This window comes from Dothidotthia symphoricarpi, assembly GCF_010015815.1.
Source record: "Dothidotthia symphoricarpi CBS 119687 unplaced genomic scaffold P153scaffold_8, whole genome shotgun sequence".
Lineage (NCBI taxonomy): Eukaryota > Fungi > Ascomycota > Dothideomycetes > Pleosporales > Dothidotthiaceae > Dothidotthia > Dothidotthia symphoricarpi.
In genome coordinates, this window is record NW_022985015.1 from 224913 (window position 1) to 283949 (window position 59037).

Genomic DNA, 59037 nt, shown 5'->3' on the forward strand with positions numbered 1-59037 from the left:
TACTAGTAACAGTAATAGTAATAGTATTAGTAATAGTAATCGTAATAGTAGTAGTAATAGTACTACTAATAGTTATAGCAGTTTAAAAAAAAGTATTAAGCTTAAAAGCTATAAGTAGGTTAAAGTTTAGCCGCTATAGTTACTGTAAACATGTAATAAGAACTAATTAGTAAGAAAAACGCGTACGTAACTAAGAAACAATAGTAATGTAACACAATTATTTTTTTTTTCTAGAGAGCTATAGTTTATAACCTAAAGCTAGATTAATCTTTTATTGCTAGTAAAGCTATTAAATAATAATTTAGACCAATAAATTTAGTATTACTTCTATAAAGAAAGTAAATTAGCTTTCTTTTACCTTTACTTTTTAGTTTTATATAGTTTTTTCTTTTTACAAAGAAGCTGAGAATTAGCTTTAATTTTAAGTTTATATATTAGATTTTTACAAGATTACGTTTATCTGTCTATACTATAAGAATAAAAACGCTATAGACCTAATATTTTTAAACTTTAAGAAGGTACGTTATTGATTTTTATTTTACTAAATTATTAAGGCTAACGAAAAATTAAATAGTTCAAAGTAATAGTATATTTATACTTTTTATATAAGCAGATAGACGCAATATAACAAAATTACAGTATCGTAACTTGGTATAAAAGCTAATACCTAGCTTTGTTATATATAAGAGAACTAAGTAAGAGTATAAAATAGTAGTATTAAAAAGGAATTTAAATCTTACCTAGTAATATTTTACTTATTAGACAAATTAAAGTAAATACCCAAAAGCTTAGGTAGCTATTAGTTAAATTTTAGCTTAGTAATAAACTTTAGGCTACTGTATAATCTTTATCTAGGTAATAAAGACTCTTTTTTTTAGATATAATAGTATAGAAAGATTCTTTATATTACAAGGCCGTTAAACTATACTGTAATTTATTATTAATCTTATTTTACTATAACTAAGGTAAAAGCTTTAAAAGATTAATAATATTACTAAAGCTATATTCTTTAAGGAAAAAATTACATTCTCCTTTAATAAGGTATAGATTACAATATTTATTTCTTGTTTTCTAAAAAAAAAGTTTTTAATATATTATATTACTATTTTGGTTAAGTTATATATTTTGTTTTATTAGTTATAAGTTCTTATTCCCTAGAGGACGGGAATTAATGTGTTACGTTACTATTGTATTTGTACGTTTTGCGTTAATTAGAGCTATTGCGACACAGCTAATTGCAGTTATTAGTTGTGCACGCGTTTTAATTGTTTATTAGTCTTTATTATTTACACTAACTACAGCAGCTAAAGTTTAACCTAGTTATAACCCTCTGCTTCCTATTGCTATTGCTATTACTATTACTGTCGCTGTAACTATTACTGCTACTTCTAGCTTTATCCTTATTTTATATTAATTATACAGCCTTGCAGTAAGGTATTATACCTCCTAGATTACTACTATAATTCTCTTTTTCTAGGTAGTATACCTAGAATCTATAAAAGCTTGCTTAAAGTAGCTCTTATCCTTAGTTAGAGTAGCATTATTACGCTACTTAGTAGTAAGCTTATTAAGTTAAAAAAGCTAGGTATTAAAGAAAGCCCTATTAGTTTTATAGACTTATATAAGGAGAAGCTAAACTCTAACTTTATAAAGCTGTACCTTAAGTCTCTTATTAAGCTTAAGGTACTGTAAGATATCTTTATTTCTTAGGTAGAAGGTATTACTATTATACTAAGTAATACCCTCTATTTCCTCCTACTACCTAACTAGGTCCTTAGAGATCTTACTAAAGATATCTAGAGTACTATACTAGTACTAGGAATTACTTATCTTAATCTTTTACTTATTAGCTTACTGTAAGACGCAGCGTAGGAACACCTAAGCTATGCTAATAGAGTTATATTATTAGTTAACTATAATTATAGTTATAAAGAAAGATAAGATAGATAGATAAAGGTTTTAACTCCTAAAGTGTAAAGGATATTTATATACTAGCTTATTTATATAAACTGTTATTACTTACACCCCTACTAAAGCTGCCCTAGTTATATATTTAGGATTACTAGTTAATTAAAAAGTTTTTATAACCTAGCTATAGTTTATAATATAATCTAGGGTTTATAACTAAACTAAACTTTAACTAATAGCTACTTAGGCTCTTAGATATATATCTATATTAGTATATTAAGCAGCTAGTTATTAAAAGATAGTATACTAATTAGCTCTCTATTACCTTTACTATATACTCCTACTAATGTTTACTATACAAAAAGGGGCTAGGTATTAGCTTCTACACTAAGTTACTATATTAAATTCTTACTGTGTTGTGTCTATCTACCTATACTACAAGCATAAATACGCTATAAACCTAAAATAATAAGTTCTTATTAGTTATATAGTTATAATACCTTGCTTTATATTACTATTACTATTACTTTTACATCTACTATTACTATTACTATTACTATTACTATTACTATTACTATTTCAATTACTATAATTATTAATATTACTATTACTATTACAATTGCTATTACTATTACTATCCCTAGAGAACAGAGATTTATGTGTTACGTTACTATTATGTTTTAGTTACGCACGCGTTTTAATTACTTATTAGTTCTTATTTAGCTAAAGTTTAACCTAGTTTTAACCCTCCGCCTTCTATTACTATTGCTATTACTATTACTATTATTACTATTACTATTGCTATTGCCCTAATAGTTACTAGTCCTTATACTGCTAATAGTATATAGAAGTTCTATACCTACTTAATTACTACTACTAATCTTATTTTTTAATTATAATACCTAAAATTTAGAAAAGTATACTTAAAGTAGCTCTTATCTAAGGTTAGAGTAGTATTATTATACTACTTAGTAGTAAGCTAATTAAGTTAACAGAGCTAAGTATTAAAGAAAGCTCTATCAGCTTTATAGACTTATATATAAAAGAAACAAACTTTAACTTTATAAAGCTATACTCTAAGCCTTTAATTAACTTTAAGGTACTACTAGATATCTAGATCTTTTATATAAAATATATTACTATTATATAAAGTAATACTTTTTATTCTCTTTTACTATCTAATTAGGTCTTTAGAAATCTTGCTATAAATATCTAAAGTACTATAATAGTATTAAAGATTATATATAGTAATCTATACCTTACTAGAGTACTATAGAATACAGCACTTAAACGTCTAGGCTTTAGAAATAGTATTATATTATAAGTATATAATTATAGTTAAAATAAAATAAGATTAAAGATAGAATAAAAGATAGATTAGAAGTATTTAGGCCTTAAGGTATAAAGGGTCTTTATGTACTAGCTTACTTATAAAAGCTATTATTACCTAGACCCTCTCTAAAGCTGCTAATTATATATTTAGAATTACTAGTTTATTCAAGAGTTTTTATAACCTAGCTATTATTTTAGGTTTATAGCGAATTTATACTTCTAGTATAAGTAGATAGACGCAATATAGTAAGAATCTAATTTAGTAACTTAGTATAGAAGCTATTACCTAGCCTATTTTAATATAGTAATTATTAGTTAAAGTATATAGTAATAGTAATAAAGAGCTAATTAAAATACTATTTCTTTAATAACTAGCTGCTTAATATATAAGTAGAGATATATATTTAAGAGCCTAGGCAGCTATTAGTTAAAGTTTAGTTTAGTTATAAACCCTAGATTATAATATAAACTATATCTAGGTTGTAAAAACTTTTTAATTAACTAGTAATTTTAAATAAATAACTAAGGCAGCTTTAAATAGGGGATAGGTAATAATAGTTTATATAAGTAAGCTAGTTTAAAAATCTCCTTTGTACTTTAAAAGTTAAGATCTAAATACTTTATTTATTTATTTATTTATTTATTTATCTTATCTTATTTTTATTTATAACTAAGACTATGCCTAACTAATAAGATAATCCTATTAGCGCAACCTAAAAGTTCTTATATTATATCTTATAGTAAACTAATTATTAAAGGATTAAGGTAAGTAATTACTATTACTAGTATAATACTCTAAATATCTCTAGTAAGATCTCTAAAGACCTAGTTAGGTAATAAAAAGAAATAAAGAGAATTACTTAGTATTATAGTAATTTATTTTACCTAAGTAATTTAGATATTAAGCAGTACTTTATACTTGATAAAAGGCTAAAATAAAAGTAAAGCTTTATAAGGTTAAAGTTTAGCTCCTCCTTATATAAGTTTATAAGACTAATAAGACTTTTTTTAATATTTAGCTTTATTAACTAAAAAGCCTTACTACTAAGTAGTATAATAACGCTGTTTTAACTAAGAATAAAAATTTTTTAAGTAAGCTTTTATAGACCTTAGGTCTACTACTTAGAGATAGAAACTTATTAAAGTAATTTAAAAGGTATAAATTCTTACTACAGGACTATAGAATTAATATAAGATAAGGACAAAGCTAGCTAATCTTGTTAGAAAGTAGTAGTAAGAGTAATAGTAATAGAAATAGCAATAAGAAGTAGAGGGCTAATAACTTATAACTAGGTTAAACTATAGCTACTGTAGTTAGTGTAAACAATAAAGACTAATAAACAATTAAAACGCGTGTACAAAAACACAATAGTAACGTAATACAATAATCCCTATCCTTTAGGGATAAGCTAGCTCTAGTTTATAATATAAACTAGAGTTTATAATTTAACTAAACTTTAACTAATAGCTACTTAGGCTTCTAAACACGCGTCTATCTTAGTATATTAAGCAGCCAGTTATTAAGAGATAGCTTATAAGCTCTTTATTATTTTAGGTTAAAGCGTATTTATGCTTCTAGTGCAAGCAGATAGACGCAACACAGTAAGAATCTAATATAGTAATTTAGTATAGAAGCTATTACCTAGCCCCTTTTTACACAGTAAATATTAGTTAAAGTATACAGTAATAGTAACAGAAAGCTAATTAGACGTCTCTTTAATAACTAGCTACTTAATATACTAGTGTAGATATATATTTAAGAGCCTAGGCAGCTGTTAGTTAAAGTTTAGTTTAGTTATAAACCTTAGATTATATTATAAACTATAGCTAAGTTATAAAAACTCTTTAATTAACTAGTAATCCTAAATATATAACTAGGGCAGCTTTAGAGGGGGTGTAGGCAACAATAGTTTATATAGACAAGCTAGCACCTAAATATCCTATACGCCTTAAGAGTTAAGATCTTTATCTATCTATCTATCTATCTTATCTATCTTATCTTATCTTTCTTTACAACTAAGATTATGCCTAACTAATAACACAATCCTATTAGCGCAGCCTAGGAGTTCCTACGCTGCGTCTTGCAGTAAACTAATAATTAATATAAGCTCTTTATTACCTTTACTATATACTCTTACTAATATTTACTTTATAAAAAGGGGCTAGGTATTAGCTTCTACACTAAATTACTAAATTAGATTCTTACTGTATTATATTTATCTACCTGTACTACAAGCATATATACACTATAAAGCTTAAATAATTACTATTCCTATTACTATTACTATTACTATTACTATTACTATTACTATTACTATTACTATTACTATTACTATTACTATTACTATTACTATTACTATTACTATTACTATATCTATTACTAATACTAAATCTATTACTATTTCTATTTCTATTACTACTAATTATTAGCAAAGCTTAACTAGCTTTATTCTTATTCTTTTTTACTTATAGTGTTTTATAAGTAGGTTTTTTACGTTTTAAAGTACTTCTATTATAATTTATATAAAGTAGTATACTTTTAAACAATTAATACTTACCTAAGATAACTCTCTATCTTAAGTTAAGTACTATTATAATCCTTTTTAGTAGTTAGCCTAAAAAGTTTAAAAGACTAAGTATTAAATATTACTTTATTAATTTTATAAACTTATATAAGAAAAAGCTAAAGTGTAACTTCTTAAAGATATAATTCCTAAAGGACAGAGATTAATGTATTACGTTACTATTGTGTTTTTATATACACATTTAATTATTAATTAGCCTTTATTATTAATACTAAATACAGTAGCTAAAGTTTAACCTATTTATAAACTTTCTATTTTATTAGCCCTCTGCTTTCTATTACTATTGCTATTACTATTACTGTTAGTGCTACTATTACCACTACTTTTAGCTTTATTCTTATTTTATATTAAGTATTTTTACAGTAAGGTATTACTCCTCTTAGATTACGACTATAATTCTTTTTTTTAGGTAGTATACCTAGAATCTATAAAAGCTTACTTAAAGTAGCTTTTTAATTAGGTTAAAGTAGTATTATTATACTACTTAGTAATAATCTTATTAAGTTAATATAACTAAGTATTAAAAAAAGACTAATTAGTTTTATAAACTTATCTAAAAATAAACTAAACTTTAACTTTATAAAGTTATACCTTAAGTTTTTCTTAAGCTTAAGGTACTATAAAATATCTTTATTTATAAAGTAAAAGGTATTACTATTATACTAAATATTACCTTTTATTTTTCTTAACTACTTAACTATGTTCTTAGAAATTATACTAAAGATATCTAGAGTACTATATTAGTACTAGTAATTACTTGCTTTAATTCCTTACTTATTAGCTTACTATAAAATATAGTATAGAAATACCTAGGCTGCGCTAATAGGGATATATTTTAAGTTAGCTATAATTATAGTTATAAAAAAAGATAAAATAGATTAATAAAATCTTTTAAGGTATAAAGAATATTTTTATACTAGCTTATCTATATAAACTATTATTACCTATACCCCTACTAAAGCTGCTTTAGTTATATATATAGAATTACTAGTAAATTAGTAAAGGTTTTAATAACTTATCTATAGTTTATAATATAATACAAAGTTTGTAACTAAACTAAACTTAAACTAATAGCTGCTTAGGCTCTTTTATATATATCTATATTAGTATATTAAGCAGCTAGCTATTGAGAAATAGCTAATTAGCTCTTTATTACCTTTACTAGATACTTCTACTAATATTTACTATATAAAAAGGGGCCAGGATTTAGCTTCTATACTAAGTTACTATATTAAATTCTTAGTATATTATATCTATCTGCCTGTACTATAAGTATAAATACGCTATAAACCTAAAATAATAAAGCTATAATATAAAGTTCTTATTAAGTATAAGGTACTATAAGATATATATATCTATTTATTAGAAAGCAGTATTATAAAGTTAAGTACTACCTTTTCTTTTCTTTTATACTTTAATAGGTTCTTTAAAATCTTACTAAAGATATCTAGAGTACTATACTAGTACTACTAACTACCTTTGTAGATCTTTTACTTATTAGGTTATTATAATACGTAGTATAGAAACTATTAGGATCTACTAATAAGGTAATATTAGTTGTTAGATATAAATAAAGTTTTAAAGAAAGATAATATATATTAATAAAAGTTCTAGCTTTTAATATATAAAGGATATTAATATATAAGGTTATTAATTCTATCTACTATAACCTTTGCTCTTTTTAAAGAGACTATAGTATTAAATTTATTTATACTAGTTAAATTAAGTGTTTTTTCTTTTTTAAACTATAGTACTGTATCTAATACTTAATTAAATATTAATTACAACCTAAGCTCTTAATTATATATCTATATTAGTATAATAAGTAGTTAGTAATTAATAATAAAATACTTCAAAGCTCTCTATTACTATAATTATATACTTTTACAATTTATAAATAATAAATAAAAGGCTAGAAAATAACTTCTATACTAACTTAATATATTAGGTTCTTATTATATTAGGTCTATCTACTTATACTATAAGGAATGTAATACGATAAACATAAAATAATAAGATATAATTTCTTAAACTATTATGTGTATCTAGATAACTAAAGTAAGAATTATAAAAACATAGCTAGATAATAAGGGAAAATAAAGAGACTTATTTAGCTAAAAGGTAATATTTTATGTATTTAAATCTAGTAAATAAGAAGTATATTAAAATTAAAGAACTATATAAAGTAAATTATTAGAAAGTAAGATTTTAGTTTATCTTTATAAAGGTTATTTAATTAAAATAGGCTTTCTTGAATATATAGCCTTCTTTACTTAACGTGCTTAACACGCAATAGAATAATAACACTTGTCTAACTTTAGTAAAAATCTATACTAAGTATCTTTATATAGATTAAAGTTCTATAACTAAAAAATTAGATTAGTAAAAGTAACTAGATCGTTATAGAGCTTGTATAATCTACTATTAGTATAGAGAGTAACTTCTAGATTAAAGGTAATAGTAATAGTAACAATAGTATTATTAATAACAACTATAGAGCTAATAAGTTAAAAATCTAATAGCTACGTTAAAATTAAACTAAATTAGAACTATTGTGTAATTACAGCGTATAATTACCTTAAACAAAATAGTAATATAATCTATTAATCTTCGTTCTCTAGAAATTCATTAGTTATTAAAGTTTATATTTTTCAACTCTTATAACTTTCTATTTTTCTAGGTTTATAGCGTATTTATGCTTATAGTACAAGCAGATAAATATAATATAGTAAGATTCTATTATAGTAACTTAGTAAAGAAGCTAATATATAGCCTCTTTTTATATAGTAAATATTAGTAGGAGTATATAGTAAAGGTAATAGAAGGCTAATTAGTATATTGTTTCTTTATAACTAGCTACTATATATACTAATACATATATATATTTAAAAGCCAAGGCAGCTATTAGTAAAAGTTTAGTTTAGTTATAAACTTTAGATTATATTATTATTTTAGGGTTATAGCGTAATTATACTTGTTGTATAAGCAGATAGACGTAATATAGTAAGACTACAGTCTAGTAACTTAATATAAAAGCTAATACCTAGCCCTTTTATACACAGTAAATATTAGTAAAATTCTATAATAATAGTATTAATAAGTAGATTAACTGTTTTTTAGTTATATTCTACTAAATATACTAGTACAGATAGATATTTAAGAGCCTAGGCAGCTATTAGTTAAAGTTTACTTAGGTTATAAACCCTAGTTTATATTATATACTATAGCTAAGTTATAATAACTTTTTAGTTAACTAGTAATTCTAAATATATTACTAAAGTAGCCTTAAAGGGGGTATAGGTAAGAATAGTTTATATAAATAAGCCTAAATATAAATATTCTTTATACTTTAAGAGTTAAAATCTTTATCTATCTATTTATCTATCTATCTATCCTATTTTTCTTTATAACTTAAATTATAACTAACTAATAATATAATTCTATTAGTATAGCTTAAAAGTTCCTACGCTACGTCTTATAGTAAACTAATAATTAAAAGAATAAAGTAAGTAATAATTAGTACTAGTATAGTACTTTAGATATCTCTAGTAAAATCTCTAAATACCTAATTAAGTAGTAAAAAGAATTAAAGGGTATTACTTAATATAATAGTATTATCTTTAACTTAGTAAATATAAATATCTTATAGTACCCTAAGCTTAATTAGAAACTTAAGGTATAGCTTTATAAGTAAAAGTTTAGCTTCTTTTTATTTAAGTTTATAAAACTAATAGACTTTTTTTAATACTTAACTTTTTTAACTTAATAGCTTTACTACTAAATAGTATAATAAAACTGTTGAAACTAAAAATAAAAGGTATTTTAAGTAAGCTTTTATAGATCCTAGGTATACTACCTATAAAAAAAGACTTATAGAAGTAGTTTAAGAGGTATAAAACTATACTACAGGACTATAAAATTAATATAAAATAAGGACAAAGTTAGCTAATCTTATTAGAAGGTAGTAGTAATAGTAATAGTAATAGTAATAGTAATAGGAACTAAAGGGTTATAACTAGGTTAAACTTTAAAAAAAGAACTAATAAGTAATCAAAACGCGTACGCAACTAAAATACAATAGTAACGTAATATATTAATTCCTGCCCTCTAGGGATTAGATTATATTATAAACTATAGTTAAGTTATAAAAACTTTCTAATTAATTAGTAACTTTAAATATATAGCTATAGTAGCTTTAGAAAAGGTATAAGTAATAATAGTTTATAGATATAAGTAAGTATATAAATATTTTATATAATGTAAAAGTTAAAATCTAAATACTTTATTTCTCTATCTATTTATCTATTTTATCTTACCTTTCTTTTTAACACAAGTTATACTTAACTATTAATTTTATTCTATTAGTATAGCCTAGGAGTTTCTATACTGTATTAGATAGTAAACTAATAATTAAAGACTAAAGTTAGTAATTACTAGTACTAGTATAATACTTGCTATATCTCTAGTAAGATTCCTAATAACTTAGTTAGGTAAAAAAAGAAATTTAAAAGTATTACTTAGTATATTAGTAATACTTTCTACTTAGTAAATTATAATATCTTATAGTACTTTTAGCTTAATAAGAAACCTTAAGTATAGCTTTATAAAGTTAGAGTCTATCTTCTTTCTATATAAATTAATAAATGTAATAAGGCTTTCTTTAATACTTAGCTTTTCTAACTTAATAAGTTTACTACTAAGTAATATAATAATACTACTTAAACTAATAATAAAAGTTACTTTAAGTAAGCATTTCTAGATCTTAGGTATACTACTTAGGAAAAAAGATTTAAAGTAGTAATCTAAGAGGTGTAATACCTTACTATAGAGCTATCTTGTATAATAAATATAAAATAAGGATAAAGCTAGCTAATTTCAATGTAGAAGTAATAGTAATAGTTATAGTAATAGCAACAGCAATAGTAATAGAAAGTAGAGGGTAAAAACGTAATTAAACTTTAGCTACTATAGTTAGTATAAGTAATAAAAACTAAGAAATAATTAAAATACTAATTTAAAAATATAATAATAAGATTATATATTAATTATATTGTTTTAGAGATAAGTTACTATTAAGTAGTAGAACAAAGCTCCTGTAACTTATATAGAAGTAATACTTAACTTTTGGCTTTAAATTCAAAAGCTATTAAAAAACTTAAAGGTATACATAATAAAGAAATACCAGAAATAAATTTTTTTTTTTACTTCTAAAGTACTAAGAATAAAAAATAAAGGTACTCTATTTCTTTAAAATTAATCTTTTTATTATCTATTAAAAATAATATATATTAAAATAAGAAAGACTTGTATATTAGCTATTACTTCTTAGTTATATCTCTAATACAGTAAGAAGGTGTTTTAAGATTTATTTCTTAAAAACAATAAAATAATATACTATTATATATTGCTTTTTTAGATTTCTTATTAATATAAGCACACTGTAATTAGGCATTTGAAATTTAAGATAACCAGGTGTTATTAAAGAAATTAGTTTAATACTTAGAATAAAGACTATAGAGTTTTATTAGTACTTTTTACTAAGCTTTAAGGGCCTTGCACTCTTAGCCTAGAGGTTTACTAAAGGTAGGCCAACAGGAGCTTAGATAGAAATACCCGTGACAATGACTTTCCTAGACGTTGTTAGCTTGATCAACGTGATTATTCCCAACAGTCTTGAAGGTCACAGCAAGAAAACTCCAAATTACCAATTACAGGAGTTGTATAATCCTGAGAACTTTGCTATTTTCGTCTGGAGTGCCAGATTCGGTGACAGCGAAGTAAGTGCATGTTGCGGCAGAACTTGAGGATCGGCTCGAAGACTTGAAGAACACTGAGCTCAACGTCATATGAGGTGTTGGTGTTCTGACAATCGAAGTGCTGGAGAGCCATGAATATCAAGGCACTTGAACTTGCAAAGGAAAATACCGTTAGGCTAGATGTGATCCACCTAGACGGAATTGAGGTTGACGAGATCAAGGTCGAGACTGCAGATGATTCTGGAGAGGATATGGACTTTTGTCCAAAGGAGCTGCTTCTGCTGTTGATACCCTCGAACATGAAAATATCGAGGGTCAGGACGATGCTGAGCCATACTGGCCGTACCTAGCTCGGCATTTCGCGAGGAAGCAAAGATCTTGACTATTGTCGATATACGTTGCAAGCTGAGAACTGAACAACTACAGTCTTGACCAAAGAAGTGATGGTAACGACGAGAGGTACTGCAATTACCCCATAGGCTTTAATGCACACATATTTTTCAAAGTACAGATCGCAGTGAGCAATCGTGGAGACGGGCGATGCAGTTAAGGTGGCGGCTATGCAAGACGATATAGCGTGAGGGGAGTTGAATGTGCGTATTGTTGTTGACAAAGTGCTCGGTGAACCCCATGTAATCGTTGTGTTTCGAATAGTACATTGAGTTCAGGCAAGTGTATTCCGATGAGCTACCACACGTTCCATTGGGAGAAAATCTTTTGGGTTGTGAAAAAGGCAGAAGAAAAGCAAAAAGGTAGTCCTGGTAGACTGATAGCCCGTTAAGCAATTATCTGCAGATGATGTACAAGGTAGCTGTCAGCGATGCGAGAAGCGTAGAGGAGGACAGTATATCATTACCCATTTATACTATAACAATTTACAAATGCCGAGCTCGTGCATACATATATCATTTTGAGCCTCCACTTATTGCGTCTGTGAAAATTCATTGTCCAAAGAGAAGAGTCAGCAGCCCTAAGGTCACGGTGAAAGAGTCCATAGCATTTTGATAGATAGCGAAATCTGGCTATGGCAGGGCCCCTCATGTGCGACATCACGACCTCAAGGAAGAAAGACAGAACATGAGCGGTGGGGTGGATATGATCCGCTACACAGGTGGGCCGTGATCACAAAGATGCTCGTAAAAGCTTTAATAGGCTGTGCAGTGTCTTCCCAAGCCTCACAATGTTGGCGAGGGCCTTGTTGAAGATCGTGGGCAGTGATCTACTTACTCGGCTCTCGCGGACCTCATGTTGAGAGGCCTGGAACGATTGCAACTCTCAGTTTGGGCGTTTCTAGCTCCCAAGTAGCACGGCGAGCAGCTGTTGGTCAGGGGACATTGCAGCTCGCTAAGGCATCGATCGCACATTTCGAGACTGATAGTCCAAAGTTCCTGACTACCTTGAGACGGCTTGATATGATATGTGTTCAAGTCGAGTCAAGTTTGTTGAAAATGCCAATCGTCGGAGAGATGTAAGTTGCTGTGTTGAACATCAATATGATAATGTCTTGATTCGCTGAGCTGAATGATACCCATGGCGACCATCAACAATGCAGTTATACGAATAGACACCAGGCCAAGAGCCGTTAGAAGATGGTTGTGAAATCGGTCTAATTAATTTGTCCAATGGAACGTACATAAGTTAACATTCTATAATATTACTGGTACTCATTATAGACCTGTCAGCTTCGATGAATCTGGTCGTTCTCAGATTCGACAATAGTGCTACGCATGCCCTAGGCCGCTTCTTCATAGTGGACACTGTCAGACAATTGTACGTTGCAGCCGAGGTGTTGTAGAGCGAACTTTATAAATAGAATATATAAGCTGAATCACAACTTCACAGTTATGAAATTCCCCTAGTCCTCATTGGGTATACGTTTCTCTCGACTTCCTGTATTAATCCCTTTTCTTGTAGCATTCTTGACCACAATAGTTCCGACCAGTTGGTGAACGTCCCTACAAGTTACTTATATACAAGCGACTGATATCTTGTACTCAGCAGGCAAGGAGGCCACCGTAGTGGTTCTTACTAGTGTTACCTAAGTTGGTTTCTACCTATCTAGAGTATCTAAACACGAAAGAACTGTCTTACCAAGCTTCCAGCGTTCTCTGCGTTGGAATACCTTCCGTGCCCATCTCAAGGCTTCCTCCTTATCACCATCCTCCACACCAACGACTTGCAATGCTCCTGCGATACCGCTGCAAAAGAGCTGCCATGCAATCATAACGGCTCTCCAAGCGTATATCGTGATCCATGGGGCCTCAAAATCCGGTCGCGTAGTCGTATCCAGATAGCGTAAGAACCAATCCACATGGGGTTGGACCGAGTTCGCAATATTTGATTCACACAAGAACTCGCACGAGGGAGAAAAGTGTGTTAACTGGTCTAATGCTGCATCGACACTGCTTGCGACGATGCCACCGGTATGTGATGGGGACCACATCTGCATCTCGATCATGGCTGCCTCCCAGGTAGCTTCACATAATGCCATATTGTTCATCGTCGCCACATGGAGTTCGGGACGAATGAATACACCGAGTGCCAGGAGTGACGCTCTGATAGGCTCGAGTCTCTCCATGCTTAGCATTCCAGTCATCGTAGACCATCCAGATATCTCGCGTGCACTCGAGGTCAAGAACTGAGTGATGTTAATAGATCCGTACGGATCAAAGGCTGGAATAGACTTGAGATCCCCATGGGATGACAACATTCGTCGAACAACATCCGAGTATTGCATCGTTGAGCCGGAGTTTCTTGCAATCAGTTGCCCATACGCCCACTCGCTGGAAGAAGATGCCGCCCAGAAGTTTTCCGGACATGGTAGTTCATGCTTGACCTCGAGATGTGATATCAATCGCGGTGTAGACATGATTTGATACCAAAGCGTGTCGATCTGGTGTATGGCAAAGGCTGTTCGCTTGCGCGTTTCGGCTTGGATGAATTGCTGCCACAGCGAGTCCAGATGTTTGGTCTCCGGTGCCTCGGCTAACTTGTCCTGCATCAATCCGATACCTCGCGCAAGCGAGATCATCTTTGAATGTGTCTTCAGTCCGTATGCTGAGTCGTTGTCGCATGAATACATCATGGCAAAGACCTGTAGAAACAGATACGTTTGAACCATGCAAAGGCCATCAGTTTCGCTATCAAGATTTTCTTCCTCCGCGGCAATAAGTGCTCGTGCTCGATGAAAACAATGTATTGATAAGCTCTCGCCTGAGCCTTTCTCCAAGTCATCTCCAGGATTTGCACCATGTTGATAACCAAGACAAAGCAAACTAAGAAGCAGGTGCTTTGGAACTTGTTCAACACTGAATGTTGCTCGATGCAAGAAGGGGAGAAAAGATGAGCAGTGAGCGAAGAATAACCCGCAACCCTGTGTGACCTGGGCAGTGGAAGGCAACCAGTTGTCTCGGGCCTGGGGCAAGTCTATGGATAGCAATCTGTCGGGGCTCCATTGGTCGAAGTCGAAACCAGTCAATGCTGCATTGAACGAAGCAGGTGGCGTTGTAGTCAGGGAAGAATGGTTATTGAAGCCATTGTTTGAATCGAAGAGTGATTGTAGCAGCATCGAACTCAGATCCAGATGAGTCGAAGGTTGCGAGTTTTGTTTGGTGCTTGTTGACCCGCTCGACAAGGCGTGTTGCGTTATGGGGTCTAGCAAAGCGGGGATTGAGTCTTGTTCGTCTCTCAGAGATGCGCGTTCTGCAAATCTGGTGCTTTCTATGTTTCGATGGGGCAAGTGCTGGGTACCGCAAATACTATGACGATTATGCTGCTGTGTTGTCGGCGGTAAAGGTCTGGTCTTGTCGCGTTTGTCTTCATCACCTGAATACTGAGTATACGAGCCATGCCGGCTTCTGCCTGGTGAGTTCAAAGATGATATTGCTTCCTGACTCCGCTTGCTATTGACGTCTCTGGTTGCGCGCCGCTTTTTAGGCCGAAGGTCCTCAATCTCTGGATGCTTCCTCTTTAGGTGTCGCAGTCGCAGATCAGGACGCGAGAAGGTAGCATGGCAGATGTCACAAAAGAGTGAGGTGTCCTTGTGAGAGCGTGAGTGGAGTGCAGTATGTCGCTTGAGGTTCTCGTGTCGGGTGAAGCGCGCATGGCAAATAGAACATTGAAAAGGCTGGAAGGACGACTCCGTTTCTGCGCCAGGAGACAAGATAGAAACAGACATAGTGCTCAACATATCATCCACCGAGTCGCGTGAAAAACAATGAACATGGCATTAACTGTCACGCTCGAAGACGGAGAGGAACCCTTGGCACGAGAGACTACATCCCGAGGGCTGGGCTGCGTAATCTCGCCCTAGTAATCGGAAGTACTTGACCTTATCTTATCGCGGAGTTACACATGTCTTGCTTATCTACTTCTTGCTGATTGGATAGGATTCTGCCACAGATCACCGCTGGAAACTGCACAGAATCAGAATGACATCGAAGTTTGTCGCTTGATTGGTGCGCAATATAAATTGTAGACGATAGGTGCTTGATGCAGCTTCCCAGAACATTTCAGTCACGCCTATGAAAATTGGAGCTAGTGAGCCCGCATATGCCCTTCTCAGACGTCCTGGAAACCTTCCCTTCTGCAACTCGCAGCTTGTCGCCTCACGCAGGACCGGCTTGATAGCCACGATCCCAGGGAGAAGCATTAGTACATCTCGTATCGCCAGTTAAGCTGGATCATCTGCTCTGTCACGCCTCCCTTGATGACTTTCGCGATTTCCTCCGGCCTGCCCGAATCTAGACGCTTGTTCTCTCGCATTACGAGCCAGCGGTAAAAGGTTATAGTGGCTGCAAACAAGAATGCACAGCTCATCAGCGTTCCAAAGGCGGCAAAAAACTGCGGGGGTGCATAGTAGAGATATGATGCCCAGATGTTCGACGTGCCTCCAATGGCGTTCACCAGAGCGGATGCTGCTGCACGCTTTGATACCGGCCGTGCAAGATGCAAATTGATTGTTTTGTAGAGGACGAGCTGTGGACCGACAGATGCAAATGGCAATATCATCATGGAGAAGTAGCGCGCCCCAACGTTCAGAGTCGACATGGGAATTATGTACATCCCGATTGAGATCGCAATGCACGTTAGAATAATCGGGTAAGCGGTGTTCTTGCGGTCGGAGTACCACATTAACCAATAGTAGACGAACCCTGCGAGTATGTAGGGTGGTGCTGTCAGCAGCAGGCTGATGGTGTCGGAGAAGCCCAGCGACCGGATGAGCGTTGGGAAGTAATTGGCAATGGATCCCTGTGCCTGCGACAGCAAGTTGCAAAGGATGAGGAGGAGCAGTTTAGGATCACACAAAGCTTTGCCAAAGCCTTTGAGCACGCTCTCTTGCTCGTCTTGGGCAGCCCCCTCTGCTGCACCCGCCTCGGATTCGACACGCCAAACCGCAAGATCACGCTCGAGTTGCGTAAGGATGCGACTGTTGTGTGGAAACTCCGGCATGAAGAACGCACAAATAGCACCAATTCCCACCGTCGCAGACCCTTCGATAATGAACAGCCACTGCCAGCCTCTGATATTGTGCGTCCCGTCGAGCTGAAAGATCGCCGCAGCGAACAGCCCGCCAAATGCGTTGCCAACTTGTTGCGCAATGTAGAGGCTGGCAATGCGCTTTCCAAGTTCTGTCTTTGTGTACCATGCGGAAAGGTAATAGATCGCGCCGGGGAAGAAAACCGCCTCTGCGATACCGAGGATGGCTCGAACGGCCAGCAGCTGCTTGTACGTTGTCACAGCCGATGTCGCAGCCGAGATAGACCCCCAAATCATGACAGCAACGCAGATGTACATGCCAGGTCGCGGGATCTTTGCAATCAAAAGGTTACTTGGAATCTGAAATGGTAGGTAACCAATGAAGAGGATCGAAACGGCCGTCGCAAATTGCTGGGTGTTCATATTGAGATCCTGCATGATTCCTTGCAACTTGGCTGCGGCCAGGTTTTGCCGGTCGATGTAATTCATGATGTAAAGAATTCCGATGATTGGCAGGATGATGAGGTCGATCTTGCGAACGAGCTTCTTATTGAGACCTGCGATCTCATCTTTGCTAAGTCCACGGAGTGATTCCGGCATTCGTTCGCTCGCTATGGTGATAACTTCGCCGCGCTCATTGGTGACCTCAGGACCGAGCTCGACGTCAATAGAGCCTTTCAAGGTTTTGCTATCCATGGCGTTAATAGAAGTGATAGAGAAAGTTGGTGTATCTCGCAACACTGGAGAACCGGTTGACGGATGCTCCATTTGCTGTACCAACCCGGCATCATTTATGTAGTCCTGGAACCATGATTGAGGTTTGAATCGGTATCAAGATAAGGGAGGAGCGCCATATCAGACCTGCGGCTACCGGCCTCAACGAGTATCTGATATCGTGAACATCCAGTTCTGGAGGCCTATCGCAGAACCTGGGGTGCATAAGGCTGACTCGCGTGCTTGGTTCTGCAACCGAATTGAGCTGACACCTGGACCCTCATCCGGGAGCTCCTCCCTGTGGGGCCGATAAGCTCCGACCCAACTTCGCCGCATCAAAATGCATATTGACGGTGCTCCTCACAGTCTGCATGCAGGATGCTGTTGAACAGACATTATGAAGTAGCAAGCGGCTCACTGCTACTTGAGCAAGGCAACTGTCTCATCATCCCCACTATCTATTATCTCCTCACCTTCTTTCGAAAGAACATTTACTTGGACGATCAACCACATTTGTCAAGTCAAGCAGACCTATATTAGTAACAACCTCTACCATGATCGCAAAAGACTTCATCACTGCTCATACGACCGAGGTCGAGAACCCTCGACTAAGGCTTTTGAATAAGATTAAGGCGGGAGAATACCCCTTGATGACTTTCGTGGCCATCCCTTCAATACGCCAGGCCCAGATTGTTGCCTTGACTGGTCTCGACGGCATAATAATCGACTGCGAGCATGGACACATTGGTGATGATGCGATGCACAACTCAGTCGCTGTCATATCAGCCCTTGGGGTTTCGCCTGTCATTCGGATCCGAGGCCCGGCACACGATATCATTAAACGGGCTCTCGACACTGGTGCTCATGGTATCATGGTTCCTCAAATCAATAACGCTGAAGAAGCAGAGCAAGTCGTCGCTTCTTCCAAGTTTCCACCACAAGGTGTGCGTGGTCAAGGCTCAGCCTTTCCCGCTATCGGACATGGCCTCACGACGCCCGAGTACATGAAGTCTGCGAACGAGACGATCTTGACCATGATTCAGATCGAGACTCGCGCCGGAGTTGACAACGTCGATGCTATTGCGGCAGTGCCTGGCGTGGACCTCATCTTCATTGGGCCAAACGATCTTGCGCAAGCTCTCCTCGGTTATGTGCCCGCACGAGGTGATGAACCGGAGTTTGTCGCTGCCATCGATAAGATTGAGCAAGCGGCGCGGAAACATGGCAAGTGGTTCGGCAGGATGGTCAACAACGGTAGCGCAGCGAAGGATGTCAAGAAAAGGTATGACACTGTAGCCATCACTGGTGATACAAAGGCAATCCAGAACTGGTACACAGCAGAATTCGATATCGCACGATCATGATAAGTTGGGCGTTTGACATTTTTGTGGTCTACAGTCAATGAGAAAACATTGTCAAATCAGACAAGGCATACATAAATTTAAGATTATTATTCAAAATCTGCAATGTGCCTAAGTAGTCTGAAAACACTGCCTTCAATATGCAAGAAAGACAAAAAAAAGATCTAAAAGCTTGATACTTTCTTGACTACAACTTCTTAGCTTAAATAGAAATCATTTCCTTCACTCCTTACTCTTACTTTCAGCACTTCATGTTTCTCTCTGCACGGTTTTAACTTCCGTCACCAAGTTGTGAGCATGCGGCGCGGTAAGTGAGCATGACACGATACAACCGGCATTTCAACAACGTCATTTCTCTTTTGATACAATGTCACAGAAGGCGCATTTTGAAGGTTATAATCTAAAAGTATGTTGCATCTCAAGGGCGATATGAATCAAAATGATAGTCTATCTGGGATTAGTAATAGTTGGTCTAATTCAAAATTTTAGCTAAACGTCATCTGTTTCAAAATGGAATTGCACCCTACACTACGTGGTCACATTCATACTGTATATACAAAGCTTTAGTCAAGACATCCAAGGAGCCCTTCCTTCCATGCCACCTTTCGCGCGTCCGTCAACAGTCTTCAAGGACTGGAGCAGCATACCCTACCGCACTAAAGACTGCGAACATTACATGTGTCCTCGTTCCATGCCTTTTCGCCATTGGCAATTCAAGCCTGCGCAATGCACTCAATCTCAATCACTGTGCCATCGCCTGGAGGCAGAGCTTGCAAACATGAGCGCGACGGCATTGGCTGCGGCAGAAACTCGATGTACACCTCGTTCATGGCAGCAAAGTCCTTCATGTCGGCAAGGTACACGTTGTACTTAACAACTTGCTCGAGTGAAGAACCTGAGAGTTCAAGTACTTCTTTTAGATTCTGCAGTACCGTTCTCTGGGGTGAGAGAGTTAGTCGATAAGTCACGACGAACTTCATATGAACAGAAATGGCCACGGAGAAGAGGAACTCACTGTTGCTTGCTTGATCTCTCCAGTGGCTGTTTGGCCGGCACAAAAAACCAGACCAGGGACCTTTGTTGCTGGGCCTATAAATCGAATATCAGTACATTTCTACATAATTGTAGCGTCTCACATACTTACAGTTGTGTGGCTTAGTGGGGAACTTATCGCTGGAGATGAGCTGACGAGACATTCTTGCTGATAGGTCGATGGCAATGATGTTCAGGGTTTGGCGGCTGAATGCTGGGGCTTTTGCTGAGGACGAGTTTTGCACGAACCTTTTGAACGATACGGTAAGAAACGCATGATTGCCATCTCTTCCTTTAAACACCAAGTGCAATTGCCCGCTAGAGTCCCAAAACAGATGTCCAAAGGGTTCGTGTAGTGGGGTGGAGGAGCACATCGGACCTTCTCCCGGCGGAGCTTTGGGAGGAGCTCCTCCCACGTGCGACAACCTCAACGTCCGCATCTCCACCTCACCAATCCTCAACGAGCAGTCTAACGGCCTTCGTCTTTACTTCTCGAGACAAAATTAGCTGCTCTACCGAGGCTGATTGGGCGGAGTAGGCGATAAGCCGTTGACCTTCTTGGTACGAACAAGGTGGAAAGGGTAACGAAGCATAAGCTACGAGCGTATCGGCACAACTGTGGATATTAAATGGCACGAACATGCAGCCGGGGTGGTCCTAGCCCTGGAGACGTATCGTTCGAAGTTAGAGAACCACAATCGAACGACATGCTTCGTTTGTGACACTGCTGTGTAATGGCGGAGCTCATCTACACGTAACTAGTGAGATATAAGCCATCAAGTACAGTCCGGCCATACATCTTCATTGATTCATCACACTCACAGCTCCATCTAAGTCTTCGTTCGTCACACATCAACCATGGCACCCACTGCCTCTTTTGATCCACCTTCAGCTGACCTTCCAGGCAAGCCTTTCGTGCCAGAATGGGTCCCACCCCCAGTCACCAGAGAAACCCACAACTTTGCCCAATTGAAGTCTATTGATCTATCTAAACTCGATTCAGACGATCCGACCGTCGTCGACAACCTTGTTCAGGAAGTCAAACAAGCCATTCGCGAAGATGGTTTCCTTTTCCTTGAGAACTATGGTATCTCTCTAGAGCAACTCCATCGACAATTTGCTCTTGCACAGTTTTTGTACAAGAATATTAGTCAACAAGACAAGGATCGTTTGCTCTTCAATCCCGATACCGGCGAGTGGTCAGGATACAAGCATCCATATGGCTTTAAGGTAAGTCATTCTATTACAGTACCATGTTACCTCTGGAAGCTATGCTAATAAAACTGCCAGCGTCATCGCGGCCCTCCAGACGGCATTGAGCAATTCAACTGGTACAAGCCTGACTGGCAGTCGCTCGACCGCATTCCCACGTGCCTTCACCCGTTCATGGACGAAATCGAGGAATTTTGTAACTACCTAACAAAGTCTGTAAATCGCCGTCTTCTCACTCTCTTTTCTCGCGTCCTTGAATTGCCGGACGACTACCTCTGGACGAAAGTGCAATCGCACGGTTCTCCCACAGGCGAAGGATACTTCCGACACGCGCTATTCCGACCCGTCCAGAAATCGACCGAAGAAGCATCGAGAGGTTTGCGTATGCACGGACACACAGACTTCGGTCTCACAACGCTTCTCTTCTCTGTACCGATCTCGTGTCTTCAGATCTGGGGGAAGGATGAGCAGTGGTACTATGTTCCGTACAAACCAGGCGCACTTGTAGTCAACATTGGTGACACGCTGGAAATCGTATCTGGCGGTCATTTCAAAGCTACACGGCACCGTGTATTCAAGCCACCGATCGATCAGATTCATCAGGAGCGTCTATCGTTGGTGCTGTTCAATAGCTCTCTTGGTGACTTGCGCATGAGTCCTGCTTACGGTAGAACCTCTCCACTCTTTAGTTATTTTCTATACTGTAGACTGACCATGTGCCAGATTCACCCCTTATCCAACGCGATGGCTGTATTGAGGAGCAAGGTATCTATAAAGAGTTCAAGAAGCGCACGTCACAGGGCGAAGTGGCACCAACAAATCGTCAATGGCGCGAAATTCAGATCGCCACGGCAACGGATCCTACTGATGTGGTCCATAATCGAGTAGGCGTTCACCAAACAGTTATCAATGGTAAGCTCATGCACACGAGAGAGTACATGGGCATGAAGGTTGTGCTTCCTGTCTAGATAATGCGTGAACCAAGTACACGTAAGAAGGTATCGCAAGGTATAGGAACAATGATATGTAAATACTTTAAACCTATTAGCTTTTGATAAACAGACGAATTGCATCCAAGTGTATGGTCGTTACCCTCCCAAAAATGGCTAGGCTCCTGGTGACCATGTGTTAGCCTTCTATTTAGACTATCAACACTGGAATTGAAACGGTTCCTGGCTTGAGCTTGAGAACATGAAAGTCTCTTCATTACAGCATTACCAGGCCTATCAAACTAGCAAAACACCACTGGAGGGTTTACACCCGTAGACGTTGTTCAGTAACTAGACACAAGCTCACGCGAACTTATGATAACAACTATGCCATTATAAATGGGTTTTGGTATGGAATTTCAAGTCAGTAAGAAGGGACTAACATGAAAGTCACATACAATGGTAACACCATATCGCGATAAATATCAGCGCAAGCGCATAAATAGAAGAAAGTAAGCTGTCCATCAACCCCCTAAGATACCAGACCTCCACTCGACTCCCATATCGTCTAGACGAAATAGGACTTGATCTGAGGTAAGATGCTCTTCCAGGCCACGCCTGTTGTGGGCTCCATGCTGTAAATGTAGTCTGCCCACCAAGGGCCCGCTGCCCACCATATTCCACCAAACCAAACATCCGTGTTCTGCCCGAGATAGCTCAGTCCATCCTTGAGTGCCGCGATGCACTGCGTGTTGTTTCCACTCGCAAACTCGCCAATAACGCCCTGCTTCTTGTTGTCCTTGAGCCACTTCGTCGCTGCCTGGAGACGCTCGCGGAATATGGTGGCAGAGACACAGACGTCGCTTGTGCCGGAGCCGTCGCTGTCGAGGTATTGGTGCATTTGGTAAACCAGTTTGTTCTGGGGGTCCGTGAGACTGACAAGGGATGCGGCGTTACCGGAGGACACCCATGTCCATGCACCGGTCCAGGAGTTACCTTCAGGAGTGATGTACTGTTTCTTTGCGCCAGCAGCGCGGATACCGTCGATGGCGGCTTGGTTGAGGTTGAAGACAAGCTGCTGGTCCATATCATGGTATTCGTTGTTTGTGTCGAAGACGACGAGTGCGTTGTCTTTGTACTGTGTAGCAACATTTTTCCACCAGGTCTTGAAGCCCGCGGTATCGGTGATGACGTTGCCGTAGAAGCGGCCGTAGTTGTGGGGTTGCACCATGGCATAAGCGCCTTTCGAGGTGATGTAGTTTACTTGTTGGGTGAGGTTTCCAAGGTAGGCTTTGTCGAAAGCTCCTGTGAGCGAGTTGGGTGTCAGACGCTCCATCACTAGGGCAGTGTCAGTATTTTCCATCGGACGAATACGCCATGATTCTTACGGAAGTTCAGACGAAACATATTCATGCCTTGAGCGATGAATTGATCGATGGTATTGAGATCATACCAGATGTACTCTTTGCCGTACGTTCCTGGTAAGACTGACTCGCCGAATTCAGCGCCAGATTCGTTGATGCCGAACCACTTCATCTTCCTGTTTTGTCTCGTCTCTTTGTTGGAAGGAGCAGCGAAGGCGGCGCTGACCAGAGCGGCCGCTGCGAAGATGTTCGCCAGGAGCATGTTGTGCAAAGTGAGAATTGAGAAGTAAGGTTGTCGGACAAGTCTGTAGCTGTCTTGTTCTCCATCTCTAGCAGGACATACATGTCTTTATAGATGGATATCACTCCACGGGAAAGCAATTTACATCGAAATAGTGCGGACCGTCGCCTCCGTCCTAGGTCTCAATCGATGGAAGAACAGGACCAAGCCGTCATCGTCTAAGACAAATACATCCAAATTGATTGTTCGAGCATATTAAAGGGAAGCTTAGTGGGTCTCGCTTTGTGAAGAGGCAAGGTTATATGAATCGAATGACTAAAATCACACCAGAGTATTCTTATTCTGAAACGTACGACTGGCGATGAACGACTTTTAGATATCCCCCCAATCTTAGTTACTGTCATGAAACCGGAAGCGAATTCGACTACAGTTTCGATTTGCTGCTATGCCCGATTGCGAAATTAAAAACGACTTCCTGATCATGAAGCACATGGCTTGCATATTACCTGTATATAAATTCGTTTAGATCCTTGTTCGGATATAAACAATCCTATATTAAAAGTGGCTCGAGTCATGACTGTTTCGGGAACACGGAGAATAAATGCGATGGAGACCCCTTGATAGGAGGAGCAAGCGCGACCGACACAAATGACAAATTCCGAGCTCACTAAACGTGTGTATCGCATTACAGACTATTAGCCATTATGAGCTCAGTGGCTTCCAATACCAGCGGTATATAGCAGCGTTGTTAAGAATTTAAACATGGTAATTATTGAAGACGCGCATGTTCGCCACATAGGTCGTTTCACGGAGATTCAAATCAAGTGCAGACACATATTGGTTCAATTTAGCGCATCTACGATATGTATATCGTAGCAAAACAATGATGTAGAACCACACCTGACCTTGAGGTATTATCCGGATATCTGATACGCTCAGGCTGTGAAAGTCGACACGAATTTTGAGTGCAATTAGCACAAACAGAAAGTCACGAATTATCGCTCGAGGTACTTGCTGTCTGGAAGTAGTCATGCTAGGCGCAAGATTGTCGCAAGTGCAATAGTATTGGTTCTTTTGGAACTGAGACGGAGCCGTGGTTCGCAGGTTTTAGAACGCATGAGGTTCAGTGCAGCTGGACAAGCCGCTTGGGGTGAACTCGAATGCGTACCATAGGTCTGGAACTACCAAGAACCAAATCACGCATATAGAGCGTGACGCTGGCATATCAACTCGGTGTTGATCAACGTTCATGTGACAACACACTCAAGGTGGTTCCAGACGAGGTTTGTAGTCGAAAAGGAACTTGACTTAAGACTAGTGATAACGACATAAAACGGCATAGCACGGAACGATAAAGACTGCAAATACAAACACAAACGTATTTTTCTCTTCTGTATGAAGCCAATGATGTGTTCGAACCTCATCGATTCAAAGTATCCTGCGGCCACCAGTCTCCCTTAGAACGTTATCAGGATGCGTTTCGCGCAATATGTGTGGCTTCGTTGTGTTGCTATCAATCTATCAGGGGAACGACAAGCTGTAGCTCAATTCTTCGTCTCAATCAGACTGATGCATGCATGCGGAACGTAACTGTAGAACATGGTTCAATGCAGAGAGACATGAGTAAGCGGCTGCTGTGCTAGTTCAGGTATCCACCATCATTACCTCTGATGTAGAAACTCGCTTTATTACTCAAATAAGTACACCTGAAGATCGGCATAAGATCGGCACGTTGATGGAAGAGATTGAGGAGCAAACACGACGGCACTAAAGCATGTTGAAAATAAAGAAAAAGCACGGAAATAAGAAACCAAGTGGAGAAACTCAGAGCAAAAGCAACGAAACAGAGCAGGGAAGGGGATGCAGAAACAAACCGACAGATACGAGAGTTGGGGGAACAAGAAACGACTGAAGGGTCAAGAAACGAGGTCAATGAGTTGAAAATATAGATTTTGAACTAACAACCAAAAGCAAGGAAGTTACGGACCACCCTGACACTTTGAGCCCTCTCTACAAGCTCCGAGCAATCCTTGCGTTTGAACTTTCGATTCCTTGTGGAATATATCCCAGACTGGGGTCACCCACTCCATCTACCTCACCACATAACTACAAATCATACAAACCCAACCAAGTTAGCAAATGCTACTGAACGCCCTGATTTGGTGGAGCAAGTTCAAAAGAAGTTCATTCCGCAGTTTGCGGCCAATGTAACGTGACACCCAAGACCGACTGGTGAACGATAATGAAGCATTAATATACAAAACTTCTAGATGGACTAGGAAATGTAAGGAAAATCGTTAAGCAGGCATGAAGCCATGCTAGGAATCCACGAGATTTAGACATAAGAAACCCCTCGTTCAGACAACTGCGTCGCACTATTCGGACCGAGGTCAATACGTTCCGCCCAAACTTCCCCAGGCAGCAAGAACATCGTCACTAACGCTGTTCCTCGTTTTGGTACTGCCGTTCATGCTTGCCAGACTACTTTTCCGGTTTCGTTTACCGGACACATGCGAATGATTGGATGCAAGGCTGCTCTGTCTACTACTCGTTTGACTATAGCTGCTTGGCGACAACATCAACCCGCTCACACGTTTTGAATTTTGTCCCGAAAGTTTGGGTGGTGACGGCTCGACAATGTTTCGTGAGCGGGACACAGCTTCGGATACGCGAGGTAGGTCGGAGGCATTGTGACCTGGTGGAGCTGGAAACGTCATGTCGGCGCCACTTGACGCTGTACGGCGGCGACCATGGCCGAATTTGATGCCGTCAATCGTGGTATCGATGACACCAGACTCTAACACAGCGACTTCGTCGTCATCGCTGGTTTCACTGCTGGCTACCTTGATTTTGACATCTGCTCGATCAGTGTGGGAACCTGGTGTGATTGGAGATGGCAGGGACGAGAAATGGTCCGTGTTGGTCGGGGAGAGGGTGGGCGAAGCGCGTAGGTAAGAGTTGGGACGTGACGAGTCGCAGGATGCTTGGTCGTAATGAGAAAGTGTAAATTGCCTGACAGGGGGGGGATGGCGTTCAGACCAAGCATCGTTCCCGGAGTTGTCATGCATGTTTGTCTCATGCATAGCTTTTGCAGTCCTGCCACGAGAAGCTAGGGAGAGAGGTGTTGATGGGGCAGCTGATCGACGCTTCGAATGGGTTTCCACCAATCTCACAGGACTCGCCGCGGGTGTCTCTGTTGACAGGAACCCAGAAGTTCGGTGGAGCCTCTGAGTACCTTCAGACACATAGGATTGTTGATCTAGGTGCTCGCCTGTGGATACGTTACTGGCCTGCGAGGAACCGTTCATCGCTGCACGCTTTTTGCGCATTAGTTCCAAAAGTGCCTTTTCCTCTTCAGTAACAGCCATCATTTTGTGATCCGCATGCGAGTAAGACTTGGGCTCATTTGCTGATGTACGTGCACTGGGAGCACTGTAGGCACTGTGGGCACTGTGTGCTACAGTAGATATCGCAGTTACGGGGCGGAAATCTTCGTCCTCGGGGATGACTGAGGGTTGGCGGATGTGGCTCGAGAGTCTATTTCCACTGAAGTTGCTGCTCCTTGGGTAATGTTGATAGGGAGAGAATGACGGCTCTGGGGTGTACATGACTTCGATGGTGGCAGCATCTGTCGAATTGGATAGGACACTCATCCCACGGGACAACCGCCGACTCGGGCGCACCTCAAAGGCCTGCGCTTGTCCAATGATAATCTCGCCGGCATCTTCCCCTATGTCCCAACTCCTTCGCATCTTTGATTGGCGTTCTTCACGATGCCTGTTATCGCCCTCATCCTCTGAGGACGAGGATGATAATATGCTCGAGTCCTGGAAGTTTCTTGTGGAGAGAAGGGATTCCTTGGTCCTCATAGAAGACAGGGTTCCCACCGAGTACTCACTTGCCGAGGTCAAATAATGAACGTCGACAACATCTTCGTGCGCGAAGCTGTGTGTGTTGAAGACTGGTGTTGACTGCTGTGGACGGATTGTATGTTGTGTGGTGATTTGGGGGACACGGTCAAGCGAGGTTTGACGTGTGAGGCGAGATGTGTCTTTTTGCCGGGTGTGTACTGGGACATGTGCGGGCGAGTGTGTATATACTTCGTCCAATGGCTCGTCGCTGTCCTCGTCCAAGGCACCCTCGAACCAATGCTTGATACCTTTGGGTGGCCGACGTACGTTAATCTTGGCACTATCATACACGTCTCGCTGGAACAGTCGGACGGGCGAAGTCGGTCTTTGAGAAGCGGGAGCGTCTTGTTGCGACGCGGTCTTTTTGGACTTGGCAGGCTGTGGTGTGGGCCCTCGAGCCATGGGGCGAGGAAAGAGCCCCGAAGACATGGACATGGCGGCGGGGGAGTTGACCATCTTGGTGGGCGAGAGGAGCGCAGTCTGGTGCTTCCGTCCATCACTGCCCATCCTTGGCTTGGGAAAGAGTTTGGAAATGTCCAAGCGCGCAGGCTTGCTTTTGCGCCTGTCCGTCTTGTTCTCGTTGGACGTTCCGCGGGTGACGGGGCGGTTGTCGAGAGCGGGCGCCGGGTAGTCGTGTGTGCGGTCAACCACCTGGGGCTGCCCTCTCCGCAATGCCATGTCTCGGACGGCCGAGTTTGACGTTTGCTGCGATATCGAGAGCGGCGAGGTCTTGGCGTCGTAATGGGAGCGCATTGTGGAGTTGGACGGCTGCGGGTGGAGTCGGTGGTGGGCAGAGCTGTTGTCGGAGCCCCGTCGCGCACCCGTGTCGTGCGAGTACATGGCGGGGCGTGTCTGGTAGCGGTTGTGGTCGGTGGCAGGCTGGCCTCGGGCGTCGATTGCAGAGCCAAAGCTGGCCTCGGAGGCGGCCTTGGTCTTGTAGCCGGGGCTCTGGAGCGTCAACGACTGCATGGACGACTGCTTCGACGTGGTGCGGTACACGGGCTCGGACGTCCCGAGCACGCGGTGGGCTTTGCTCATGTTGGTGGGTTCGGCGTAGGGCAAGGGCCATGTGGGGACCGACGAGACTGAGGATTTGGAGCTTGCGTCGTCCTGGTCGGTTTTCGACCGCCGTCCAGCCAGAGAGAAGGAGAATTTGGGGCGACCCATGCTGTGATAAGGAGACCTACGGCGTGGGCAGTTGGCAGGTTGTGGCTTGACGTTGGTAGCGACGCGATCGCCGACAGAAGCAAACTACGAGTCGCGGTACCTGGCAGGGTTCAGCTTCTACGGGGCGACCACATTGGGGCTCATTTGCGTCGGCGCTGACGAACAAGACGGACGAGGCGCGGGCAGACGAGGCGTGTTATTATGGAACGATACGATGGCTTCAGCACAGGCACAGTCCGCCGGCTGCTGGCGGTACGATAACCTTCCTGGCGGTAAAATAAGCTACCTGACCGTGGCTCGTACACCGACGCATGCGCTTACAGCCATGGAATTCATTTGTTGGCACCAGGCATTGCAGAGTGCAGGTGGATGTGACTGTCGATCAGTGCTGCTGGAGAGAGAAGAGGGTACATGTCCTAGCCTCACCACTTCTACATGATCGTCCCCAGCAGTCCAGCGATTTCCGCTTCCACTCACTGGCGTGCTGTCAACCGCCAATTGGGGAGAGGCTAACCCATGCACCCCGCAGGGATACAACATTGGCGTCCGATCACGACCAAACGCGCCATCTCGGACCCTCTCGACCAAAAAGTACCCATTTAGCGTGCACTGATCTCGATCACAGACCGGTGTGCAGTGAGGCCCACGGGCAACCTGAGCTTCTGTGTGCAGCAGGTCAGCAAAGAGCATGGCACCCTCTTCGCTCAACTCCTCCCCGTGCACCACCTCCATCGGGAACAACGTGGCACAAGCTACTGAGAACCACACGCCACCAAGAGCGTTTCTCTCGCATCACTATCCACATCTGCAGAACACGTCCCACGCCACCCACGGTGAACTTGTGCACTTGATTCATGTCTTGGCATCTACCCCTGGAAGAACCCCCAGCACACGCCCTTCTCAGACCACTCATATCCACCCCTTTCGTTCCTTTTGATCTTCAGGCACTTCCCACAGATCGTTCTTCGCTAGCACGCCCGCCAACCCCTAACGCAGAGCTAGAACTTGATCACTGCAAGGTTCTTTGCGCCATCACCACATCACTGCACATCTATGCATGCCAGCTGAAATGACGTTTGCACAGGGAACCTCTAGTCTATCCAGATATACGAAATGGTCGACCATGTCATGACACGAACTTACAGATGACGCCGAGTTACCGTCTCGAGAGCACGCGTTGACTTGTTTATTGAAACAGACATCTCATTCTTAAGCATCACCTACACGTAGGGAACATCTCGAATTCTGCCAAGGCCACGCGATTGTAACCAATCTTCCCATTGCCATCGCCACACCTTGGCAAATGTCCTCTCTCTCGCCAGGATAGCAATATGCAATGAAAACGCAGCATTACACCCCGAATGGTATCGGACCCAACAAGTGCGGGCAATTGATATTGTGGCCCGGGGTGACCAGAAGCCAGTTAACGGTTCCTCTCTGGTCTAGGAGTACGCCAGTTACCCAGATCGAAATCCTCCGACACGCGGCTACCAACTTTGGGTCGCTTCGCCTCGCGGGCCCCAGTTTCACCCACATTATCACGAGCACGCTTCGTAGAAGCGTCGGAAGAAGTATCCGCTAGCAGTTTGGGCGAATGCAGCTATACCCAGACATGTTAGCCCGTCGTTTATGTCTGCATGGCCACACTTACGTGATGGGCGATCCGATCTGCAGGGTCAAAGTATATCCTCACCATCCTCGTCGTCATGTCTGGGGACTTATTGAGCATCAACTGCTTCGCTCTCCTTGATCCATCAAGAAGTCCATCTCTACGGAAATCCTTCAGAACAGTAGTGCAGTCTCGAGTACTGCAGCCTATAATTGTTAGGATTGCCAATTATCTAGTTGAGATTTCGATTTACCAAGTGCCTGAGCAAACTGCTTTTCGCTGTCGAAGTTCTGGTTTCGTAGCATGTACAGCGCGCGCCTACAAAGTGCATGGTATGTCAGTTGTACAAGGAGTCCATCTTCTCCGCGCAAAATACAAGCGTAGCAGATGTGCACGTGCGGAATTCGCTCGTCATCTGTGCCATTGTATCCATAGCAAGCAACATGTTGAAGACTGTTGCAGAAACCACAGTGCAACTGTATGCTTCAGTCCGAATATGCCACTTGGCCAACCAAAGCAGACTTACCATGCTAGCATCAACATCAAGCGATCCGCACTGGCATGTGACATCGTTGACATCATTCACAGCTTTAGATATGCCAAGCTCCTCCGACAACAAACATGTGTCCTTTCGACGTGGTAGATGTGCACTTCTCGCATCGTCGAGCCTATCGATTGTTGCTTGCGAAAACTGCAGTCTGGCAACAGTCTGTTCTCGATGTTGGGGGGTGTTGGCGGAGTCTGTAAGCACCTGGGTAGTCTGGGTGTCTACGTATTCTGATCGAGGCTGGAGCTGCAGTTTTTGTCAAATGGTTACATGGATTTGCGTGGATATACATACCATGTGTCGTAACTGCTCCCGGACTTGAAGATCCTCTGTCAAACTTCGTCGAATAAGACTGTTGGCTTCATGTGTATGGGTGGTTTCCATAGTATCAGCAATTGGACGATGCTGTTGCTGCAAGGCTGAGGGAACTACCTGCAGCGTACTTGGTGAGGCATTGAGATTTACTTCTGACAACCTCTCCAATGGCACGGAAGATGTCTCCGCTTCTTGTGACTTTCCAATAGACAGAGAACTATGTGTCCGCAGAGTGTTACGCCGCTGAGGTGGACTAGGTCCAGAGCGCTCCTTGGAGCTGAGCCGAGTGTCCGACACGTGTCCGAGCGAAGCTGATTCTGCGTCAACAACAACTTCGAGTTCTGCCTCGTCGGTACTCTCGAGTTCAGGCAAAGGAGTACTGTCAGAGTCATAACGCCGTTTCCGAAGGTGAGCCACTTTCAGAGTGACTCCATGCCGGCCCGTATCAAACTTGTCGGGTATTGGTGTCATGGTATTCTCCCACTCCAAGGATTCTGAGAATCTGGAGGCACCAATGGCTGGACGGGTGAATCCTGGCGCTGTGTACCCAAAAGGCCGATTGTCCGTGTACAATATCTCCACTGTCATGTTCGTAGCCTCTGGTAATGTTGGCAGTATGTGACATATGAGAGCGAGTTGTTGAATGAACCCAACAAGGGCATGCTTCGCACGGCTGACAGTGATCTTGCTGCCATGTTTCTTCTCTGTTATCTCAATACCAGCAGCAACTCGGGTTCCAGTAGATGTGTCTGTGTGGTAAGAAAAGCAGAAGATCCATTGCTCAAGGATGTCGGACGGGCACTTTGGATCTTCATATATGGAGAAGTGCAACGACTCGAGACAGCCACGTCGCAAGGCATCAGCAACACCGTTTTCCTGTTTCAACTCAGTAAACGCCACGACCTGGAAAGGCGGTCACATTACTAGCAAACCGACCAATCGATCAACTCTCTGAGACATTCCTTTTTTGAGACCGACGAGTAATTGCCCAGGGGGAGCTTGGTTAGAAGCGTCTTGAGGAGCGTCGCCAAACATATAGTACTTCTGTTCATAACAGTCCATCCGGAACATGTGTCTCATACTCGCAAGACAGCTTACGCAGCCTTGAAGAAGGGTCTGTACAATCTCCAGGCTCTTCTCGACAGTGACTGCTTGCGAGGCTTGTGCAACTACATGAATGGCTTCTTTGGTCACTGTTGCTGGTGGTCTCTGGAGTAGGACTTGTGTACCGCCATGTTCCTTTGCAATGGTTGATTGCTTTCCCACTTCGCTCCGTGTAGTCGGTCGGTGCTGCCGCTCTTGACTTGCAGGCGTCTTGGAGGTGCGTGCGGGTTGATTACGGGACATGCTGCGTTGGCGCAGTAGCGGAGCTGACCAAGGAAAGAACTGGGATAGAGAAGAGAGAGAAGTCGGGCCTCGCGGTAGGGCGGGTGGGATGGAGAATGGATGGTTAGAGCAAGTGAGATGGGAAGACTTCTTGGCGTAACATTTTCGGTTGTGGCGACGTTTGAAGGAAGGTGCGAGGGAAGGAACGTTGCACCTCAACACAACACTCTAGGATTTGGAAATGAAAGAGGGTAGATGACAGGACAGTGAGAGTATCATTTTTGCTGATAAAGGTGAGTCCTCACAGTAAAGGGAATTGCGTGACTCGATCTTGACAATACCAGCACTGCAGTCTGGTTGACTCTGACACTAGGTTCACATGCTGTAGATGGCAAGACAAGTAGAGAGGTTCCCATGGAAGAGGGTTGTATAGCAGTCTCGCATCAACGCCCATAGACTTGGAAGATTGGCAAATACCATAGCAAGAAATCGCGCACTCATGATGAGAAACTGAAGGAAAGCACGATGTGGAAGTTATACTAACGTAAATTTCTCAAATTCCTCCTGGAACAGCCTGATCAGGCGTCAAGCGTCGTGAAACAGTTTCAAAGAGTAGTGAATGTTTATAGTCGAGAGAGATTTCACAGCAGAAGATAATGGCTAGGGCAGACGGGGTGGCTTTAGGAAGATCTCGCCTATTGCAGTGTGTTAATCGTCGAGAAGGCGTTGGCAGTGCTCATCGAGTGTGATGGGTGATGCCTGATTATACTTCTAAGTGTGACAGTGGGAGAACTGCCGGCTGCTCGTCATGCCCCGATAGAAGAAGCGAAGCAAAGGCACGCCTTTGCCACCACGTAAGAAAGTCGGGCAGGGAGAAGTGTGCAGATCAGGATGTGAGAGCTGCTGATACGACCAGCCGCAAACCGTGGTTATGTTTGAGCAACACAGAATGGACGCAAGGGTACGCGTGCATAGGTCGTTGATGTCTAGCGCTGACATGACGCTGCTGTTAAAAGGCGGATTACGTGCAGGGCGTGATGGAAATGGGCGGCGGGAAGGGTAAAGTCTGCCGAGCGTGAGCCTCTCGTAGCCAGTGCACCTCTTCCCCACCAACACGATAACACGGCCCTCTCGTCACCAAGCTGCTCTCACTCTCCCAGCCGTCTGATTTTATTAGCAATCTAGAGTTGTAGCACGACTCCCGCGTTTGGTGTTTCGGCTGCTCCCCAGTCGCCAAGTCGTCGCGTTCCGTCCGCTGCTCGCACCCTCGCAGCTCGCCAGCGGCGACTCACTAGGACACCAGCGCCCCACTGCACTCGCACGGGACCCTTGAATGCTCGGTCACGGTTCTGGCGATATGCACGACTGAAGTCAAACGCCGCCCTCGACGCTGCCCTGCCCTGCCCTACCATTCCACACCCTAGTGGTCCGCGCTCGAGTGCCCCCAGCCGCTGTCACCACTCGACCCACCGAGAAAACCGCTGGTCGTCCTTTACAACATGACCTCGGCCCCCTCCGGCCCCGGCCCTGACGGTCGATCGCAGACGGCACATGGTGAGACTGAGGCCATGGATCCGTACGCCACCGTGGGACAGTTCTCGTTCGCACCGGCGACCAAGACGACGGTCGTGACGACGACGTACACGACGACGACGACCTACCCGCCCATGTGCATCAACGCGCCAGGAAGCCTAGGAGGACGAGATCCCAAAGACTATCCGCTCGCCCACATGCAAGCACCCGAGTCGATACGCAAAATCTACTTCGATGCCGGAGGCGAGCTGGCGTGCTTCGAGGAGGCGAATGCTACGGCGGATAAACTGCACGAGGTATGCTTGTTGATGGACCCACGCATCGGCCTGTCGCGTCAGCCCTTTGCTTGCGGGCTGTTCCTGCCTCGACGTTCTACACTAACCGCTGTGATTTGCAGCACAAGTCTCTCCACGACGGCCTGCGCGCCGCAAATGGCACCCTGCAAAAGGTTCAGTCCTACCACGGACCGCCAGTCTTCGCAACACCGAACCGCGCGACTCGCCCCAACATGAGCACCCACCACCAATCGCTACCGTCGGGCTCTAGTCGACGAAAGCGAGAGAATGCCGACGACACCACACCTCTGCCGTCAATACGAGAAGCAGCTGAACTCGCAAGTTTCCAACGCCGAAGCAAGAAACCACGTATATCCATGCTGGGCGACAGGGGTGGAGACGTTGCGCACGCATCATCTCACTACACGCCTGAAGATCTCGAAAACTCGGTTCCCACAACACCAGACACGGACATGGGAGGACTGGAATCGTCAAAGGTGCTGAGAGCCAAGTCGGGCTTGCGTACATCAACAAACACCGCTGGATACCCCTCGCAAGCAACTGGGCAGCCACAGCCATCAGCTCGCTGGCACCTCCACGAGTCGTTTGCGGGACCTTCGAACGCTGAGAACAGTTCCTTCGAGAGCCAAGAACGCTCGTGTGGCCGCTCCTTCTCCACGACGGTTGGCCACCTAGACGGCCCTGGTGTTGTTGCTACGCCTCCCATCGCCGAATCTGACATGGAGCCCGTTGGTTCCTTTGATAGCTCATACTCGTCCACCCAGCTGACGCCTCTGGACATCAGTTCTGCGCAAGATGCTAGCCTCCCCAGCCCGAGCCTTTCTCCCATTACTGCTGCCGCTAACATGGCCCAGCAGAATGCTGCTGGAGCTTCATTCTCCGACACAGAAGGCAATGACGGTTTGAACAACGGTACAGGACTTGACATGGACGATTTTACTCTCTTCCCCCCCGCGCTGGGACCGGTCGAGACTTCGAACGCGAATGGAGCAATCAGCCCTAATCCGCAATTGATGACGCCGGGTACTATGGATATCCCGGGTATGCTGAACACATTCGACGCTCTCCCGGAACAAATGAAGTCCTATGTCATGTACCAGCTGCTGCGGAGATGCAAAAAGCCGACACTAAACTTTGTGGCTGATGTTGTCAATCCAGCCTTGAAGTGCGACTTTCTGACCCTGTTGCCCACCGAACTCAGTCTTCAAATCATCAGCTACCTGGACGCCAAGAGTATGTGCAGCGCTGCACAAGTATCGAAGCGTTGGCGAACACTCACCAACTCGCACGAAACTGCTTGGAAAGCACTGCTTGAGGAAGACGGTTACAAGCTGCCCAAGGGGGAAGTGGAACGTGCCGTCAAAGAGGGGTGGGGATGGCAATTTCCTGAGTCGTCCGACAGCTATGAACGCGACTTGAGAGCGCTATTCGTTGCTTCCCGATCAGACAACGAGGCTCATCCTGGCTCTCCTGGATCTAGTATATCGGGTAGTACCCTGGATCATGAAGGCGCAGTAACACGATCGTCTTCTACACGCCAGAAGAGAAAAGCCACGAGTAAACATGGGTCGTCGAAGAAGCTGCGCAAAAAGGGTTCATCGTCAGCCAAATCGCAGCTCGCCTTCTACTCCCGGTCCACAGCGTCTGCAAGAGGGGCGACTGCATATGCGAAGCGCGCGGAGGAGGCAATTCCTGACCCGAACGTAGGCTTGTCGAGTTTGGGCGGGATGCACTTTTTCAAGTCGCTCTACCAGCGACATCATCTCATTCGGAAGAGCTGGATGGCAGAGGACACCAAACCCAAGCACATTGCGTTTCGTGCACATCAACGCCACGTTGTCACGTGTCTTCAATTTGATACAGACAAGATACTGACCGGTAGCGACGACACCAATATCAACGTGTACGATACCAAGACTGGAGTGCTCCGCAGCCGTCTCGAAGGACACGAAGGTGGGGTTTGGGCTTTGCAGTACGATGGTAACACGCTAGTGTCTGGATCTACCGATCGCTCTGTGCGGGTATGGGATATTGAAAAGGGCAAATGTGTACAAACCTTTCAGGGGCACACATCGACGGTGCGATGTCTTGTCATTCTCAAGCCAACGCAGATTGGCGAGACACTGGACGGTCAGGCGATCATGATGCCCAAGGAAGATTTGATAATCACGGGTTCGCGCGATTCGACACTCCGTGTATGGAAGCTGCCCCAGCCTGGCGAACGGAGCATTATGCAGACAGGACCGGCTGCCAATGACCATGACAACCCATACTTTATCCGTGCTTTGACTGGACACCACCACTCGGTCCGGGCCATTGCTGCTCGTGGCGATACGCTTGTCAGTGGGAGCTATGACTGCACGGTTCGTGTATGGAAGATATCGACTGGAGAGGTGATGCAACGTCTGCAGGGGCACTCTCAGAAGGTTTACAGTGTTGTGTTGGATCACGGTCGCAACCGTTGTATAAGCGGATCGATGGACAACATGGTCAAGGTGTGGTCGCTCGAGTCGGGTGCTTGCATCTTCACGCTGGAAGGGCATACATCACTGGTGGGTCTCCTGGATCTAAGCCACGAACGACTTGTTTCGGCAGCGGCCGACTCGACACTACGGATATGGGATCCTGAGAACGGGCAATGCAAGAGCCGGCTTTGTGCTCACACGGGTGCCATTACTTGCTTTCAGCATGATGGGCAAAAGGTGATTTCGGGGTCGGATAAGACGCTCAAGATGTGGAATGTCAAGACGGGCGAGTTTGTCAAGGACTTGCTGACGGACCTGAGCGGGGTATGGCAAGTCAAGTTCAATGAGCGGCGATGTGTTGCGGCTGTGCAACGGAACAGCATGACGTACATTGAGGTAAGCAGTATTCACTCTCTTGTAGGGAGTGTTGATCTAACGTGTTGATAGGTCTTGGACTTTGGGGCTTCACGCGACGGTGTTCCTGCGGATCAACGAGGGCGCAGAATCGTCGTGGACAGCAGAGGGCATGAGATTGAAGACGTGACGGAAGAGGCGATGGAGGTGGAGCAAGGGTAGGGTGTGCCTTTTACGACACTACATGTGTTGGGGCTAGAATTTGCGGGGCAGAAGCTATGATGAAGGCGAGGGATGGTTATGGGGAGGGTGGTATGATGGATTCGTGCGTGCATGTCTTTTTGTGTATACCCTTTGTGAACAGGCGTCTGTTTTGGGGATGGGGAGGAGTCGATGTGCATAGCTATGGCGTTTTTAGTCGATGGGTGCATGGACTGGCAAATTAACTCTGAGCTATGCGCTATGGAGTTGTCGACGAATGGAAGCATTTCTCCGTTGGCATGGCGGGCAGCGCATGTGTTTCGTGGATAATCGAGAGGCGTACACGTGCTTTCGTGGTTAGCTCGCTCTGGTCGCCGTGACAACAGACGAAGGCCAGTGTTGACGGCGCTGGTGACGAGCAGCTCGGGTGATTCCGAGCATGCGGCTTGTTTATCATGTCTCCCACGACTCCACGATAGAGGTGCTGCACTGTTTCCCTGCCCGCCAAACTGACTGCCTGCGACGTCGACGGCTGCCATTGCCCGTGCTCGAGTAGGCGACAGTTGCGACGACACACCGCTGAGACAGCTGCGACCCGGCTCCACACACGCTGCCAGCCGCCATGGCGACAGCAGCACCCGCTCCCGCGCCAGGCCACCGACGCAACAAGTCGTCGTCGGTGCTCAAGTCCATCATCATCCCCCGCAACCACCGGCGCACGCCCTCGGACGGCGCTGGCCTGAACGGCATTCCCCTCGCCAGCCCGCCGTACATGCCCTCGACGGCCGCCCTGCACGCGCCGCTGCTGCCGCCCGACCACCCGCACAGCCAGCTGCGGGCTGCCAACTGGACCGAGACCGTCCCGCTGGCCGCGCCGCCGTCGCCCACCAAGCCGGGCAGCCCCAAGAAGAGCTTCCACAAGAAGTCGCTGAGCGCCGTGTCGCTGCGCTCGCTGGGGCGGGACAAGTCGCAGGACCGCCAGTCGGCCGAGGCGAGGCGTGCCCGCGACGAGGAGGCGGCGGCGCGCGAGAAGCCCGTCAAGACCAAGTCGTCGACGAACCTGGCCGCCATGTTCGGCAAGGGCCGCTCGCGGGACAGCAGGCAGGCGCCGCCCAAGTCGCCCTCCAAGGACAAGGAGAACGCCTCGCCGCCGCACACGGCCTACACGCTGAGTCCACCCCCGCGCGCCCCCATCTGGGCCGAGTTCAGCTCGCACGCCCTGCACGACGTCACCACGTCGACCAAGGTGCCCCTCAACGACCAGCGCCGCAGCGTCGACGACGACCCGGCCCTCTACACCCCGCGCAACTGCTCGCCCGCCAAGCAGCGCAACCCCGACCACCACCCACAGCCCGCCAAACAGACGCGCCCCGCCGCGAAGGAGCGGCCCAAGTCGATGATCGTGTCGAGCAAGGACGCCGTCGACGTGCTCTTCGGCACCTTCTCGCGCAAGAAGAGCCACGAGCGCGCCCCGCTCGCCGACACGCAGGGCAACGAGGGCCGCGTCAAGGACACGGCCGCCTCCAAGGCCGCCCATGCACGGCCAGCCCTGGCCCGCGCCAAGACAGACTCCCTCACCAAGGAGACGATGCACCGCGACCGCGGCCTGCCCCAGCTCCCTCCCCCCTCGCCCAAGAAGCCAAATAGAGTCATGGCTGCTGTCGCCGCCTTCAACGGCAGGTCGAAGCAGGTCGAGGGCCCCCCGGCGTCCCCGACCAAGCTCAACCCGAGCGTCGTCGACGCCGATTTCGAGGAAGTCCTGGTGAGTTGACTGGCCCGCTTCGAATCGAGACTTGCTGACCGTGGCTAGGAATCACGCAACATCCCCACACACCAGCGCGCCCAGATGCGGACACTGACGCTCGAGGTCAAGGCCGACTTCGTCCGCACACACAAACTCGACACTGCCCATGCCTCGACGACGGCCACGACCTGCACAAACCCTTCCGTGGGCGAGGGCAAGCCGGGCCCCGCCCGCTCGTCCAAGTCGCGCAATGGATCCATCGAGCAAGACAGGGACCCGCTGCAGGCCGACCCCTCAGCCAACGCATCCAAGCGTGAGCGCCCGCGAAGCAGGACCTTTACTTTCAACAGGAGCGACTCGCCCACCAAGAAGCAGAGAGGAGAGATGAACGACAAGAAGGCGTCCTCCAAATCCAACCCCATCCCCAAGTCCCCTTCAACGAGGTCATTGGTATCAAATGCCTCTGAGAGGTCGGTCTCGAGTGGTGCCAAATCTGTCAAGTCTGATGACTTCATCGCCTACCTCAGGAAGACTCCAAAGCCCCAAGACGTTGAAGTCGGCAAGCTGCACAAGCTCCGGCTGCTGCTCAGAAATGAGACCGTCGACTGGGTCGACACTTTCATTCGGGATGGTGGCATGACCGAATTGGTCGGCCTACTCCATTGCATCATGGAGATTGAATGGCGGGACGACCACGACGATACTCTGCTTCACGAGTTGCTTCGTTGTCTGAAAGGGCTTTGTACGACCGACTCTGCGCTCAAGCAGCTCGCTGAAATCGCCTCGACTTTATATCCTGCCTTGCTCGCCATGCTGTTCGACGAAGAGCACAAAGGTCCGAGTGAATTCACCACACGCGAGCTGATCATCGACATCATCTTTGCACACATCTCAATGGCCCCAGAATCGGAACTTGAGTCCCGCGCCACAGAACTACTCAAGTATCTTAAAGACCCCATCAAAGAGAAGGAGTCCTCGACCGTGCCCTTTGTCCTGCAAATGCATCAGCCGCGCCCCTATCAAGTGTGGTGCAAGGAGATGAGCAATGTGACAAAGGAGGTATTCTGGATCTTCATCCACCACCTAAATGTCATACCTGTTCCTCCACAATCTTCGTTGGACGGATTCCCCAAGTCATACGCAAAGACACATTTCCCTGGTCCCCGGGCCATTGTCCCGGCAGCACCCTACGTTGGCGGTGTGGAATGGGACGCAACAAACTACATTGCGACACACATCGACCTCCTCAACGGACTCATCGCCTCGCTGCCCACGCGCTCGGCTCGCAACGAGCTGCGACAGGAATTCAAGGTCAGCGGCTTCGAGAAGCTGATGGGTCATCTACGTGCTTGCAACCCAAAGTACTACGGCGCTGTGCACGACAGCGTCAAAGTGTGGATCGGGGCAGCACTCGAGGATGACTGGGACATCAAGCCCGTACGCATGGGGCCTGGCGACGGCAAGGGAAGCATGAGCCCGCTGAAACAGAGCCCGAAGAAGAAGGTGGAACAGGCACCGCAGCTCCAGGCGCCGAAGATGGATCTCGGGCTCGGATTGGGATTGGGATTCGACAAGGAGATTGATGTTGGGGGCTGTATCGGGAAAAAAGACGATGATTGGATTTGAGAGGACTGTCTTGCTTGACAACGTTCCCCATCATGGCCATGTCCACACTTTGGATATCTGACCTGGACTCGTGTTTGCTACCCAGCTCTTGGTTGAATCTCTCCTCATTGGATATGGGACATATCCGACACCCCAAACCACGACACGATTTTTTTGGCTTCTTTGGCGTTGGATCCGGGGTTTCCCATTACCATGTTTCCTCCTCATGACCTTTCTTTGCGCGCGCTTTGGCATCGCATCACATCACACCACATCACATCACATGACGACTTCACTTTTTCTGTTTGCATGACACGACTTGAACGACGGAGTACACGGGGAAACATGTATATAAAATAGCTTCTTCTGTATCATCATCAGCATCATCATCATCACCAGTATGAGGCTAGGCGTTGCGGAGGGATTGGTTGGAAGTAATCTATCTACTTTTTGTTTCATCATGTTGTTCCTTCACTTTGGACTCGCTTTGATACGCACTGATTAGTGCTTGGTATGCATTCATAGTAATATTGCTTGCTTTGCGTCCGAGCCTGGACGACAGACACGACGGTGTAAGTCTCGTCTAGGTTAATCTAGTGGGGTATCTCATGAATCATCGTAACCCATTGCCCTTTTCCAACGCCTGTGTATCAACAATCTAATGACACAAAATAAGTCTAGGTCTACGCCTTCTTCTTCCCCTTCCTCTTCCTCCCCTTATCCCCAATCTCCACCGTTCCACCCTCGACCTCACCCTCGCCCAGCCCGAACACCTCATTCCCCTGCATCTCGCGCAGCTTCTCCTGGCCGCTGATGAAAAAACTCAGATCGCGATTCTGCTCCTCGAGATCAACCTTCTGGGCCTCCATTTCCCTGGCCCTAGCCTCCGCCTCGACCGTCTTGTTCTCAAGGTGTTTGATGCGGCTCATGAGGCTCTCGTTGATAGTCTGTTCCTCCTTGTACTGTTTGGTGAGTTTGCGAGCGAGGTCAGATGCAGAAGTAGCTTTCTGGGCGTTGCGCGCGCCGTCCTTTTCGAGGGCGGAGATTTGCTTCTGCGCGTCGGCGTGCTGAAGCGTCAGGGCTTCGATCTTCTGGTTAAAGGAGGCGAGGGTCCGGGCGGCTTCGTCGGCGGACGAGGAGGCTTTGGCTGCTTTGTCGACGGCGCGCTCGAGCTGCTCTTCGAAGTAGGCGCGCTGGGATTCGAGCTGCGAGGTCAGGAGGTAGGCGTACTCCATGCCCATGTTGTCGAGCTTCTCGCGGGGCACCGTGTCGTTTGCGTAGCCTGTCATGCCGGGCGCGCCAAAGGACTGGTGTGTCGAGGCGGGCAGGTCGACGAGCTTGCCATCAGCTTTGTTCTGGATGAGGCGGTGGACGTAGCCGTCGCCGGCGTAGTCCCAAACGTGCTGCGTGGCCACGTCCATGGCGTACGTGTGGCTCGTGGCCTCGTAGTGGGCAAAGGCGTGGGCCTCGTCGTAGCGGCCGCAGCCCGTGTTGCCGCAGACGAGGCAGATCCAGAGGTTCTCGGTCGCGGCGCAGACGCTGCACTCGTTGTCGGGGGCGTCGCCGTCGAGGGCGCGGTGGGAGCCAAAGGCGTCATTTTGCGTGTACCGACACACGGGACAGCCCGACCCCCGCCACTTCTCCAGACAGGCGCAGTGGAAGACGTGCTGGCAGAGGATGGTGAGCAGACCCGTCGTCTCGTCCATGCGCTCGAGGCAGACGGGGCACGTAGGCAGCTCGACCAGGGCGGGCGTGGGCGGGGCGTGGGGCTTGGCCGTGAGCGAGGGGGCGTCGACGGCGGACACGGGCTGCTTGGTGGGGGCAGGGGCAAAGGGGTCGTTGGTCAGGTCCGGGTACGACGATGGGTCCGTGGTCGAGTCGCCATTGGCAAAGGTGATGGACTTGACGAAGACGACGTGGCAGTACTCGGGCTCCATGCTGTTGAAGGGCTTGCCGTTCCACTCGCGCTGCCACGCGCGGGCCTTGTGCGCGTCGCCAAACTTGATCAGCACCATGTACTTGTTGGCGCGGCTCGTCCTGATGAGGCGGAAGTGCGACACGTCCTCGCGCGTCTGCTCGCCCATGAAGCCCAGGAAGTCCGAGGGCGTCATGTAGGCGGGCACGGCCAGGATGCACAGCGTCGTGCACTCGGCGTCGCTGGGGGCCGCGTCCGGCTGCGCATCCAAGCCACGCACGCCGTCCGGCTGCTCGTACAGGCCGGGCGTCTCGTGGCCGTCGCGGTAAAGGTGCACCACGCCCCAACCCACGTCCGTGTCCTTGATGTCGGCGGCGATGAACCGGCCCTTGGTGGCCAGGCCGCCGGCGTTGGGTGCGAGCGAGGGCGCGTCCATGTCGATGCTGGCGATGGCGATGCTGTCGAAGCGCCAGTCACGCTGTCCCGCGCTTTCCCGCTGGCTGCCGCCCGTCCGTGTCGCCGGCTTCCCCACGGGCACAGGGCTGTCGTGATGGTCTGAGAACGAGCGTCGCGTGCGCTGGCTGAATCGGCGAGCGGCAGGCCGACGGTCGCGCGTGCTGGACGGCGCCCCAGTCTTCCACGTGCTGCTCTTGGACGGCCCAAAGAACCCCCACTCCCCTCTCTGCTCTCGGCGGTGCACGGGGAGCTCTGCGCCGAAGATGTCTGTCCCCGGCGGCGGGCTGAAGGTCGAATCAGGCGACGAGCGCGAGGGGTACAGTTCAAACGTGATGTGGAAAAAGTACGCCGGCATCAGGAGTGCCAAGGACCATTTCCGGCGTCGGTGGCAGAGTCGTCGTCGAGCTTTGTCCAAGTCTCGTCGACCTGTGAAGTTGTTTGCGACAGAGGGAGCTGTCGTTGGTTGATCGTGTCTGTGGCTGTGTGGTGGGGCGCCACCTTCATCGCAATGCACTCAAGACACTAAGAACCATGTGAATAGAAGAGTAGAGTAGAGATATAGTTGCCGCTTCACCAAACGGCCGCACACTCTACTATCTATCATGCAGTCTTGTCTTCGCCGTGCGCCATCTATGGTATCGCTAACCACCAACCATGAACACCATCCACGTCATGTCCTTGTTTTCATTGGCATTATCTTACATTTCCTTACCTTCCATTGCCTCCATCTTTGTCTACCAAGAACCGTTTATGCAAAGTAGCTCTTCCACAGCACACCCTCCAGATCCTCCAGCTGTTCTTGCTCAAAAGCCTATTTGACACGTTAGCATAATTCTCTCAACACCGAAACACGCTCCCACTTACCTTGACATCGACATGCCAAGTGTCCTGCCTGGTCTTTTTAAAGTCGGCCAGCACACTCTTGACACTCTTGCCCACCATTCCCGGATCCGCAGCCGCTTTCCTCGCCAACGTAGCAAGCACTTCTGGCAACCATGTCGGCGGCGGGCTCTGGTATGGGAACGCCTGTACAAGCGCGCCCAACCCGAGCACAGCTGCGTGACGCGTCAGCACCACCTTACCCTGCTCGACCGTTGGTGTGCCGGGGTTGCGGCGCTTCGGCAGCGGGCTCTTGGCAAGTTGTGTCGTGAAGCGTTTCTTCAGCGTCGACACCTGAACATCGCGAAGCGCAACAGGTGAACAGCGAATCATGCCCGAGAGCGTCGTAGCCGCACCCATCCGAACTTCCAACTGTACATCCGAGAGCATGGCAGAAACACAGTCGAACATGGTCTGCTGCTGCTTCTCGCCCATCAAGAAGAGTCGGCGGAAATAGATGACCTGGATGTTGATCAAGATCCTCAACCGCTGGTGCCAGCTCGTTGCATTGCGACCGATACGTATCAACGCAGCAATAAACTCTGCGTCTTCACCCTCACGGTGCGGAATGTTGGGAAGGTGCCGGAAGACGTGATAGGCAAGCGACTGCAATTCAGGATCTTCTTTGATGTCCATCATGTGGAGGAGCTGTTCCATGAAAACATTTGGGAAGAACTTGACAAGCTGGGTGCACTCATACGACGAGAGTGTAGAATCAAGCCATAGGAGAACCGTCTTGCCACCAGAAGTGTACGACGAAGGTGTCTGTTGCCCAGAGGGACGCTGTTGACGCCAGACCTCAAGGCGATCAAACACATCCGTGATCACTTTGCTGAATTCTTCTGTTGGTTCATAGGGTCGAACTCCAATTGAAGATGCTTCTTTCTGAGCTTTAACCAGGCTATCGACGTCCTTGTACGATTCGTGGTACCGGGTACGGTAGATGCTCGCGATCGTTTGACCCATCGCCTCACGAACGCCCTTGTACGGATGATCAAGATGGCTCAAGAAATCATCCAGGATCGGCTCCTCCCGGCGGAAGTGCCAGCCCACGTCGGAAATTGCTTGCGTTAGTAGGTGGATCTTTGAGCTCTCCTTGAAGGCGGCATTAGAGTCCATATCGAGACGAAGGCTGGCCAACCAATCGACAAGCGGCCAGCTTCGCCTAGGATCTTTGGACTGTAGAACGACATGCAGGAACGTAGTCCAGTAACCGTTGTTTTCAGGCGTCAGCCCGTCCTTGAAGATTCCACGCACAATAGGGAATACATATTCCCAGACCTCTTGTCGCTGATCGGGGTGGAGATCAGGAGCACAGGATAGTAGCGCGGCCATGATCTCCGACGTCGCACGGTGTTGGTGCTTGTCGCTCCCATCGCCATAGACCGACTGAGTGAGATCCTTGATATCCTCAAACGTCGTCTCGGTCACGCCGCAGAACACAAGGTCGAACGAGTGCGTCAGCAACATTGCGCTTGACATCCGGAATCGATCAGCGCTAGTATCGCGAGGTTCTTGCTTCATGAACGCGAAGTAGTTTGAGAACCACGATCGTGTAAGGTGCTTTGCAATTTTTCGACGGACGTCGTTTTCCACATCGTCGTACGAGAGCTGCACTGCGTTCGGGAGGAAAGCCGGCATGGTCTTGTTCCACACTAACCAACCAGGATAGTCAAAGTCGACGTAGTACTTAGCCTCTGGTTGCGCGAAGGATTCCAGATGCTCCTCGGTCCAGTTTGGATCGTCAGGCCTAGTTGGTACGGAGATTTTATCTGGCAGATCTTCTTCCCCGAGTAAATATTTCTGGTAGCTATGGCCGGTGATGGCGCGCGTCTGGATGACCGAGTACAATCCTATCAAAGCGCCGGCATACAGACCTCGCAAACTTGGATGCTGATCAATGGTGCCTCTAGCTATGAGATCAATCATCTCATCAGAGGCAATTGTGTCGTAGCGCATTCCCAAATTGACAATGATAGCCGCAGTTCGACTGACCTTCTTCCAGTGCTCAGTGTTGGCAATTTCCACCAGCTCCTTTGATAGTTCCGCCTTTTTGCCTTCAATACGAGCCCTCTTCCTCTTGATGAAGTCCTGCCTCTTTGTGACCTTCTGCTGCACCTCTTCCTCGCTGGTATCCATCGCATAGGCAATGGCTTCGACAACCGTCTTGTCAAGAATGACCATCCTTTCCATTGCCTTGCCCATATCCATGACTTGGAATGTGGCGTTGGTAGCGAGTTTTTGCACCGATGGCTTGTCGGCACCAGTGACTTCGATAAAGGCCTTGATCAACTTGGGAGTAAACCTCCAGTCGCGACTGATGGTCTTTGCCAGACTTCCATACAGAAGAGCAAACATGGCACCCTTGATCCGAGGGTAGTCACTCTCCGCTACAGCCTTGACAAATGCATCGAGTAGTGGAGGGATGACCAGCGGTCGAGCACCCAGCACACATTTGATTGCTGACTCGTTGGCAGTCTGTGCAGTACGTCGGATTTCCGTGTAAAGGGAAATGCTAGATTCGGCAAGGTCCAAAAACAACTGCTTGTCAAGATCCGTCTTTGGTCGTGGAGCGGCATTATGCCGAAGTCGCTGCAAGTGGTAGACGTTGGCGCGGCGAACAAGCAGAGGTCGAGGGTACTGTTTCCTCAAACCGCTGAACCTGAATGGCTGTTCGTCGTTATCGAGAAGCCTAGATATTCTATCAAGAACATGGGCAGATTTCTCGATACCAACGTCGATGAACCAAGAACGGTAAGCATTGTACAAGGAATTGAAGCAAGGGACATCGTCTGGCTGCTTTTCAATCAAAAACTGATGTACATCGTGCAGAATTTCGCCAACTCGGTGGCGAAGGTCATGCATGAGCTTGTAGTTCTTGTCGTCGCGCCGCAGCGGATAGCCGGACTCATACTGGAATGTAGGCTTCACTTCCTCGTCCTCAGCCTCCCCAAGGCCAGCGTCGTCATCGATGCCTTCCGTGTCCATTGCGTCTGGATCGGACCCATCGTTAGAGTCAGCAGTGCTGCCTTCACCAGATTGATCGTGTCGGCCATCGAACAACACTGATACACCGGATAAGATTAGTCTCAACAGGACAAGGTTTCTCGATACCTCATCCGACCAGTCCTTCCCGGTACCCTCGCGTTTGATGGGCGGATCGGACTGGATGAGAGCAACGAGTGCGTTCATGGAGTTGCTGGCGTGGGTTTCGAATAGCTTGACAGCAAAGTCAATCTCCTCAGAGTTTGGAGAGTGCCACTTGATGTTCAATTTCTTCACATCAAGCTGCCTACCCCATGATTCTGTGGTGAGTCCTTTCTCGACCTCATCATCTTCATATATAGAGTAGTCAACTGTATAGGTGCAGGTGAGGTTGAGCAACAGATGATGTATGAAGTTAGAAACATGCACAGTTGGAGTGCCTCTACATTTCAGTTGCATGTATTCGGCAATCTCAAAGAGCTCGTCTTTCCAGGGGAGAACGGCATCACCAACATGCACGACGCACATGCTAAGAATGCTGAGGTTCCATACAAGTGCGCGGTCGCGTGGGAGGACTTCGGCACCTGTCGTCCGAGTCGAACCAGCGCCGATCTCATCAATCTCTGTGCGGATACCGGCGAACAGGTGAGGCAGTATACGCTTCAACGCTTTCTGTGGATTTATCTTGACAAGACTATTGCAGATAAAAGCTATTGCGTCGCGAGCTTGGTGGATGACATGATTGGTGATGAAGTTGGCAATCTTGTCTAGCGCAACATCGTAGAGCTCAGGCGACAGTGCTGCGAGCAACGGTGTAAATGCAGCTGGAAGATGATTTACAACGTACTCTTCAGGCGATCCACTGCGAACCCTGGCAGCATCTGGCAAATTCTCCAAAAGAGTAAAGACGCGACCGATGAAGGAAATCAGGAACTCGTTTAGGCCACTTGTGGAAGATCGCAAAATCATTTGCTCGTCCTCATCGCTGAGCTCTTTGTCATAGTCGATCTCGATGTTGCCGTTGGCACTCTCGAGACGTTCTACTTGCTCTGTAATCCATTGCACCGCAAGCCCTGTGTCACCACCAATATCGTCTGCCGGTGTCGACACACCATTTGTAGACTCTCGGTCTGCGGCTTTCTTGGCTTTTGTAAGATCATGGAAGGGCACCAGATAGCAGACACCTTGAACGTATTGCAACGTGTGTAGGGTCTTCTCGAGATCGTTGGGATCAATACCAGGGAGTGCAAGCCCAAGTGCCGTTGTGACGTGGCACCGGAAGCCCTTTGTCTTGGCCATGATCTTGGAAAGCATATGTAGCGCTCGAATAGAGGATATGGTGCGATGTACCTCGACGAGGCCCTGCATGGCAGGGTAGATTCTCTGCAGTGCTCCCGGGAGGATCAGATTTGGCTCCAGGTAAGCCAGACTTTGCAGGGTAGACAGTGCATATTGCACAGCTTTATCGCTCTTGGAGAAGATGCCCATGAAGGTCACCTCTCGCAAGCATAGCACAAAACGTCTCTTGACAGCATCGTTGAGCTGGCGGTCCTTGGGCACATCCATCTCACCGCTGTGCTCACGATTCCAGCGCAGGACGAAGAAGTCTGCTAGATAGTATACCAACTGCGCGAGCGGCCGAGTCCAGCTGCCAGAGTTTGACGGATGGAAGAACGTCTCAACGGCCTGAATCAGGCCTTCCAATTTGCTCAAAACAGATTCTGAGTTGTCCGTGCATGCAGGCGAGAGCGACATGGCTATTATGCGGGCAATGTGGTGTGTAGAGGGGTGTTTGCGCACGTCTCGGTCGAGCATGACGGCCAGGCCAGCACCTAGATCGACCGTACTGCTGTAGGGGGACGTGGCTTGTCCGACTGGAATCTCGAGTAGCCTAAGAATGGCGGTGAAGATCTGGGAAGACTGTTCGGCCGTGAACAGGCCGTACTGTGAAAAAGGAATGTGTGATGCAGTCAAGTTGTCCCTAGCAAGACGTGACATTGTATCAATGAAGTGGGCGTCGAACAAGCGTGAGCGATTGACCAGCGACCACAGATGAAAGAACGTGGGGAGGTACTCCTGTGGAAGCAGATCGGGCCTGTCTTCTGGCGGCGGATGTGTTGGCAGCAGCAGGTTGAGCAGACCCACGACGACAAAGGCACCTTCGCTGAAAGAGGTGCTGAAGAAAGGCAGAAGCTCCTCGAATATGGCAGGTATCTCCTTTGGATCAAAGTACAGCTGGGCAAAGGTGCACATTTTGGTCAAGGTCCTGATATTGCGCTTGACGTTTGGCGGATGTGAGCCGCCGGACTCTGAGGGGAGCACGAACAGCTTGAGTTCTCTATACAGGGGCCGCCAATCCAATATGACCTGGTCCTTCCCGGGCCGGAGGTAGTGCTTGCGCCTGTGCAGCGTGTCAGTCACGTCTACGACGCGTGCGAGGGGGTTCGGCGTGTGGGCCACTCACTTGGTCAGCACCATGAACATGCTCGCGAAACGCTCCGCCACCAGGTAGTCCAGCCCAGGGGCCAGGGCCAGCTCGTAGTAGAGATTCACGAGCTTCACACGGGTGCTGCGAGGCAGGTCGAACTTGAGCTGCAGCCATCCTCGAATCTCGCGTGTCCAGTGCACTGCGCCCGGCGCAAAGTCGCCTGCCGACACGGCAATGTAGAGGTGCTTCAGACACGTCTCCAGGCTCGCATCACGCTCGCCATCGCCTTCGGTCTGGTAGGGCAGGTACTCGAAGTACGGGAAGGTGCGCGGGCGGCTTCTGCTGTCCCGCTCGTCGTCTGTGCCACTGCCATCCGCGTCACGCCAATTGCCTCCGGGAGAGGTTGCACCCGAATTGGGGCCTGATGTCGGGTCGAGGGCGCCCATGAGCTGTGATATCCGCTCGCTGACCGCCATGGTGCCGGAGGGAGCGGGCAGTGTGAGACGGGCCGGGGAGTGGGGGAGAGTGAGGCAGGCCTAGGGCGCGGGAGAGAGGTGCTCGAGGCTGGCCGGCATAAACGGTGGACAGCAGTGTAGCCGTGTGAGATGGGGAGCTGCACGGGTCTGGTGTCTGTAGCTCGAGCCGATTAGCAACACTCGTTCAGTGACGTGCGGGCTGAGCACGGCGAGAGAGAGCACGAAGCCACGCGACTCACGGCGGGTGTAGGAGCTCCGTTACCTGACGTACCAAACGAATGCTGCGCTAGGCAGTGTGTCAAGCGGGCTGGGACGGGTTCGGGCTCGCGTACGTGGTGGAATCGTGTGCAGTTGACGGTTCATGTACCCAGCCGGCGCCTTGTTGCTCCCACCGCGATGTTGGGACCGGGGTTCACTGAGCAGAAGGCGGCCAGGAGCTATGGCTAGCGCCGTGTGGATCGCGACCACCACCTCGAAACCGCGCAACCGTCGACGATCTTGACCTTGTGTACCCTGACAGTGAAAGTGGACGATTGGGTGCTTCACGCAGTTGCTTGAAACCTAGTTGGACGAGTGTCATCTCACTATCTGTGTGCGAGAGCGTGCGCTATAAGTCCATAATCTCAACTCCAGGCATACATAGACGCGCAACACAGAGGCGACAGCCAGGTAAGCAGACCACATCAGTGCTAGTGATGATTTCTTGTTTCTTCTTCTAGCTGCTTCTTTCCACTCGTTCCATGCTCGTCAGTCTCCGCTTTCGTCCGAGTGCATAATCCTTCCGATGCACTCGCGGCTGGTTGCACAATACGCGATACCTTCGTGGACTCGATCGACCTTGTGCACCACGCCTCGACGGCTGCATGCTCGGTGTTTTGATCCCTTGCAAGCTGCCAACTAACCATCCTCCACCAGCCCGAGATCATGAGTTCCTATTACGACGTCGACGCCATCCTCACCGACGCTCAAAAAGTACCATGCACCTTTGAACTCACAGTCCCTGGCCTAGGCTATCTGGAAGGCAACATGAGTGGCGACATCAAACAGGGCTCCAAAGTCGAGCTACCCCTATGGCTGGGAGAGATGCTTGCGTTGAGGTAAAACACACACAAACACCCACCCATCACATACAACACAATCATCATGTTCAAAAATATCATATATTCACACTATGTACAGCCAGAGCTTGAACACATCCTCCCTCGTTACCCTCGACCCCCCCTCCGCCCTCTCGCCCCGCGTCTTGAACGCGCTGAAAGCTGACCCGCGGACCGTCGATCTACGAGCTCTCGCCCCGCACTTTTACAATCTGGGTGCGAGGATTCTGGAGTTGTTCGATGAAGAGGACATGATCGAGGTGCTGAGCGATGTGCGTGTCTTCTTATTGCTTGGAAAACGGTTGTGGAGCTGACAGTAGGCAGACTTTCAAAGCTAGAGCCGCAGTTATAGCCGACCAGGCTCACAATCCGCGCGGAGCATTAGGTGAGGGCGCAGACTTTATGCGTGGACTGGACGAAAATGAACGGCAACGTAAGTGAAGTGTGCCATGATACGAGGCGTCATTGCTTATGGCCGATCAGTATTTCGGGCAGCACATGACAGTGCAAAGGCCGTGCGGACTTGGACGACAGACTTGAAGAAATGAAGCAGACCCGAAAACTACCGACCAAAACATACCAAACAGCTAGTAAATTGAACAGGCAGAGCAGACTATGTTTAGTTCCGAGTTGACTAGATGCAGTTGTGTCTGGCAAGGCAGGCGACTTCGAGCAGGACAATATCAGACGAGCGGCAAATGCATGTAAGACAAAGCATAATACCCGAGCGGCCGGCAGGTAGCAGTGTGAAGTCGCAATTGTCAATGCCTACCTGGTAATTAAATACAATACCTCATAATTGAACGCTCCATCGAATGTCATATCTGATTCAAACCCTCTGCACTCAGCGCATCATGGATCCAATATTACTGTTTTGCAACAAGGCGATCAGTTGATCTGGTGAATAACCGAGGAAAACAGGTCCGTTGAAAATCATCTGTGGTACGACCTGAGGACCATCATGTTCGTTCGATCGGGGCGGAGCAGCTTGTGGTGGCACATCTTTTGGTGGAGCAGCTCGTGGCTGTGGTGGTGGTGTTGCTGGAGGTTCAGGCGTCGTAGATGCAGGCTGCGGAAAGGGGTGAGTGGTTGGAATCGACTCCTGTTTTGGAGGCATCAAGCCCATGGCCCGATGATCGAATGGACATTTTCCAGTCTTTGGAGGTGTTTCCACGACAGGATGATCAGTCTCCGATGGAACTGGTGGCGACGCGGTTGGAACGGAGCCGACGGAAGACGAACTTCCTGCATCCGTATACTTGGCTGGTACCGAGATACCCCAGGGACGACTAGGCGACTCGCCGAGTCTGACTTCTTTGAGCGGGCGATCGAAGTGGGCGGTTCTGGTCTCCTCCATGTTGGGCTCTTCTGGTTCGTCGTCACTCGGCGGGACCCCGTCTTGCAAACTGGCCGAGACAGCCTTAGCCCAGCTCTCTACCTTAGCGTCCGCTTTGGCATCAGGGTTTGCTCCAGACTCGGGCTCTTCTTCAATGTCGTCCTCTGGTTCTTCAGGTAGCCACGCCTGGTGTTTCTGGCCGAGGCCCTGGATCATGTTGACGAGATTGCCGTATTTGCGGTCGAGCTGTTCTATACTCTCCTGGTTGCTCTGAAAGCGATTAATGCACACCTCGTGACTTCGTGGGAGTTCGTGTTTGTGTTTTTCAAAGTACTTGGCAACCTCTTCTGGGTCATGTTGGTCGAGGAATCGGATTGGACAGACAGCAGCAGAACCGTCGACAGAGGCTGATGGGGACGCTGGGATGTTGCCGCATATCTCAGCTCGTATTGGATCACAAAAGGATGGTCGTTTAGACCTTCTCCCCGCCACACTCAGCCGCGAAGTAGAGCTACGCGGTGTAGCAAGCGGGCTTCCCCGTCCACTACCCGATGCAAAAGGACACCCCAACTTGCTGGGAGTGCCTGCGATAGTAAAGTCCTTTTCAATAGGCGGTGTTACATTGTTGGTCTGTATTCTTAATGGACTTGTTGGTCTATCTGCAGATGGGCCGCTCCAAATCTTCACGCCAGGATCCGGTAAGGATGCACGTAGACCAGCCGCAGCAACTTCGGCCTGTCTGATGACCACTGCCCGGCTCTTTCGCTCGACATCATCGTTCTGCGCCAGCTGTTCCACCAGGTTCGACTGCGCTCGAGGCTGCACATCGGCCACTCGCTCAAGATCCTGAAGAAAGACAATATGGTCTTGCGCTAATGTGCTCGGCGTGAATCGCTTGAGGAGATCGAGATACTGTCACTTGTCAGCTTGGCCATGGACAAGATACATGGTGATGAGTGTGCAGGAGGAGAAGGTATCAGGCTATGCTGTGGTTGTTTTCTGTCAAAGCTGCGAACAGCTGCAGGTCTAGAGCTAAGATGTTTCATCATGGTAGGGAGAGTCGGCAGGAGACGAGATAAATACATACCTGTTGCTTGGCCCATGACAGCTTGCTTTCAAGCTGCCTCTGTTGGTCGAACAAAACCTGATACTCCCCGCTCAAGGCTGCAAAGCCTTCTGCGAGCTGCTCAGCAAGCTGGACGACATTCTTCTGCGCTTCCTCAGCCATGCGGACGTTAGCAAACAGCGAAGATAGGCGAGGTTCTGGTGTAGGCAAATCTACGTGAGAGACGATGGCTCTGATGACGCGGCGAAGAGGCTTGCGTTGAGCAAACGTGAAGAAGTAGACGGAGACGGAAGTCGGCAGGGATAAAAGCGACGCTTGAGCCGCGCCAAGATCTAGTCAGCTCACGCGTCCAATGAGGCAGGACTGGTCAGGGTCTCCGAGGCTTCTTATGACTTTCTTGGAGGCATTGCTCCGCCCGGGTTTACGTAGCATCTACGATTGACGGGCATTCACATAACCATTGCCCAGCGTTGCTGTCTGTATAATACGCTGCTTTCGCGTTGTGCATTGAGACGTTTCTTTTCAGTGTATCCGCCACAGCACTTGCTACGAAACCTATTACTCCTAACAAAGTACCTCACTAACCTCCTGGCAACATGGGGTCACTCCACGACTCCCGCATCCACAAGTGGTTCGCGACTTCGCCTCCTGTCGCGTGGACAATACGACAACTACGAGAGCTTCTCATCGGCTCCCTCAAGCAAGGGGCAATTCCACAGCATGTCGCATTCGTCATGGATGGCAACAGGCGCTTTGCGCGAAATCACCACATTGAGACTGTAGAAGGGCATAACCTAGGCTTCGAGTCACTGGCCCGTGTAAGTCAGATCTCCCTCAGCGCTCTATATACCCTGCTCATTTAGTCACCAGATTCTGGAAGTCTGCTATAAAACTGGCGTCAAGGTCGTTACCATCTATGCGTTTAGTATCGAGAACTTCAAACGATCCAAACACGAGGTTGGTGCGTTGATGGCCATGGCAAAGGTCAAGCTCGAGCAGATGGCCGAACACGGAGCTCTTCTGGATCGGTATGGCGCGAGTATCCGGGTCCTAGGTCAGCGCAGTCTTGTGAGGCCAGATGTCTTGCAGGCTGTTGACAGGGCCGTCGCAATGACGGCGCATAACAAAAGGTGTGCTCTTCAGAGGTATCCAAAGTATATAGCTGACGCGTACCAGGGCTGTACTTAACATTTGTTTTCCATATACGTCGCGGGACGAAATCACAACCGCGGTCATGAAGACAGTAGAGACGTACGGCACGCCCATCCACAACCTTCCAACTTCCTCAAGACGCACCTTCTCCGAATCGCACATAACCCAACACATTCGTAAGCAGATGGTTGAGGACACTGCCGATGGAGGAGCTGAGCAGCCTGAGTCGCGGTCAAGGTCTACTTCAAATTCATCCAAGGAAGAGAGAAATGCGGAGGACGAGCGGTCTTCTTCGACTTCAACGGCCATCAATACGTCTGAGAAGGACGAGCCTCAGCCAGCACCCGCTTACCTGAATCCCGAACTGATTACCGCCCAGACTTTGACGGACAATATGATGACAGCTGGTGCTCCACCACTGGACCTGCTAGTCCGTACTTCTGGTGTTGAGCGGCTGAGCGATTTCATGCTCTGGCAGTGTCACGAGAATACATCCATCGTTTTTCTCGAATGCTTATGGCCAGAATTCGATCTATGGCAATTTTTGCCTGTGCTGGTAGAGTGGCAATGGCAGCAGAAAAAGATACTGGAGGAGCAGAAGCAGCAGAAGCGGATTCGCGGGCGTTCCAAGATAGAATGAGAAATTTGGGTGATTGTAGAAGTCGAAGAACCACAGCGATTGCGGTTAGAGGAAGAAAGCATCGCAAGCTAGTGGGACATTTGAGCTCTCATCGACGATACCCCAAAAAGAAGCATGTCCATTCATAGCTTGAGTCAGGCTCCCGATCGATTGAAATATCAGGAACCAGGGTGCGACGAAATTATGTAGCAGCTTGACAACTACAACTAAGTCTATTCACAGCTTGGCGTGCATGCGAAGGCGTGTGTGACCATGTGCCGTTATCTTTTCACTGTTTGGGACCTTGTTAGCTTTCGCCCACCTGACAACCTGATTTGCTGCCCAATGGTAGCTTAGCGCGGACTATGCTCAAACGTCATATCCTGACAATGCGACGCTTGCTTGTAAAGATAGCGCAATGCCGCCGACAATGGTTCGAGTTTGTGTTTAAATCCCGCGTGTCCCGCTGTTCAAGTGAGATAGACACTTGCTTGATTTGCCGTTTGATCTCAGCAAGAGACTGTCTTTGGGAACTTGATACAAGAATATCAGTTCGAACTTTATCATGGACTCTCCATCCCTCTTAACGATCCCTGTCGAGCTCCGCGAACTTATCTACGGATACCTCTTCAGCTCCTTCATCATCCGGCATGGCTTCAAGTCACCCAATACGGCACCCTCTGGAACCTCACTCACCGACTCCAATCGCATCGCCCTTCTACTCACCTGTCGGCAAATCAATGCCGAAGCCTGGCGCCACCTCCCACTAAACTGCACTCTCCACTTTCGCAGCACTGAGAACCTCCTCAGTACATTGTTGTCCGTCGGACAGAGTGCGCTGACAAGAATCCGTCACGTGCGTGTTCGCGCGTTTCCGTTCCCGTTGTATACTACAGGACGGCCAGACTACTACCCTACATACTTCGCTGCTAATGCCCTGAGTCTGTTGCCAGGCCTGTGTTTGGAGACGCTGGTTGTCGAGGATTGCTGGCATGGATTTGGCATGGGCGATGGGTGGAGAGACGTCACGACATACTTTGACATTGAGGCCTTGTTGCAAAGCGAGGCGTGGAAAGAACTCACATACATCACTCCATGTACGGACTTCATTGCTTCCGGGTACGACGTCCGTCGCAAACGACAGGTCCAGCCGCAGACTTGGGATGTGATGCTCAAAGAAAGAGACGGCGAGGAGTCAGGTGCAGAGGTTGAGATGTTCATCGTGCCGTACAAACAACAGACTGCGACCGGACACCAGAAGACGGAAGACGGACGTATCATGCAGCCTTGGTCTGCGAAGCCTGGACACGAAGTCATCGAAAACTGGCGTGTTGCGGGGCCGGAGCAGAGTTTCAAGGGCGAGGTGAGGATCGTGGCTAGGAGAGGGAAGAGGGTGCAGGCTGTGCAGACTGGACTCAGTGAGAAGATGAGCTGGAAGGATATGAAGAATCAAGAGGGCGGACTTGTGAGACGAGGTGAGTTGTTTTCAGTATGGTGTAACAACATAGCTAACAACTACACAGATTGGACGCCCTATCACAATGATATGGCAGACGCTATGGGTTGGATATACGGTGGCTGGGGTCGTCGTATGCAGCTCTCGAATCAAGCGTTAAGCAGCTAACTCCATTCTCGTTGGACTTGTAGATGTTTTGCGATGCCGTGTTGTTTCTCTGTTTTTGGCATGCGTTTGAGTATAGATTTATCGTTGAATCAGGCTACCTGGTTGTATGCTAAGTAGCTAATTGTTATCACAATCCTATCTTAGATTACCGGCTATTATTTACCTTTGGTTGTTTTAGGGTATATTGCTTTTTAGTACTCCAGACACGAATAGCTAATATTTGTTAAGTTCTCCCAATACAGATCAGCTGTGATGATCAATAGACTTGTTATCTATGAGAGCCGAGGTCTGGTTCTGGCTCATGGGTATCCAACGATAGCCAACGATAAGGTAGAAGTGCATTCATCTTTTGACGCTTTTTTATGGCCACTCTCCACCTAACAACGATTGCATGAATTGGAAGGAACACCTGTTGCTGGCGCATCCATCAGACATTAGTAAAAAGATCCCAGTGTTACAGGTAGTCATATTCTCTCTCTATCAGCAGTAGCATTCCTTTGCGACAAATGCCTCAACACAACATAACATCAGCACTTTGTATGCCGAGTAGCGTCGAGGTTCGTTTGCTAGGTTTTACAGCGGTCTTGGCGAGCCGGGCGCCCCACATTCGTTAGTCAGCCGTCTCCTCCCACAATCAATTTTCGCTCTTTCCCGACCTCACGAACGCGAACTTCCAACGTCGACAATCACTAACCTCTAGTCAAGGTACGACTCCCCATATACCATTTGAACCTCTCAAGAAACCAACATACTAACATTGCCACAGATGGGTGCCCTCAAGTGTGAGCACGCCAGAATCTCGAAATCCGTGGCCGCAGCTAATGCGTGGCAGATGTCGAGGAACTTCAGAAGAAGAAGCAGTCTGATATGATGCGCTTCTTGATGCGCGTTCGCGTACGTACTTACGATTGAATGACTATTTGAGACCTGCTAACATTGCGACAGTGCTGGGAGGTATGAATCACTTTCTGGGACCCCGGTCCCCATTGATGTACTCGTTGAACATAGCTGAGAGTGCATTGATAGCTTCGCCAACTGAAGGTGATCCACCGCGCCAGCCGTCCCTCGCGCCCGGACAAGGCTCGCCGCCTCGGGTACAAGGCCAAGCAGGGCTACGTTATCTACCGCATCCGTGTCCGCCGTGGAGGTCGCAAGAGGCCCGCGCCCAAGTACGTGCACCCGTGAGGTTTTCAAGCGAATGGCAGTGCTAACATCAATTTCTAGGGGTGCCACCTACGGTACGTTTTACTCGGTCGAACCCATTTTCGACGGCACGAAACTAATGATCCACAGGCAAGCCCACCAACCAGGGTATCAACCAGCTCAAGTACCAGCGTTCGCTCAAGGCCACCGCCGAGGAGCGTGTCGGCCGCCGCTGCGCCAACCTGCGCGTTCTCAACTCGTACTGGATCAACCAGGACTCGACCTACAAGTACTACGAGGTCATCCTTGTCGACCCCCAGCACAAGGCTATCCGCCGCGATCCTCGCATCAACTGGATCGTCAAGCCTGTCCACAAGCACCGCGAGAACCGTGGTCTTACCGCCACCGGCAAGAAGAGCCGTGGTCTCGGCCGTGGACACAAGTACAACAACACGACTGCCGGAAGGAGGAAGACGTGGAAGAGGCACAACACCCTCTCTCTCTGGCGCTACCGATAGATGCGCTGAGGGTGTGGCGTGCATGGTGGGACGTCTGGTCGAATTTTTCAAGCAAATGGGCTGGCGTGAATGGAAAAGGATGTCCTGGGCTACATAGCTTTTTAGGGCTGGCATGATGAAGGCTGGTTAGGACTCTGTTCAAAATCAAATGTCATGGATTCATGATTTGACGAATCACAAATTTTCAACTTTCAGTGTATATCTTTTGTGTGAAGTGACAGATGAATCGGCATCCCGCTGCTGCAATTAGCTTGGACTGGTGACATGTGAACATGGTTAGTGTAGGCCTGAACGGCCTGCCAGATATGGCTCAATAACGCCATGGTGATGTGGACTGGATTACTGGTATGCTGCACGA

At 46.9% G+C, this 59037-nt stretch overlaps 16 protein-coding genes across 16 annotated transcripts; 8 read left to right on the forward strand and 8 right to left on the reverse strand.

Annotated features, from left to right (window-relative positions):
• Positions 1-13376: 13376 nt before the first annotated feature.
• P153DRAFT_313892 (uncharacterized protein) lies at positions 13377-15861 on the reverse strand. Its single transcript, XM_033664898.1, has one exon. It carries the CDS (start codon positions 15768-15770, stop codon positions 13632-13634), a length of 2139 nt encoding a protein of 712 aa, XP_033524627.1. The 5' UTR covers positions 15771-15861; the 3' UTR covers positions 13377-13631.
• A 204-nt stretch (positions 15862-16065) lies between these two features.
• Positions 16066-17990, reverse strand: P153DRAFT_365869 (MFS general substrate transporter). The gene has a single exon (XM_033667920.1). The coding sequence runs from the start codon at positions 17825-17827 to the stop codon at positions 16232-16234; it is 1596 nt and encodes a 531-aa protein (XP_033524628.1). The 5' UTR covers positions 17828-17990; the 3' UTR covers positions 16066-16231.
• A 103-nt stretch (positions 17991-18093) lies between these two features.
• Positions 18094-19267, forward strand: P153DRAFT_365871 (Phosphoenolpyruvate/pyruvate domain-containing protein). The gene has a single exon (XM_033667921.1). The coding sequence runs from the start codon at positions 18328-18330 to the stop codon at positions 19135-19137; it is 810 nt and encodes a 269-aa protein (XP_033524629.1). The 5' UTR covers positions 18094-18327; the 3' UTR covers positions 19138-19267.
• Positions 19268-19847: 580 nt separating this feature from the next.
• P153DRAFT_430502 (YjgF-like protein) lies at positions 19848-20507 on the reverse strand (the record flags this gene model as incomplete). The annotated part of the gene is made up of 3 exons (XM_033672839.1): positions 20279-20507; positions 20150-20223; positions 19848-20072 (listed from the first exon to the last, which is right to left on the reverse strand). The coding sequence occupies exons 1-3, from the start codon at positions 20328-20330 to the stop codon at positions 19848-19850; spliced, it is 351 nt and encodes a 116-aa protein (XP_033524630.1). The 5' UTR covers positions 20331-20507.
• A 517-nt stretch (positions 20508-21024) lies between these two features.
• Positions 21025-22346, forward strand: P153DRAFT_384524 (gibberellin 3-beta hydroxylase; the record flags this gene model as incomplete). Its single annotated transcript, XM_033670344.1, has 3 exons — positions 21025-21396; positions 21457-22045; positions 22102-22346. The coding sequence occupies 3 exons, from the start codon at positions 21025-21027 to the stop codon at positions 22344-22346; spliced, it is 1206 nt and encodes a 401-aa protein (XP_033524631.1).
• A 435-nt stretch (positions 22347-22781) lies between these two features.
• Positions 22782-23969, reverse strand: P153DRAFT_313902 (glycoside hydrolase family 5 protein). Its single transcript, XM_033664899.1, has 2 exons — positions 23696-23969; positions 22782-23645 (listed from the first exon to the last, which is right to left on the reverse strand). Exons 1-2 carry the CDS (start codon positions 23931-23933, stop codon positions 22876-22878), a joined length of 1008 nt encoding a protein of 335 aa, XP_033524632.1. The 5' UTR covers positions 23934-23969; the 3' UTR covers positions 22782-22875.
• A 1882-nt stretch (positions 23970-25851) lies between these two features.
• On the reverse strand, positions 25852-29376 carry P153DRAFT_430504 (uncharacterized protein). Its single transcript, XM_033672840.1, has 2 exons — positions 29312-29376; positions 25852-29256 (listed from the first exon to the last, which is right to left on the reverse strand). Exon 2 carries the CDS (start codon positions 28988-28990, stop codon positions 26303-26305), a length of 2688 nt encoding a protein of 895 aa, XP_033524633.1. The 5' UTR covers positions 28991-29256; positions 29312-29376; the 3' UTR covers positions 25852-26302.
• An 864-nt stretch (positions 29377-30240) lies between these two features.
• On the reverse strand, positions 30241-32844 carry P153DRAFT_365875 (uncharacterized protein). Its single transcript, XM_033667922.1, has 6 exons — positions 32386-32844; positions 31441-32337; positions 31108-31392; positions 30853-31084; positions 30642-30805; positions 30241-30590 (listed from the first exon to the last, which is right to left on the reverse strand). The coding sequence occupies exons 1-6, from the start codon at positions 32806-32808 to the stop codon at positions 30414-30416; spliced, it is 2178 nt and encodes a 725-aa protein (XP_033524634.1). The 5' UTR covers positions 32809-32844; the 3' UTR covers positions 30241-30413.
• Positions 32845-33894: 1050 nt separating this feature from the next.
• On the forward strand, positions 33895-37971 carry P153DRAFT_365877 (WD40 repeat-like protein). The gene is made up of 3 exons (XM_033667923.1): positions 33895-34616; positions 34718-37477; positions 37529-37971. Exons 1-3 carry the CDS (start codon positions 34287-34289, stop codon positions 37655-37657), a joined length of 3219 nt encoding a protein of 1072 aa, XP_033524635.1. The 5' UTR covers positions 33895-34286; the 3' UTR covers positions 37658-37971.
• A 287-nt stretch (positions 37972-38258) lies between these two features.
• P153DRAFT_289285 (GTPase binding protein-like protein Rid1) lies at positions 38259-41006 on the forward strand (the record flags this gene model as incomplete). Its single annotated transcript, XM_033663646.1, has 2 exons — positions 38259-39398; positions 39447-41006. 2 exons carry the CDS (start codon positions 38259-38261, stop codon positions 41004-41006), a joined length of 2700 nt encoding a protein of 899 aa, XP_033524636.1.
• Positions 41007-41668: 662 nt separating this feature from the next.
• Positions 41669-50124, reverse strand: P153DRAFT_356052 (uncharacterized protein; the record flags this gene model as incomplete). The annotated part of the gene is made up of 4 exons (XM_033666617.1): positions 41669-43854; positions 44134-44167; positions 44221-49621; positions 49685-50124. The coding sequence occupies 4 exons, from the start codon at positions 50122-50124 to the stop codon at positions 41669-41671; spliced, it is 8061 nt and encodes a 2686-aa protein (XP_033524637.1).
• Positions 50125-51048: 924 nt separating this feature from the next.
• P153DRAFT_384531 (DNA replication complex GINS protein PSF3) lies at positions 51049-51769 on the forward strand (the record flags this gene model as incomplete). Its single annotated transcript, XM_033670345.1, has 4 exons — positions 51049-51221; positions 51304-51493; positions 51546-51654; positions 51705-51769. 4 exons carry the CDS (start codon positions 51049-51051, stop codon positions 51767-51769), a joined length of 537 nt encoding a protein of 178 aa, XP_033524638.1.
• P153DRAFT_365886 (uncharacterized protein) lies at positions 51741-53897 on the reverse strand. The gene is made up of 2 exons (XM_033667924.1): positions 53645-53897; positions 51741-53469 (listed from the first exon to the last, which is right to left on the reverse strand). The coding sequence occupies exons 1-2, from the start codon at positions 53783-53785 to the stop codon at positions 52066-52068; spliced, it is 1545 nt and encodes a 514-aa protein (XP_033524639.1). The 5' UTR covers positions 53786-53897; the 3' UTR covers positions 51741-52065.
• Positions 53898-54025: 128 nt separating this feature from the next.
• On the forward strand, positions 54026-55674 carry P153DRAFT_365887 (Undecaprenyl diphosphate synthase). The gene is made up of 3 exons (XM_033667925.1): positions 54026-54441; positions 54494-54753; positions 54800-55674. Exons 1-3 carry the CDS (start codon positions 54220-54222, stop codon positions 55413-55415), a joined length of 1098 nt encoding a protein of 365 aa, XP_033524640.1. The 5' UTR covers positions 54026-54219; the 3' UTR covers positions 55416-55674.
• Positions 55675-55959: 285 nt separating this feature from the next.
• Positions 55960-57018, forward strand: P153DRAFT_288873 (uncharacterized protein; the record flags this gene model as incomplete). Its single annotated transcript, XM_033663617.1, has 2 exons — positions 55960-56869; positions 56918-57018. The coding sequence occupies 2 exons, from the start codon at positions 55960-55962 to the stop codon at positions 57016-57018; spliced, it is 1011 nt and encodes a 336-aa protein (XP_033524641.1).
• Positions 57019-57784: 766 nt separating this feature from the next.
• Positions 57785-58679, forward strand: P153DRAFT_375048 (60S ribosomal protein L15; the record flags this gene model as incomplete). Its single annotated transcript, XM_033669556.1, has 4 exons — positions 57785-57800; positions 57851-57912; positions 58045-58191; positions 58317-58679. The coding sequence occupies 4 exons, from the start codon at positions 57785-57787 to the stop codon at positions 58677-58679; spliced, it is 588 nt and encodes a 195-aa protein (XP_033524642.1).
• Positions 58680-59037: the final 358 nt, after the last annotated feature.

Excerpts from the sequence above, each read along its gene's own strand:
- P153DRAFT_365869 (XM_033667920.1), bottom strand. The coding sequence starts at position 17,827 with ATGGAGCATCCGTCAACCGGTTCTCCAGTGTTGCGAGATACACCAACT.
- P153DRAFT_313892 (XM_033664898.1), bottom strand. The coding sequence starts at position 15,770 with ATGTTGAGCACTATGTCTGTTTCTATCTTGTCTCCTGGCGCAGAAACG.
- P153DRAFT_365877 (XM_033667923.1), top strand. The coding sequence starts at position 34,287 with ATGACCTCGGCCCCCTCCGGCCCCGGCCCTGACGGTCGATCGCAGACG. Across the intron at positions 34,617-34,717 it reads CGGCGGATAAACTGCACGAG|CACAAGTCTCTCCACGACGG; the intron begins GTATGCTTGTTG and ends TGTGATTTGCAG. Across the intron at positions 37,478-37,528 it reads ACAGCATGACGTACATTGAG|GTCTTGGACTTTGGGGCTTC; the intron begins GTAAGCAGTATT and ends ACGTGTTGATAG.
- P153DRAFT_313902 (XM_033664899.1), bottom strand. The coding sequence starts at position 23,933 with ATGCTCCTGGCGAACATCTTCGCAGCGGCCGCTCTGGTCAGCGCCGCC. Across the intron at positions 23,646-23,695 it reads TATGTTTCGTCTGAACTTCC|TGATGGAGCGTCTGACACCC; the intron begins GTAAGAATCATG and ends ACACTGCCCTAG.
- P153DRAFT_365875 (XM_033667922.1), bottom strand. The coding sequence starts at position 32,808 with ATGTCCCGTAATCAACCCGCACGCACCTCCAAGACGCCTGCAAGTCAA. Across the intron at positions 32,338-32,385 it reads ATCGATTGGTCGGTTTGCTA|GAAAACGGTGTTGCTGATGC; the intron begins GTAATGTGACCG and ends GAGTTGAAACAG. Across the intron at positions 30,806-30,852 it reads GCAGTTTGCTCAGGCACTTG|GCTGCAGTACTCGAGACTGC; the intron begins GTAAATCGAAAT and ends TAACAATTATAG.
- P153DRAFT_365886 (XM_033667924.1), bottom strand. The coding sequence starts at position 53,785 with ATGGCTGAGGAAGCGCAGAAGAATGTCGTCCAGCTTGCTGAGCAGCTC. Across the intron at positions 53,470-53,644 it reads TGTCATGGGCCAAGCAACAG|TATCTCGATCTCCTCAAGCG; the intron begins GTATGTATTTAT and ends GACAAGTGACAG.
- P153DRAFT_365871 (XM_033667921.1), top strand. The coding sequence starts at position 18,328 with ATGATCGCAAAAGACTTCATCACTGCTCATACGACCGAGGTCGAGAAC.
- P153DRAFT_430504 (XM_033672840.1), bottom strand. The coding sequence starts at position 28,990 with ATGGGTCGCCCCAAATTCTCCTTCTCTCTGGCTGGACGGCGGTCGAAA.
- P153DRAFT_365887 (XM_033667925.1), top strand. The coding sequence starts at position 54,220 with ATGGGGTCACTCCACGACTCCCGCATCCACAAGTGGTTCGCGACTTCG. Across the intron at positions 54,442-54,493 it reads GCTTCGAGTCACTGGCCCGT|ATTCTGGAAGTCTGCTATAA; the intron begins GTAAGTCAGATC and ends TTTAGTCACCAG. Across the intron at positions 54,754-54,799 it reads ATGACGGCGCATAACAAAAG|GGCTGTACTTAACATTTGTT; the intron begins GTGTGCTCTTCA and ends GACGCGTACCAG.